The sequence below is a fragment of the Aquarana catesbeiana genome, linkage group LG02 (assembly GCF_042186555.1).
Source record: "Aquarana catesbeiana isolate 2022-GZ linkage group LG02, ASM4218655v1, whole genome shotgun sequence".
Taxonomy (NCBI): Eukaryota; Metazoa; Chordata; class Amphibia; order Anura; family Ranidae; genus Aquarana; species Aquarana catesbeiana.
The window spans coordinates 91,169,955-91,237,823 of NC_133325.1; the positions used below are offsets into that span (position 1 = coordinate 91,169,955).

The following is a 67,869-nucleotide window of genomic DNA, read 5'->3' on the forward strand; positions in this document are numbered from 1 at the left end:
CCCGCAATCACTCCACGGGAGTACCACCATTACTAGTTAAAAAAAAATTAAAATGCCATAAATATATCCTCTATTTTGTAGACGCTATACCTTTTGCGCAAACCAATCAAATGCTTATTGCAATTTTTTTTTTTACCAAAAAAATATAGAATACATATTGGCCTAAACTGCAATTTTTTTTTTTGGGGGGGGGGGGGGATATTATAGCAAAAAGTAAAATATATATATTTTTTTTTTCAAAATTGTCAGGTTTTTTTCTTTATATCGCAAAACAAAAAACTGCAGAGGTGATCAAATACCACCAAAAAGAAAGCTCTATTTGTGGAAAAAAAAAAAAAGGGAAATAAATTTTGTTTGTGTACAACATCGCATGACCACGCAATTGTCAGTTAAAGCGGCGCAGTGCCATATCGCAAAAAATGGCCTGGTCGGTAAGGGGGTAAATCCTTCTGGGGCTGATGTGATTACCCCTCCACTAAGACTCCTGTGTCTAGATTCTACATTTTTTTTTCACCTGTCACAGCTAGGATCCTCACTTACATGTTTATTCTACTGTAGATAGAACCTGTCAAAGCATCATTAAGCTGGCCATAGATGGATCAAAATTCAGGTACTTTAACAGGCACTGGCTGAGTTTCGATCCATCAATGGTTTTTCCTGTTCCAGAGAATCTGATTTAATGATTGACTTCTCTCGAACTGGCTCATTGAAACTTTTTCCTTCAATTAGCTGCAGCTCTGATCTGTGTATTCTGACAGTGGAGGAGTCCCTGCTTGTCAGAAAATACTGTATATACTCGAGTATAGGTCGACCCAAATATAAGCCGAGGCACCTAATTTTACCACAAAAAAACTGGGAAAACTTATTGACTCAAATATAAGCCTAGGATGAGAAATGCGCAGCTACTGTAAATGGAAAAGAGGGTCAACAATGTCCATTTGCAGCCATAGGTCCCCCGAACTTCAAACTCGGTAGTTAAGGGTTCCTAGATGCCCCCTAGCTGCAGCCAAAATTTGGGGTCTCTGGACCCAAAAGGTGGGGTTCCTAGCACCAAGTGGCCCCCAGATACGGGGCCCCAAAGTCAGTTCAGAAAATGTCAAGCACTTCTGCAGCAGAGAATGACATTTTCCGAACCGATTTTGGGGCCCCATATCTCGGGGCAACTTGGTGCTAGGAACCCCAAGTTTGGTGTGCAAACCCAGTGGAACCAGCACTACAACATATCCAAAGCTGGGGTTCCTAGCACCAAGTGGTTATGTACTGTACAGTACATAACTGAAAATATATTTACAGAACACCAAAACCATTACAAAGTAAAAGTAGTTCTGCATAATGCAGTGAGCTCATCCCTGACGTCCAGACTTCATCTGTGTACTTGGCAATTTACCCAACTTATATTTAGAGCAGATATGCCTTCTCCCTGTGACAGCATTTATGTTAGCGTCCCTTGATGACCAATCTTCCCAAGCATGTGACTACTTCAGTGCATCCCTTCTAACGTTAACACTCAGGGTGAGACTGCTCCCCCCTCAAATTCTTGCACATGTCACCCAGCTTGATCCAAGGAAAGAAGTTACTGACCTCTGCAGCAAATTTCCATAGCACTCAAAGATGGTCTTGGGGACAGCTCTGTTATGTTGTGAAGGCAGGATGGTTGTAGCATTAGTGGACTGATATTGCTAATGCTTTGCAGAGTAATAGTGTAAAGTTTTGCATTAATATTCTATAAATTTGAATGTACAATATAAAATATGCTCAATGTATATACATTAAAGTGTTTGTAAAGTCACATTGGGGGTTGTTTACTAAAGGCAAATCCACTTTGCACTACAAGTGCAAACTGCACTTGAAATTGCACTGAAAGTTTACTTGGAAGCGCAGTCGCTGTAGATCCGAGGTGGACATGCAAGGAAAATAAACAGCATTTTAGCTTGCAGATGATTGAATAAAATCAGCAGAGCTTCCCCTCATTTCAGACCTACCCCTCAGATGCACAGCGATTGCACTTCCAAGTGCACTTTCAGTGCAATTTCAAGTGCACTTTGCACTTGTAGTGCAAAGTGGATTTGCCTTTCGTAAATAACCCCCATTGTGACTATACGGGTATCCTCTCTGGATTATGCAGGCAACTATAGCAGCTTTTCTCAACCTGTTCAACACAAAAGAACCCTTGAAATAAACTTTTCAGTCTCAGGGAACCCCTGCGAAAAATTACTTTATCTACAACTGAGGATACATTAGTGTGATAGTCACTGGGAAGAATGCTCCTTACACTTGTGATCATTGGGAAGAATTACCCCCTTACAGATTGCTAAAAAGATTAATGGTGTCAGTGGGAACTTACCCGATAGACAGAAATTGCTCAAGGAACCCCTGATAACCTCTGGGGGAAACCTAAGACCCCATACACACTATACAACTTTTGTTGTCGGATTTCCTTTAGTGCAAAGGCCTCCCTGATTGCATACAAATTGAAACTCTTAAGGTTTGACCTCATATGGTTTTGGTAAATCTAAAAAGGAAAAAAAAAAATCAAAAGAAAATTGTATAGTGTGTATCCAGCTTAAGGTTCCATGGAACCCTGAACTATAAGTGTGTATTTTTTTTCCCCATTAAAACAAACATAAACCCCACTATAGTTAATGCCAACATAATCCAGAGGGGATACATGTATTTTTGCTGCATATTGCAGCTGAATAGTGGTGGGAGGAGCGCCGCTCTCATGCTGAAAGTGAGGGAGGTGGAGAGATTTACAGAGAGCGGGATGACGCAGGCACATAAACTGACCACGGTATCATGGCTTAGCAGCCATGATTACCGTGGTCAATACAGACAGGGGGACACAGGAACAGACTGGATCAACCATGTATTTTACAACATAGGAAGGGTCAAATTACACAGCACAAGTACTGTGCTAGAGATCATGTCTTTTTTTAGGGTTACAATCACTTTAAAAGGGTATTAAAGTGGTTGTAAATCCTTACATGTACCCAGTGAAGTGACTCGCCTCAGGTGATAGAGATGAAACAAATCCTCCTACATAAGTTGTTGTACCCTGTTTATCTGCAGTCTATTTACAGCCGATCAAAGTCCAGAATTTATAAAGTTTGCCTGAGCTGTCAGAAAACAGGGTGGGGAGCTGAAATTACACACTGCAGAGCTCACTGAGGAGAGCACAGAGCTGATTGGAGGTAAGAGACTCCTCCCCTTCATACAGCAAACAGGAACAGAGCTGAGGCTGTCAGTCACAGAAAAATTTGTCAAAGGTGACTTGTGCAGATAGCAGAGAGACAGGCAGCAGACAGAAATGACATTTAGTGCTCTGGATTGAAGTACAAAACACACTATAGGAGGGATATAATACTTTGCTCATATTCCATGTCTGAGGTTTACAATCATTTTAAAGAAACAACTTTAAAATAAAATGTCACTTGTGTTTTTAGGTGCAGAGCCATTTAAACATAACTGCTGCATAAAATCCATTATCTATCAAACTCATATTTTAATTAGATTTTATTTAAGAACACTACAAAAGCACAGACAGATATTATATTTTGCCAATATTCCATTTTATTGTTTATAGGACTTTCAGGAGAACTCCAGACAAAAAAAAATATCATTTCAGTATTAATTATGCAACAAGGATATCTACTGACCTGCGTTAGCTTTTATATCCAATGTTTAAAAGCCAATTTAGTCTTCCCTTATCCCCAAAATGAGGCAATTAGAATACTGCACTCGCCCTCAAGCATCTGTAAAAGTGTGGGCACTTATCCCAGCAGTTTTTAAAACAAAATGCAGTCTTTCTACTAGCAGGTTATCTGTATTATCAAATGGCAATTTACATCTTGACTGAAGTTCTCCTATTAAAAAAAAAAAAAAAAAAAAAAAAAAAAAAAGTGTCTGCTACAGCCTGTAGGATGAATGCAGCCTATTCACCAGAACTATTGCTCTGTGCCTCAAAGTGTAAGCATTAGGTTCTTAAACTGGGTATACACTAGTAGAATATCTTTCATTTGTTTCTCTAGCAATTAGTCGGGTCAAAGCGACATTTGTTTTTAGACTATAGTGACAAGAAAATTGAAAGGAGCAGGATACACTAGCAGCATTTTTGCTGCATTTAGACCAAAATTGCACTCGCTATAAATGCTTGAAAAATTCATGTAAATAATGCATACCTTTTAAAACAAAAAAAGAGCATTAACCAGCTCTCACAGTACAGTAATTATGTTGTTCTTGAAGAAAACAGGCCAGCAAGGATTTGTTGTAAAAAAAAAAATAATTTGCAATACCTGTGAACACAGTTAATTTATAATACATAGACAATATTTAAAATGAACAGTACCCCATTAAGTTCATTAAGTTGGGGACGTACCAGACCATGGCCCTTTTCTGCAGTGTTATGGCAGAGGATACTCTAAGCAGCCCACAAATAGTTTTGTTTTTTTTTTCCAACCAGCGGGCTGAACGAAAAAAAAAAAAAAAAAAAACACAACAAAAAAGGATAGAAACAAAAAAAAGGACAGAAAAAAAAAAATTCTCGAATGTGTGAATTTCTAACAGCGTATGTAGTTTTTGTTCAGTAAAGTTCATTTCTTTCAAAATCCAATGTTAAAAGCAAACAAAATCTTGACCGACATTTGAATGTACTGAGAATTTTCACATGCATTTTCCTTTGAAATTCTACTAGTATATGCTCAGACTTCGGAATATGAGGCGAATGGCAAGTTGCCTATAGCAACTCTGTTCAACTCTGGGCTGCAGAAAGGACAGTGCAACGTTAGCTGGTTGCTATGGACACCAAGAAAGGTTTGTTTGAACACTTCATACACAAGCCCCATAGAATCTAAACACGGAGCTAAAATGACTGCTGCAGACAAGTGTTATAATTTAAGTGGTATTAATCTCAAAAGCAAAACATTATATTGCAGCTTACCAACTTCTAGATGTGATGGCTGCATTAGTTCCTTTCTTTAGGGCTTCCATTTTCATCTGGTGATCCAGCTCGTAAGTCTGTTTAACAGAAAGGCTCTCTTGCAGCAAGCAGGTACATATATTTATACACAAATTAAAAAGAATTCCAAATCCCTGGATCTCCTAGTACTCCTAAGATGTAGTGTGTGCACATAATGTCCATTTTATTCAGGACAAAATAACATTTTACTTTTAATACAAAAGTAATCTTTAGTGTATGTTTGTTGCCAACTTTAAAAACATGTCCTCCAGAGGCAACTGCAAATGGCCGGACACAATTACAATATTTGAGACAGTCTTCATATTTGATGTGATAGCTGTATTTATTAGTTTGCAGTTTCTTTCTTCTATTTTCTTCTAATGATCCAGCCAGTAAGTCTGCAGTTACAGGGATGAGAAAGACCATTTAACACTGGAAGGGGTACTTAAAATGATCAGCTTTTATATATGTAAACCTTTATCCCATATGGAAACCTCCCCCAGATTGACAATGCTGCTGCCCAAATCTGCCCCTTGTGTTCCTTCATCCGGAGCACTCAAACAGGAGGTGAGCGTTACTGGTCAGATCACCAGGTGAAAACAAAGGGGAGAAAACTGAAAAAAGAAAACTGATGCAGCCATCACATTTAATGATTGGTAAACTGCAATATATAAATGTTTTTGGTTTAATGCCACTTTAAAGCTAGCTTTCGAATGATTGCAACTTGAGACACATCTTTAATGTTTTTTAACGGAAATACATTCAAAAACTAAACAAGCAGAAAATCCACACACACACAATTCATTCTTTGGTAACTTTAAGTAAACCAAAAAGGACAGAACATATATTTAAATCATATTAAGTCACAGTGCAATTGATCACAATATCATAAATGTGCAAGCAAACAATACAAATTAGAAACAAAAAAAAAAGATAAATAGTTAAAGAACCTCAACTGAAATTTGAATTTAAAGGAATGGTCAATCCAGCCAGTTATTTGCGCTGCCTAACCATAAGGATTTCTGCTTTAACCCAGCAGGTACAGATATTTATACACAAACTGAAAATAATTCCAAATCACTGTATCTTCCGGAAGGATGTAGTGTGCACATAACGTCTTATTCATAACAAAATAACATTTCACTTCAAAAACAAAAAAAAACCAAAACAAAAAAAAAAAAACACATTTTAGAGTCCTGGTAGTTGCCAACTTTAAATATGTTTTGAGACAGTCTTCTGGCTGCTCCACTGGACTCTGCTCACGTGTGCATTGTCAGTACAGGTAAAATGTATGTGAAGTTGCACATAAAAAGATCTGTGCACCCTTATAGTGAATGCATTTCCATCCAGTGTGTGTTTTTTTAAAGTTCAACAAGCAGCATTTTTGCTGCATTTAGACCAAAATTGCACTTGATATAAATGCTTGAAAAATTCATGTAAATAATGTATACCTTTTAAAACAAAACAAAAAAAAAATGTGTTAACCAGCCCTCACAGTACAGTAATTATTTTGTTCTTGAAGAAAACAGGCCAGCAAGGATTTGTTGTAAAAAAAATTTGCAATATATCTGTGAAAACTTTTATAATACATATTGACAATATTTAAAATGACCACTACCCCATTAAGTTCATTAAGTGGGGGACGTACCAGACCATGGCCCTTTTCTGCAGCGTAATGGCAGAGGATAGGCTACTCTAAGCAGCCCAAAAATAGTTTTTCTTTTTCCAACCAGCGGGCTCTGAATGAAAAAAAAAAAAAACAAACAGAAAAAACAAAAAACACACAAAAAACTCGTGTCCCCCCCCACCCAATCCACACATGTTGTGTTCCAACAGCAAGGAAACTTCCCCGCCAACAATACACTGATCAGCATGTGCCTTTGGCTATACCCGAAGACACTGATCTAGTGAAGAAAATCCAGCTGGCTGGTTGTACAGAAGTGGATCAGTAGATCCACTTCTGTACAACCAACCTGCCCATACATAGATCAAAAATTTCGATCCATGTATGGCCAGCTTTAGGGAAGCTGAAAAAACAAATAAAATGAAAAGACTGTGCATTTAATAATTTTAAACACATTTACATAATTTTCTAAGAAGCTCCAACTGTGCTTTAGTTTTTTTTTTTTTTATATATAATCTGTGCATTACATTTCACTTACTGCCAGGGATATTGAGGAGCATCTCTACAGAGTGTTCCTCCATGTTTCAGCAACGATTTAACAGAAAGGACACTTTTGCTCAGCCAAAATGATAGAACAAGCAAATAGCTTGCTAAGCTGATCTCATTCACAGTGGCGGCAGCTGCCACAGCCTCCTGTCTACCGTATTGAGGGATTTCCCGGCTGTGAATCAGGCATGTGAGTGTGGGCACGCAGATCTGGATTGTCATTTAAAGCGCAACTCCACTTTTGTCGAGGAAAAAACATTTCTCCCGGGTGATCTATGTACATTGCAAGGATTATAACAACCTTTGCTGCCGATTGCTACCTTTTGTTATTCTGAAGAAATCGCTGTTCGTTCCTCTGTGTTGAGTGGGTCTAACGGGAGTGGTTTCATAATTATCAATCAGTTGTGCAGCTGCACAGCACGAATGAGGAAAGCTGCTGGACCTGCATCCCTTTAGACGTGTTCCTATTGGGAGTAGCTCACCAAAAATGACATTTTTGTTGCAGGGGATGCCTGAAATCTGACTTGCATCTTAGGCAGACTTCTGGGAACATCAGTGAGCCAATCACACAAGCAGCAAATTTTTTATTTGCTATTTTTTTCCCCCCATGAAAGTGGAGTTACCTTTTAGGCACGGTAAAAGTGCCCTTCCAGATGGGTGCCAGGAAATAGGACAAGCAACTAATGCTGCAAGCGGGAACAGCAAGGTGCTCCCTCGATAAGTTTAATCCAGTGTTTAGTAGAGCTGCACAATTAATCGTTAAAAAAATCGTGATCTCGATTCACCTCCCCTGACGATCTCTCCTGCTGAGTTTGACGATTCTTTCATATAAACAAGTGGAGAGATTATCTGCTCACTCAGCTGTCAAAAGAAAACATCCAGGCATTCTGCCAAGTTTAGAACTTGAAACATTGTATCTAACTTCCTTCTTAGATCAAAGGGATAAACTTCTCTGTGTAAACAAATAACCTGGGCAATCTGCCAAGCTTTAAACAACGTGTAAATGCAGGAAGTTTAACCACTTACTAAATCTTTTTCTGACACTTCTTTCTTAAGTTAAAATCAATATTTTTTGCTAAAAAAAATTACTTGGAACCCCCAAACATTAGAGATAATATATATATATATATATATATATATATATATATATATATATATATATATATATATATATATATATATATATATATATATATATATATATATATATATTATAATATGGAATAAAATGGCAATTGCTGCAATATTTTATGTTGCACTGTATTTGCCCAGCGGTCTTTCAAATGCAATTTTTTGGGAAAAAATACACTTCAATAAATAAAAAAAAAGAAACAGTAGCGCAATTTTTTTTGTTTTAATGTGAAAGATAATGTTACGCCGCGAGAATCGTGAGAGAATCGTGATCTATCCTCTAAGCAAAAAAATCGTGATTCTCATTTTAGCCAGAATCGTGCAGCTCTAGTGTTTAGATAACTCTAGTGTGGAGGATCAAATGTATGCGTATTAGAACACACATATGCCGACTTATAGTTGTGCTCATAAATTTACATACCCTGGCAGAACTTATGATTTCTTGGCCATTTTTCAGAGAATATGATAACAAAAACATTTTTCACTTGTGGTTAGTGTTTGGCTGAAGCCATTTATTAGCAATCAACTGTGTTTACTCTTTTTAAATCATAATGACAACAAAAACTACCCAAATTACCCCGATCAAAAGTGTACATACCCTGTGCTGAAAAGTGATTTCAGCCTGATAACATGCACACAAGTTGACACAAAGGGGTTTGAATGGCTATTACAAGCAAACAGTGTGTGTATAAAATGTCAATGAGTTTCTGGACTCATGACAGACCCTTGCATCTTTCATCCAGTGCTGCACTGACATTTCTGGATTCCGATTCATGGGGAAAGCAAAAGAATTGTCATAGGATCTGCTGGAAAAGGTAGTTGAACTGTATAAAACAGGAAAGGGATATAAAAAGATATCCAAGGAATTGAGAATGCCAATCAGCAGGGTTCAAACTTCAACCACAACTGCCAGGAAAACCCACAAATAACTTCAGGTGAAACACAGGACTCCCTGAAAACATGTGGTGTGGCCGTTTCAAGATGCACAATTTAGGAGGCACTTGAAGAAAGATGGGCTTCATGGTCGAGTCGCCAGAAAAAAAAAGCCATTACTACGTAAATGCCACAAAGTATCCCACTTACAATACGCTAAACAGCACAAAGGCAAGCCTTCAACCTTCTGGCACAAAGTCATTTGGAGTGATGAGACCAAAATGTAGCTTTTTGGCCACAACCATAAACACTACATTTGGAGAAGAGTTAACAAGGTCTGTGATGAAAGGTACACCATCTGTGAAACATGGAGGTGGATCGCTGACGTTTTGGGGATGTGTGAGCTACAAAGGCACAGGAAAATGTGGTCAAAATCGATGGCAAGATGAATGCAGTATGTTCCCAAAAAATACTGGAGAAACATTTGCATTCATCAGCTAGGAAGCTGCACATGGTACGTACTTGGACATTGCAACATGACAAACCAAAACACAAGGCCAAGTTGACCTGTTATTGGCTACAGCAGAACAAAGTGAAGGTTCTGGAGTGGCCATCTCAGCCTCCTGACCTCAATATCATTGAGCCACTCTGGGGAGATCTCAAACGAGCAGCTCATGCACGAAAGCCCAAGAATTTACAGGAACTGGAGGCTTTTTGCCAATAGGAATGGGCAGCTTTACCATCTGAGAAGATAAAGAGCCTTATCCACAAATACCACAAAAGACATTTGCGGTCACTGATGTTAAAGGGGGCAATACATGGTATTAAGAACTGGGGTATGTAAACTTTTGATCAGGGTAAAGAGTAAACAGTTGATTGATAATAAATTACTTCAGCCAAACACTAACCATGAGTGAAAGAAAAGTTTGTGTTATCATGCATATTCTCTGAAAATGGCCAAAAAATCATAAATTCTGCCAGGCTATGAAAACTTCTGAGCACAACTGTACCTTGAATATCTGTTCAATTTACAAATCCCGGCTTGCCTATATAAAACTTGGGAATTACAATGTGCCTGATCATATAAGGATTTCTCAAAGCACCCAGTTGGCAGAACAACTACTGAGTTTGTCAGAACCCACACCCTGAACGTGCCATGAGATGAGAATGATCAGCACTGGACCTCTACAATTTTTCAGTGTTTATCACACATGTCAAGTGGCCTTTAGGCTCTTAGAATAGAGGTATATACAGTAGGCTCCTCTCTGTGTGTAGAAAGACTACAGATGGTTTTCAGTAAGAAACCATAAAGAAAAAAAAAAGGGACATGTAAGCATCAGGAAATGCAATGAATTTAAAGATGGTTTCAAACCGAACTTGCTTTGCTGGAAGGATTATGTACATTAGTCCTCCTTGGCAAGATCCCACTGGTAGACTTGACTAGTCCAAATTTTCAGCTTTAAATCCTTTAGCTTTCCTGGCACTTAAAGCTAAACTCCAGGGAAAGGATACTCCCTTACAGTGGGGCTGTCACCACACTGCAAGGGTTAAACGCTCGTTGAGGTCTAGGGGGCCCTAGCCCTGAAGACACTGATGGACAGACCACTGCTGGAGAGTAAGGGAGGAAGGGAGAGCGCCGGCTGCTGAGGGAGAGGAGAATCGGATAGGTAAAGCTGCTTTTTAAGGCTCCCTGGACCTAAACAGGCATATAATCCTTGCAATGTGGGGAAAGATGCACTGCAAGGGAGCATTTTTCCAAATGGGCTTTAAATGTTCCTCCTCTGGCAGTCTCAATGTTCCAGCAATTCAGATAAAGAACATATTGGGGGGGGGGGGGGGGGTGGCTTGGCAGCATCCACTTTATTTTAATGTCTGTACTAGCAACGTTAAATTTCATTATTATACATCTTCGGAAGTGGCAGCAGGTACCTGTCAAGAGCGGGTATATGCAACCCAAAAAAAAAAAAATTCCAAAAATGTATCTCTTTTTAATCTTTCTTGGGCAATTAAAAGTCTTGTTTTTACTACACTTCGAAGCGCCTTCTTCTAATTTTATTTACATCTTTCAAGCTTCCTGTGGTACATACCTGCTCACTAAGGATCGCTACACTGGTCATTTGTTATCAAATGGCAGCTGATACAGAAGTTGCAAAACTGAAACCTAAAGGCCACATGTACGTGAACAGTTTGGCTCCTCTGTGTCAAATCCTGGCATTTTCAACCACCCAGGAGACACGGGTGCCAGCAGCCAACATCTTGATGTGCACTTATATTTACAGTCGTATGTGTTCAGGAAAGTAGGTCCACAACTGCAGAATTTCTGTATTTTGGGCATATGTCCCAGAATGCATATGGTCCTGAACACAAGCACCGTTCCATACAGCATCCAGCTGACATACTTTTGCCTTTCAAATTTTGACAGGCCGCTGGCAGTGGGGTTGGACACAGAGGCCTTGGGGGCACCAAAAACACTGATGGGACGCATATGGTCAAACCAACAGTGGTGCATGTGGCCTTGATAGAGCATCTACTCAATAGCTACTCAGTGTTTCAGAGGTGTATTACTAAATCATGCAGGATTGACAATAACACCTGGAAATATTTCAAGTACATGAAATATTCACGTGTCATTCAGCATGCAGCCGGTGGAACTGCTGGAAGGGAGAGACCACCATAACACACAAGGGAGATGTAGGGACTGGCAAATATCCAAGTTATGTAGGGCAACAGATTGTAAACTAGCCTCTTAACCACTCTGGCCACGATGTTTTGGGAGGATTTTCTTCTTAAATCCCCTGAGATATTAACTCATCTAGGAACAACATTGACCACCATACATTCTGGCTGGTCACCGAGGATTTGAGCACAAATGAAAGAACACAGTGACCGGTAAAAAGACAAAAAAAAAAAAAAAAAAAAAAAAAATATCAATGGCATCCTAAATTAGCAAAAGCCAGGAACTCCTTTCCAGTGCTGCTGACCTAAACCTAGGTTTATAGGCTTGCTTAGACATTTTATAAACGGTTGTTCTTTGACAAACCATATAAAGAAGAATGTTTATAAGAGCTGTGTGAATCCCAGCGTGCCTCATGTGACCATTTTTTTTGTGAAACCAAAACAGAATGCAATAGACAAAGTGATAACTGGCCTTTTTGTGCACGGCAATGTGGTAAACGCAAAAGTACAGTACAAACATAACAGGATTTCATGCAGGCACACTGTGGTATGTTTACACCAAACACTTAACTAGATACCAAGTCATGCTCTCATCAGCATAAAAATTCATAAGGCACTCTGGGACTAAATTATTTGAGTAGGAAACACAGTCAGTAGAAGTTTGTGTTACATGAAGGACGAGACTCAGCTACACTATATACATCACACTCCAGTAAAACTTAAAATGTCATTATGAAAAATAAACATGTGTATTCAAATGTGTGCAAAATAGGTCAATATCACTGAGAAAAATAAGACTGCAAGTAATACTGGGTCAATGTGAATGTTTTAAAAGTGGTCTCTAGGAAGAGTTTTTTGGAGGGGGGCTCATATGTGATTTGTAGTACATAGCTCAGTGATAGAAGCCAAGGGCTGTCAGAATACTGACCACAATTCTGAAATTAAAAGCACCAATACGGTAGTCCAGCTGCTTCCATAGATCTGTGAAGAAATTAATAGTTCTCCACAAAACACGACCCGTACCAACCAGTCCATTTCAATACTTTTCATTTCAGATAAGAGCTCAGGCCCTACAGCAGGGGTCTCAAACTGGTGTCCTTACAGCTGTTGCGGAACTACAAGTACCACGAGGCATTGCAAGGCTGACAGTTAAAAGAATGACTCCCTCAGGCAGAGACATGATGGGACTTGTAGTTCCGCAACAGCCGAAGGGCCACTAGTTTGAGACCCCTGCTGTACAGAGTCCTCAGCCTTCCTTCCACAGAAGAAAACTGCAACTTTGAGCCCCCCCCCCACTACTGCTCTAAGTAGAGAGCTTCTTTAAAGTAAAACAGTCAGCCTTTTTAAATGGTTTAAAACAAACATCCTAAGTGCAGGCACCACAAGTTGCTTGTCAATACTCCCATTACTCAGAAAACCCTCCACCGTCTGTTACTCTCACACTAGGTTCACTTTAGTGCTTCAAGCGATTACAGTATTGCCAAATTGAAAGTTCCAATAACGGCTGTTCCTGTAAGCCAGTGGTCTCCAAATTGCGGCCCTTCGCTTGCTTTTATCCAGCCCTTGGGGCACAACTTTATTTACTGACACCAAAGATGAGGCACAGTTCCTCCCAATGACACCAGATGATGGGAGACCATTCCTCAATGACACAAACGATGGGGCACGATTCCTCCCAATGACCCCAACGATGGGGCGCAATTCCTCCAAATGACACAAACGATGAGGCACGATTCCTCCCATTGACAAACAATGGGGCACGATTCCTCCCAATAACAAACGATGGAGCACAATTCCTCCAAATGACAAACAATGGGGCACAATTCCAAAAAACAAAAAAAAACAAACGATGGGGCACTCTCACTTGTACCAAAGATGGGGCATTGTTTACTCCAACTGATGCTGGGACATTTTCTACTCCTGATGGCCACAGTCCGGCCCCACTAAAGTCTGAAGGATAGTAAACTGGCCGTTGTTCTAGAAAGTTTAGAGACCTCTGTTGTAAATTATTACTTCTTGTGCAGCTGAAGGTGCTCCCATAGAGGAAAAACTGTCAGCTAAAATTTTTGTGCCCAGTGTCATCTCCAGCCAACGCCTACCTTACATTATTACAGGACACAACAGTGAGGAGGGGTGGGTAGAAGGAACCACAGAATCTTCAGCAATGTTCTTCTTTACAGAGACAACTTGTATTGGGACCTTCAGTTTGGTGACAGACTCTTTGAGCCTTGAGTGTCTTACTTCTGGGCTAATCATTAATAACTGCCACTTTCTTTGCCCAATGAGGTTTTCCTTACTGGCCACAGAGATACCTTGATTGGAGAAGAGAACAGTAATGTGCAGGACAGGAGCCAGGCAGGTTGGATCCCAATAACAAATTAAACTAGTTTAGGTGCAGCAGGCAGGAGGAGGAATTCTGGCTAATAAAGTTATAAAGTTTTCTCAAGCACTTTGCGGTGTCTGATTTTATGAAGGAGTTTTATTTTTACAAGTTCAAAATGGCCAACAATTTCACATTAAATCACTGGCTAAACTATCCTATTTACAATTAACACCACTAACAATTTGCCAAAATCTACCATATATATATATATATATATATCACAAAAATATCAGATAAGATCTACACGGCTTTGTGGACAGTGGCATTTGCAGCTAGGCAATACTTTGTAAAATACTTACACACATAAGATCTGAAAGACCTGCACCCACTGAGATAAAAATACAAAGCACATGTTCAGTATATCGTGCAGCTTAAATATTAATTAACAGCTTTGGGAAAAGTGTAGAGGTCCAGTCCTTAGAAAATCTGCTGCTCAAATAAGATCTTCTCAAATCCAGGTGGAGGAGTATGGTAAAACTCATTGAACTGGCAGTCCAGGATTGCACTGTCGTCCACTGCAAGAAGAACAAAAACACAACTGGTTAATCAAACACTCCACAATACAAACACCTACTGTATGCATCACAACCATCCACACGTGTCATGACCTGTACCATCTTTTTTCCCCACAGAGGTTTACAGTATCTCACAAAAGTGAGTACACCCCTCACATTTTTGTCAATATTTTATTATACCTTTTCATGTGACAACACTGAAGAAATTACACTTTGCTACAATGTAAAGTAGTGAGTGTACAGCTTGTGTAACAGTGTCAATTTGCTGCCCCCTCAAAATAACTCAACACAGCCATTAATGTCTAAACAGCTGGCAACAAAAGCGAGTACACCCCTAAGTGAAAATGTCCAAATTAGACCCAAAGTGTCAATATGTTGTGTGGCCACCCTTATTTTCCCGCACTGCCTAAACCCTCTTGGGCATGGAGTTCACCAGAGCTTCACAGGCTGCCACTGGTGTTCTCTTCTACTCCTCCACAACGACATCACGGAGCTGGTGGATGTTAGAGACTTTGCACTCCTCCACCTTCCGTTTGAGGATGCCCCACAGATGCTCAATAGGTTTGAGGTCTGGAGACATGCTTGGCCAGTCCATCACCTTTACCCTCAGCTTCTTTAGCAAGGCATTCATGGTTCCCTCAATGAACTATGGCTTTCCAGTGCCGGCAGCACTCATGCCGCCCCAGACCAGGACACTCCCACCACCATGCTTGACTGTAGGCAAGACACACTTGCCTTTGTACGCCTCACCTGGTTGCCACCACACACGCTTGACACCATCTAAACTAAATAAGTTCATCTTGTCTTCACCTCTCATCGTGTTAATTTGAAACTGCTTCTTCTTCAGCACGTTGAAGCGTTTTAACACACTTTGCATTAAGGCAGCCCAAATGGGTTGTCAACACACCATAATGAATTTGAAGACCAACAGGCACCTTGTGCGGCACCAGTGCAGCACACCACAATGCACTGGTGATGCATTACCATGTTTTGTGGTGCACTTCAATGTTTGTGCATTCCATCCATTTGTTAAGGTTACACTGAAAATTAAAGTGGTTGTAAAGCCACTATCATACAATCCTCTGGGGGAGGGGGGAGAGGACACAGGAGAGCTGCAGATGACGGAGGCACATAAACCGACCACAGTGTTAGGGCTCAGCAGCCATGATAAACCGTAGTCAGTTTACGGGGGGGGGGGCAGAACCAGGCAGGATCAGCCAAGTATTTCAGGTGATACAAGGGGCCAAATTACACAACACAAGCACTGTGCTGTATAACATGCTTTAAAGGAAACAGGACTTTTACTCTTAAAAAAAAAAACAAAAAACAAAAAAAAAAAAACAGACGCTTTAATGGAACCACAACGCACATATGTGTAAATAGTCACTTACTCTGTAAAAAGGTACCATTATGTAGAACTACCACTTCTGTGTACATCATTACAAAGAATCCCATGATGGTATACTAACTTGTGGGCAGAAAAACACCGAAAAGATGCCCATTTGTTGTCAAGCAAGCAGCAATTGCAGATATTATATATAAACTGAATGCAATACACTGGTAAGATTTACACCAATCAGCCATACATTTAGGTCTAGTCACCTAATATTTAATAGGTGACCCTTCTGCCGCCAACACAGCCCTGACCTGTTGAGGTATGGATACCACTAGACTGCTGAAGGTATGTTGTGGTATCTGGCCTCAAGCAGTTAGTAGCAGATCCTTTAAAGTGATTCTAAAGGCTTTAACAAAAAAAAAAAACCTGCCCTGTACAATTGTTTTGCACAGATGCTCCTGGCTCCTCCCTTCTGCAGAGTGCCCCCAGAGCAAGCAGCTTGCAATTGGGGCACCCAAGCAAGCTTGTTCCCAAGCTGCGGCTCTGTGTGTCCATTCACATCTCATCCCCCCCTCCCCTCATTGGCTCACTGGCTGTGATTCACAGCAGCGGGAGACAATGGCTCCCGCTGCTGTCTCAGCCAATGAGGGAGAGTCCGCAGGAAAGCCGAGGCTCTCTTGCACATCGCTGGATCGAGATACTGCGCGAGTATTTGGGGGTGGGGGCTGCAGTACAGGGAAGGGTTTTTTAACTTCATGCATAGAATGCACAAAGGCAAAAAACCTTGAGCCTTTAGAACCACCAAGTCATGTAATTTTCGAGGTGGGGCCTCCATGGATAGACTTGTTTTTCCAGCAAATCCCACAGATGCTTGACTGGATCAAGATCTGCAGAATTTGTAGGCTAACACCTCACATTTGTTGATGCGTTTCTCAAAACATTCTTGAACCATTTTTGCAGTGTGACAGGGCACATCATCCTGCTGAAAGAGGCCACTGCCCTCAGGGAATACCATTTCCATAAAGGGGTGTACCTTGTCAGCGACAATGTTTACGTAGGTGGCATGTGTCAGATAATATCCACATGAATGGCAGGACACAAGGCTTCCCAGCAGAACATTGCCCAAAACATCACACTGCCTGGCTTGCTTTCTTCCCATACTGCACCCTGGTGCCATCTCTTCCCCAGGAATGTGATGCACACACATCTGGCCATCCACATGATGTAAACGTGATCAGACCAGACTACCTTCTTCCATTGCTCTGTGGTCCAGTTTTGATGGTCCAGTCATGAGACCATTGTAGGCGCTTTTGGCTGTGGACACTGGTCAGCATGAGCACCCTGATCGGTCTGCGGCTACACAGCCCCATACACAAACTAGAGCTGGGCGATTTTCTCCAAAAAAATAAAAATAAATAAAAAACTCGATTCTTTTTTTTTGATGGACACCGTGCCAGTCCTGAGGAGCAGCGGGCAGGAGTTTTTAGGCGAGGCCACGGCTTCGGCCTAGTACGCGGCGTCCGGCCTCATCGAAGCCGCGGCCTCGCCTAAAATCTCAGTGTCAGCGAGGGTCCTGGTGGAAAAAAAAAAAAAATTTTAATTGGTATGACCTTTCAACTCGATTCAAGATACAAATCGATTTTTTCCCCAGCCCTAACACAAACTGCGATAAACTTGCATTATATAGCGCAACTTTTGCGGTGTCCAAATAAAGGTGTTAAAAAGCAGTTTTGTGGTTGTCATTATGGTGCACGCAACAAGAAAGCTCATTGCTTGAACTTATGCAATCCAAAAAACAATACCACAATGGCAAAGTCAGTTTTTAACAGGTACCTGTCCCCACTTCTGACGTACCTTGCGGCGGCGAGGTCCGACGGAAGTGCGGCCCCCCCCCTCGTCCTCCAGGCCAGTTAGAGAGCGTAGCGTGCTTCACGCATGCGCAGTAGGGAGCCAGCTGTGAAGCCACAAGGCTTCATTGCCCGTTTCCCTTACCAACTACGACAGCACCCGAAAGCAGATGGAAACATCGGCTGGGGTGTCAACATCGCTGGATTCCAGGACAGGTAAGTGTCCTGATATTACAAAGTCAGCAGCTACAGCATGTATAGCTGCCAACTTAATTTTTTCATGCGGGGGCGTAACTCCGCTTTAAGTGTTTAATGAGCACCTCTAAATAGAACTGTTAAAAACCGCTATTACCTTTCACATTCGATGTTACCTTTCATCCCTACCGTAAAACATGGATGTTGGACTTCTGATGTTTACTGCTGCATAGGTAATCACAATTGATGGCAAAAAGAATGCAGCATATTATCAGAAAATGTTGGGAGAAAAATTGGCATTCAAAACAGCCCATGAGCTGGGCACAGGGTAACACTAGGACTTTCCCAAATGATGAGGCTAAAATGACCACATAACAGAAAAAAGTGAAAGTTTTAGAGTAGTCATTACACTCTGACCTCATCATTAAGGCGCTTTGAGAAGTTTTTAAATATGCAGATTATGCTGGACAACCTAATAATTCACAAGACCCGTAGGCTTTTTGGCAAAACGTGAACAGGCAGCTTTAGCTTAAGAAATAAAAGGCTGCAAGCTGTCACTGATGCTATATTGGTCAATACATGATATGAAGACATATGGGTATGAAAACTTTTGAAGAGGAACATTTTTATAATTTCCTTTACGGATATGGTTACTTTAATTATTTTTCTATTATGTGATGCCTAATAGTTTAATTTAGGGTTTCTCAACTTTTTTCCAGTCAGGGCGCCCTTTGAAAAGTATTTTTCAGTCTCGGGGCATCCCAGTTAAGGCTTAGTTTACATTCCTGCGTGTCGGGGAATGCCCACAAAATCATGTGGTTCCTGACAAGCAGACAAACACATTGCTCTTCAGTAGAAGCACAGGGGTGTCAATTCTTAATGGTACCCCCATACATTAGCAAACGCAAAAATAAAATAGTTGAGAAAAAAAAAAAAAAAAAAAAGAAGGTCGGGGACTAGAAAGAAAAAGTAGTACATGCACTACTGTGTTCTAGTGCGATTTGCATTCCATTCAAATGCATAAACTGAGAAATCACATTACACGTTCCCCTCTGCCAACCTCCGCACCCCAATCCCGCCACTAATCTCTGGACCTCAAACCCTCTCCCTGCTCACTTATGTACCCCAAGACCCCACCCCCTGTTATCCCTCTGCTCACCTCCATAACCCAACCCCCCCCCTTTACTCACCTCTGTATCCAAAACCCCCTGTTGGCACACCTTTGTACCCCACTCCCTGTGCTAACCCCCACCCTCCCTTTTGATCCCCTCTGCACCCTACTTTTCTCAGTAGAACCTCAGGGCAGGACCGTTCGTTCATTCATTACAATCTATAAGTCTGTGAGTGGTGCTGGAAGAGTGAGGAGCGAGTGTGGCCAGGCTAGTGAACTGCGAGGGACATATGGCTGGTTGTCAGGTGTAGCTCTGTATTGGCAGCCAGAACCAGGGGCACTTAGTGCTGTAGTATGTATTAGGCACATATCCCTTCTGCATTTTTTTTTTTCTTCAGTGAACTGACTTTCACTCCTATTTTATACGGTATTTACCACATAAATACCACACAAAGCAATAGTGCATTGACAGTCTCAGGATCGCATGCATTTAGGAAAACACCTAAATACCACATGCGATCTGGTTCTGTAAATGGAGCCCACTGTGTGCATGCAGCGTTTAGCTTTGCCAGCAAGAATCCAGTGATTCTCACTAGAGGCCAACCTTCACCACCCGTTTGAATGTAGCCCAAATATTTACGTTTGACATTGCTCTGTTGATGACAAAATTGTCCCCAAAGTCTGCTCCCACTGACCCATATGCGAACACTGTGTCCTGTAGTGATACAGAAGTCAGCTGGAAGGAACCACTGAGAACTGCAGAGGACACAGAAAATGCTAAGACATAAGATTGGCAACAAGGATATCATCCTGAAAGATATTACTCACCATATACAACAGGAAAGACTGTCCCTCTTATGCCCGATGCAGGACAATGCATATTTTTTCCATTTAAATACACATTTAATTCTACATGATCATAAGTAATGCCCTAAAGAAAAAAAAAAAGACAAATTTTATTAGTCAGTGTTTAATGGAGAAAATATAAAACTACTACTAAATAAACATATGCAACAATGTTGATTTGCATTAGCCAAACTGTATAATGAAAGAAAGTTAAAACATAATTGAAAAAGTAGGTCTTTTTTTATTGTGCTTAAAGACCTATGTTGTAATAGAATTGTTTTGGGGCAAAAAAAAAACTAAAATCCTTAGCCCAACAAAACTAAAAATAAAAACACAGCTTTTGCTGCAATGCTAACCTTCAATCTGCAGCAGTCCCCATCAAAGGTTTCTTTTGCCGCTAGATGCCACCACCCATCCAGTTGAAGGCCAGCAACACTCAACTTTGATACTCTGATCCCAGGCTGTCATACATGCAACTCCAAGGGATGCGCCATCACATCTGCCTGGGCTCAGAGCACTATTCAGAGCAAGAGTAGGGACCATCCACCACCATGCCGAGAAAGAAGAGGAAGTACCCATGTCAATACCAGACCCTCTGTAAAATAGGGCGTGCACGTCTGTGTATTGTGGGTGGTGAGAGCATCTTAAAACTGGAAATTTGGTTTAAAGTGGCTCTACACTGTATCTGAACACCAAACAAAAACACTAAATTTTTTAGTATTCAAAAGCAACCCAACCCCCCAAATCTATCCACTGCCTAGCATTTCTGGCCATGGTTACTAGAGTAAGGGCAGAGGATTCAAGTAGCATTTACTTCCTGGAATCCATCTGCCCTTAGCTTAGGTATACAGGCAGGACGGTGTGCTTAGCTGAGAAAGCCCTTCCTCCCCTCATGAAAACTCCTGGTATGAATGACATCGTTTCCCTAGGCATAGAAACCAGGAACCAACTGAAGAAATGGATAAAAATAGTTTTCAACAAATATAATATACGTATACATTTACTAATGTCAGCAGCAAAAGGATTCAAAATAGTCAATGTTTATTGAGAGAATGAAGTTCCACATTAAGCTTCCAAGTAGCAAACCCAAACAAGAAATTAACCTCCAAAGTGGGTTTGTTAAAGCCCTCATGGAATGTATTTTAATCTTTGAAAATTTGAAGGATTACGCTGTCTTGGTAATGCAGACCTGCCAACAAGCTTCAAAGTATGGCACGTGCATTGAATGATGCCACAGAGAACAGTGGTTATGCCCAATGCATGTGGCAAGCTAAATGGCATGACCTTGTTTGCCAGTTTCCCAGCACACACTTCAGATGCCAAAGCCTGCTGAGATTGATGCGAACAAACATTGTGCCAGCCTTGGCAGACAGAGCAATTTAAAGCATGCCTACGCAGAGAAATATGGACTTTCAATGCAAGCCTCCTCGGAAAAAAATTCTTGTTTCTGGCTTCAATACTTTGAGTTAAATGACCTAGAATAAGCAAGCAGCAAAGATTCTGAATCTACCAATCTAAATACTTTTAATCTAGTTTTTTTTTTTTTAGGCTCCATTCACACCTAGGCGATTTGAATGGCAGGCAGAATCGAGGCGATTCTGCCCGCAATTGCAAAACGCGGGACTCGTTTGTGATGTTATTACTTAATAGCACCCCAATCGGTGTGATTTTGCCAAGATAAATCGCACTGCAACTGCAGCAAAATCGCAATGCGCAAAGGTTGCAGCTCAAAAAGGAGCAGGAGCTCCTTTTAGGTGACAGTGTTGCGATTTGCCACAAATGCAGCGCGATCACGTGGCAAAAATCGCACTGTTATTGGGGTGCCATTAAGAAGTAATGGCATCACAAACACGACCTGCGTTTTTCCACGATTGGGAATTGCGGAAATTATGCCAATGATTCAAAACGCCTAGGTGTTATTGGAGCCTAAACAAACACCACATGACACACAACCATGATGCAGTAATACCAAGTCACCCGTTGAACAGTAGTACGAGATAACACATCAAAAACTAAAAACACAACACAAATAAAACACAGCTGACATAATGAATCCCAAAAAAAAGAATAGGCTATATGAATAATGCATCAAAGTTATGTATCAACTTAGTATAAAAAATGTGGAGTAGCAATATCCTAAAACCGATGTATTGAGAAAGTACTGTATTTATCGGCGTATAACACGCACCGGCGTATAACACACACCCCAATTTAGGAGGGAATTTTAAGGAAAAAAAAACTTTTAGGAGGGAAGTTGAAGGGAAAAAAACTTACATTTAAATGCCCATCATTGCAGCCTTCTCAGTGCAGCCTTGCCCAGTGCAGCCTTGCCCAGTGCAGCCTTCGATCCCCTGTCTTCAAAATCGCCGACCGCGATTTGAAAATGGCGCCGCCGGCGCCGAAATACACAGAGCCGGTCCTCGGCTCTTTCCGGCGGCTCTCGTTCACTTTCGGCTCCACTCGTAGTCCCGAGCGGAGCTATCCGAACCTAGCCGAGTAGGTTCGGATAGCTCCGCTCGGGACTACGAGTGGAGCCGAAAGTGAACGAGAGCCGCCGGAAAGAGCCGAGGACCGGCTCTGTGTATTTCGGCGCCGGCGGCGCCATTTTCAAATCGCGGTCGGCGATTTTTAAGTTTTGACAGCTCGGGATCGCATGGTATTGGCGTATAACACGCACCTGCGACTTTCCCCTGATTTTAAGGGGAAAAAAGTGCGTGTTATATGCCGATAAATACGGTAACTGCAATGTTGGAGACAATGAATACAGACTATTAGTCCCGGTTCACACTGATGCGTTGTGAATTTAGCGCGATTTTGACCCGATTGCGTTGCAAATCTTCTTTGCGAATTCATTACGTGTTTGTTGCGAATTTCCTGAGATTCTACTGGAATGAGTTGACTGTGATTTCTGTCTGGCCAATGGAACCCAAACTTCCTGTTCTCTTCCTGGTTTTTGTGGAGTGTGTAGAGGAGGAGCTGGAGGTGACGAATTCACACATATGTGAACCATCAATACGATTCAAGAACGATTTACATGATGTCTATGGAGACTAAATTCGCAACGCAGTAAACTCGCACAAGACCCTTTTTTTTTTTTTATCGCATTTGTAGAGGAATCGCAATGCATGTATGTATGTATACGACCGTCATTGAAAACAATGACTGTAGGGATGACATGCGAATTTAAAGTGTTTGACGCATCGCATTCGTTATGAACTCGCATCAGTGTGAACCGGGCCTTAGACATCCAAACATGTACACTCTCAAAGGAATCCATAATGGATGTGTAACGGAAGAATATTATGGATAATTTAATGGTAGACTGTAATTTTATTACATCTTTGAGTCGGCCCTGAGTAGTACAATAACACCTGTTACATTATAGTAGTAGCCACCAAAGTATGTAGGATAGTGGGTCAGGTCTAATTCCGGCATAAACAGCCAACCACTCCATAACTTCAAAAACCTTTGCAGACACCCCTTTGTTTAAGCTGGGTACACACTAAAAAAAAAATCATAGGGAAGGCACAAGCTAGACAATTTTTATCGTACATGAACACACCATCTGAATTTCGCTCAATGTGTACAGTAATTGTACGTTAACAATCAAGGAGACAAACACACATGATCAGAAGCAAAAGCATGACCCGGAAGAAGGTGGTAACGAACATTGTTAACAAATTTTAGTACAAAGGAATACCATTGTCGGTTACATCATGATACGTACCTTTGTGGAAAATCGGATGATCGGTCATTCGATTTTCTCATAGTGTATACCCCACATAACGTACTTTTCCCAAGAAAGGTGGCATTAAGGTTGTCTGTCCGCAGGATGCATTTGTGGGGGGTGTTGAAACAACCATTTCTGAGATATCAGTTTATTTGCTAGAAAGGGTAACCTTATTATAAAATGTCACAATGCCAGGCTGATATTGCACTTCGTTCACAATATCCAGCAGGAATATTTTGAGGTTGAGATCAAAATTTGTTTGTAACACTATTAATTACCAACACTATAATCTCCCAGCATATGACCAGCTTAGGCCCATAACAAATGGATCAAAATGACCTGGGCCTAGGCAACATCTGGGGCATGCAGGTAAATCAGACCTTCCCCACTGAAATAGTTTTTCCAGGGTTTTACACCTATGTAGAATAAAAATCTAGGTATGTTCTGAGATTGGAAGCAGACTCCCATGTTGTTCATCTAATTCGCCTACATCTTGCTCCCATCCAGTTCTGCATGTTAGGGCAATTGATGCAGTATGCCTAGATCAGTGATGGCGAACCTTGGCACCCCAGATGTTTTGGAACTACATTTCCCATGATGCTCAACTACACTGAAGAGTGCATGAGCATCATGGGAAATGTAGTTCCAAAACATCTGGAGTGCCAAGGTTCGCCATCACTGGCCTAGAGAATAATGAGATCTCTCCCTATTCATCACACACACACACACACACACACACAGTGGATCCGGAAAGTATTCACAGCACTTCACTTTTGTTATGTTACAACCTTATTCCAAAATAGACCAAATTCATTATTTTCCTCAAAATTCTGCAAACAATACCGCATAAGGACAACATGAAAGGAGTGTGTCTGAAATCTTTGCAAATTTATTAAAAATAAAAAACGGGGAAAAAAAATTAAATATATCACATGTACATAAGAGTTTACAGCCTTTGCCATAAAACTCCAAATTAAGCTCAGGTGCATCCTGTTTCCACCAATCATGCTTGAGATGTTTCTACAACTTTATTGGAGTCCACCTGTGGTAAATTCAGTTGATGATTTGGAAAGGCACACACCTGTCTATATAAAGGTCCCACAGTTAACAGAGCATGTCAGAGCACAAACCAATACAAGTCCAAGGAATTGTCTGTAGGATTGTATCGAGGCACAGATCTGGGGAAGGGTACAGAAACATTTCTACAGCATTGAAGGTCCCAATGAGCACAGTGTCCTCCATCGTTGGTAAATGGAAGTAGTTTGGAACCACCAGGACTCTTCCTAGAGCGGGCCCGCCCAGCAAAACTGAGCGATTGGGGGAGAAGGGCCTCGGTCAGGGAGGTGAGCAAGAACTTGACGGTCACTCTGACCGAGCTTCAGCATTTCTCTGTGGAGAGAGGAGAACCTTCCAGAAAAACCACCATCTCTGCAGCACTCCATTAATCAGGCCTGTATGGTAGAGTGGCCAGGCAGAAGCCATTCCTCAGTAAAAGGCACATGACAGCCCGCTTGGAGTTTGCCAAAAGGCACCTGAAGGACTGACCATGAGAAACAAAATTCTCTGGTCTGATGAAACAAAGATTGAGCTCTTTGGCCTGAATGGCAAGTGTCATGTCTGGCAGAAACCAGGCACTGCTATTTAACTGGCCAATATCAACCCTACAGTAAAGCATGGTGGTGGCAGCATCTTGCTGTGGGGATGTTTTTCAGCATCAGGAACTGGGAGACTAGTCAGGATCGAGGGAAAGATGAATGTAGCATGTACAGAAAACATCCTTGATGAAAACCTGCTCAGAGCGCTCTGGACCTCAGACTGGGGGGAAAGGTTCATCTTCCAACAGGACAACATTCCTAAGCATACAGCCAGAGCCCAGACTTGAATCCGATTGAACATCTCTGAAGAGATCTGAAAATGGCTGTGCACCAACGCTCCCCATCCAACCTGATGGAGCTTGCGAGTTCCAAAGAAGAATGGGAGAAACTACCCAAAGTATTGAGCAAAGACTGAATACTTATGTACATGCGATTTTTTTCTTTTTTTTCTTTTTAACGAATTTGCAAAGATTTCAAACAAACTTCTTTAACGTTGTCATTATGGGGTATTGTTTGTAGAATTCTGAGGAGAGTAATGAATTTAACCACTTCAATACCTGGCCATAGTAAAATGACGTCCTCTAATTTTTGCAGGGATATCTGAATGATGCCTGTAGCTACAGGCATCATTCAGATATCATTCTTTTCAGCCGGTGATTCTGTGCACGATAAGAACGATCATAGCGGCAGTTCCGCCGCTTGATCGTTCTTATAGGCGATGGGAGAGGACGTTCCCCTCTGCCCCCCTCCCGCCGACATCCGGTGCTTCTCCGGGCTCTCCCGTGCCATCAGGGGCCCGGAGAAAGAATCGGCTGGTGTCGGATGACACCGATAGAGATTTCCGTTGACCAAATGGTCACCAGTCATCTCTATGACCGTCAGAGGCATAATGTCACGCCCGGGTTCCTGGATGTTAACAAAGCCGCAATCGCGGCTGTCAGCATGAGATCAGTGAATTTTTCTTCTCAATCTCATGCTTTCCAGCCTGGAGGAGAGCTGTGGGGTCTTATTGACCCCGCATCTCTCCATAAAGAGGACCTGTCACAATAGATTCCTATTACAAGGGATGTTTACATTCCTTGTAATAGGAATAAAAGTGATAAAAAAATAAAAATTAATAAAAAGTAAAAAAAAAAAAAGTGTAAAAATAAAAGCCATTAAAAGTAAAATAAGAAATTAAAACCCCCCTGTTCCCGGTAGCTTGCGCTCAGAAGCGAACGCACATGCAAGTCCCACCTATATATGTAAACGCCGTTCAAACCACACATGTGAGGTATTGCCGCGTGCGTTAGAGCGTGTGCAACAATTCTAGCACTAGACCTCCTCTGTAACTCAAAACTGGTAACCTGTAAAAAATTTTCAAAGCCTATGGGTCGCCTATGGAGATTTTTTAAGTACCGAAGTTTGGCGCCATTCCATGACTGTGCGCAATTTTAAAGCGTGACATGTTATGTATCTATTTACTCGGCGTAACATCTTTCACATTATATAAAAAAAATTGTGCTAACTTTACTGTTTTGTTATTTTTTAAATTCACGAAACCGTTTTTTTTTTTTTTCCCAAAAAAGGGCGTTTGAAAAATTATTGCGCAAATACCGTGCGAGGTAAAAAGTTTCAATGACCACCATTTTATTCCATAGGGTGTCTGCTAAAAAAAACATATACAATGTTTGGGGGTTTGGAGTAATTTTCTAGCAAAAAAAATATTTTTACATGTAGGAGAGAAGTGCCAGAATAGGCCCGGTATTGAAGTGGTTAATTCATTTTGGAATAAGGCTGTAACAATGTGGAAAAAGTGAAGCGCTGTGAATACTTTCCGGGTGCACTGTAAAGACTTTACCCACTGAAAGTTTTTCCAGGGTTTTACACCTATGTAGAATAAAAATCTGTGTACGTTCTGAGATAGGAGGATGCTTCTAAATCTTCCTATGTTGTTCATCTAATTAGTCTACATCTTTCTCCCATCCAGTTCTGCATGTTAGGGTAATCGATGCAGTATGAATAGATAATAGTGAGGTGTGCGTGTGTGTGCGCTCACTGGCCACTTTATTAGGTACACCTTGCTAGTACCGGGTTGGACCACATAGCGTCACGCAGCTGCTGCATATTTGTTGGCTGCACATCCATAATGGGAATCTCCCCTTTCACCACATCCCAAAGGTGCTCTATTGGATTGAGATCTGGTGACTGTGGAGGCCATTGGAGTACAGTGACCTCATTGTCATGTTCAAGAAACCAGTGATGAGATGATTAGAGCTTTGTGACATCATTATGTGCATTATCCTGCTGGAAGGAGCCATCAGAAGATGGGTACACTGTAGTCATAAAGGGATGGACATGGTCAGCAACAAGACGGTAGGAAGTGGCATTTAAACGATGCTCAGTTGGTACTAAGGGGCCCAAAGTGTGCCAAGAAAATATCCCCCCACACCATTACACCACCAGCCTGAACCGTTGATACAAGGCAAGATGGATCCATGCTTTCTTGTTTACGCCAAATTCTGACCCCAACATCTGAATGTTGCAGCTGAAATTGAGACTCATCAGACCAGGCAACGTTTTTCTAATCTTCTATTGTCCAATTCTGGTGAGCCTGTGTGAATTCTATCCTCAGTTTCCGGTTCTTAGCTGACAGGAGTGGCACCCAGTATGGTCTTTTGCTGCTGTAGCCCATCTGCTTCAAGGTTCGATGTGTTGTGCATTCAGAGATGGTATTCTACATACCTTGGTTGTAACAAGTGGTTATTTGAGTTATTGTTGCCTTTCTATCATCATTTTCCTCTGACATCAACAAGATATTTTCCTCCACACAACTACAGCTCACCGGATATTTTCTCTTTTTCGGACCATTCTCTGTAAACCCAAGAGATGGTTGTGTGTGAAAATCCCAGTAGATCGCCAGTATTTTTTTAAATGCCCAGACCAGCCCGTCTGGCACCAACAACCATGACACGGTCAAAGTCACTTAAATCCCCTTTGTTCCCCAATCCGATGCTCAGTTTGAACTTCAGTAAGTTGTCTTCACGTCTAGATGCCTAAATGCCATGTGATTGGCTGGTTATGGAAAGAAGAAAGAAATGGCTGCACATCCAGAACACCCGATTGCCTTTTATTGATCACAGGGATAACACCAAATACACCAACAGATAGTAACGTAGACGCGTTTCACACATATATCTTGTGCTTAATCATTACAATGACTGAATACATAAAGGAGAGGGCACTCAAAAGCCACGTCCGTAATATAGGGGGGAGAAAAAAAAAAAGGGGGTACTACCAAATGTCGGACTTTATAGGCCAGGAAACAATGGAGAAGGGAATATTATGAATAAATCACCACATTTATTGAAAAAAAAAAAAAAATACAAAATATACATATAAGTGGAACGAGTAAAAAACATCATACATATGCATCTATGAAATTTGTGCAGTGAGCGTCTACGCGTTTCGCCGTTAGGCTTCTTCAGGACACAACCAAGGGCGATGGGTTTTCAAAATTAGAAGTAATAAATAAATGTTAATAGTTAATATTTATTTCTTCTAATTTTGAAAACCCATCGCCTTCTCCAGGCTATGGGTATATACATCAATATACTCCAACTCAAGATAGTGAGATTTTGTTCTCTTATCTGTTACGTCTTTGAACCTTGGTCGTGTCCTGAAGAAGCCTAACGGCGAAACGCGTAGACGCACAAATTGCATAAATGCATATGTATGATGTTTTTTACTCGTTCCACTTATTATATGTATATTTTGTATTTTTTCAATAAATGTGATGATTTATTCATAATATTCCCTTCTCCATTGTTTCCTGGCCTATAAAGTCCAACATTTGGTAGTACCTTCAGTAGTACCCCCTTTTTCTTCAATGACTGAATAAACTGATAGAACTTAAGTAGACCACCCCAGTGGCTACAGGTGTTCCAGGGGCGGTACTAATAAGTAATACAACACAACCTGACCAATCATCAAGCTTCAGCCCCTAGGAGCCTCCGATTGGCGATTAAAATAAAGAACCAAATTGAAGATCCAGATCAGCATGCACTGAGAAGTCCCGCCCGTACATGCAAGATAATGGGCCGACAATCACCTAAACACATAGTGATACATATACTAAATACCATTAAAAAAAATTGAGAAAGGGCAAAATGATAGTGAACAAGAGTACATACATTAACACAAAAAAGTTATATAGATATAAATACATAACAAGATCAACTGTAATAAACGTGACCCAACTGTCCCATATACATATGTGTGCAGGCGCACATACATACACATTTTTTATATAGATATATTTGGGGGGACCCCCACGCCGTTTTTTCAGGGTGAGGGTTCCCCTTAAAATCCATACCAGACCCAAGGGCCTGGAGGGGGAACCCATGCTGGTCTTTACTCAAAATTTGGCGCGGATTTCCCCCTCAAGATCATCTGAGCACAAGTCGCATGCCAAAGTCGGATCATGCAAGACGGCGATCCGACTTCAATGGTAGTCAATGGGCTGAGGTAAGATCAAAGTCGGACCAAAGTAGTACAGGGAGCATTTTCAAAGTCGGACCAGTTAGGACGGCTCCCATAGGGAAACATTGATTTTTCACACGTCTTGCGACATGAGCTCCCAATGTCGGAGCATTTGTCGCACTAGTGTGAACCCGGCCTGAGATGGTTCTACACCTTCATTTGAGTCCAGCTGTGTTTGATTATACTGATTGGACTTGATTAGGAAAGCCACACACCTGTCTATACAAGACCTTACAGCTCACAGTGCATGTCAGAGCAAATGAGAATCATGAGGTCAAAGGAACTGCCTGAAGAGCTCAGAGACAGAATTGTGGCAAGGCACAGTTCTGGCCAGGGTTACAAAAAAATTTCTGCTGCACATAAGGTTCCTAAGAGCACAGTGGCCTCCATAATCCTTAAATGGAAGATGTTTGCGACGACCAGAATCCTTCCTAGAGCTGGCCGTCAGGCCAAACTGAACTATCGGGGGAGAAGAGCCTTGGTGAGAGAGGTAAAGAAGAACCCAAAGATCACTGTGGCTGAGCTCCAGAGATGCAGTCAGGAGATGGGAGAAAGTTGTAGAAAGTCAACCATCACTGCAGCCCTCCACCAGTCGGGGCTTTATGGCAGAGTGGCCCGACGGAAGCCTCTCCTCAGTGCAAGACACATGAAAGCCTGCATGGAGTTTGCTAAAAAAAAACACCTGAAAGACTCCAAGATGGTGAGAAATAAGATTCTCTGGTCTGATGAGACCAAGATAGAACTTTTTGGCCTTAATTCTAAGCGGTATGTGTGGAGAAAACCAGGCACTGTTCATCACCTGTCCAATACAGTCCCAACAGTGAAGCATGGTGGTGGCAGCATCATGCTGTGGGGGGTGTTTTTCAGCTGCAGGGACAGGATGACTGGTTCTAATCAAGGGAAAGATGAATGCGGCCAAGTACAGGGATATCCTGGACGAAAACCTTCTGCAGAGTGCTCAGCACCTTAGACTGGGCCAAAGGTTTACCTTCCAACAAGACAATGACCCTAAGCACACAGCTAAAATAACGAAGGAGTGGCTTCACAACAACTCAGTGACAACTCCATGACTGTTCTTGAATGGCCCAGCCAGAGCCCTGACTTAAACCCAATTGAGCATCTCTGGAGAGACCTAAAAATGGCTGTTCACCAACGTTTACCATCCAACCTGACAGAACTGGAGAGGATCTGCAAGAAGGAATGGCAGAGGATCCCCAAATCCAGGTGTGAAAAACTTGTTGCATCTTTCCCAAAAAGACTCATGGCTGTATTAGATCAAAAGGGGGCTTCTACTAAATACTGAGCAAAGGGTCTGAATACTTAGGACCATGTGATATTTCAGTTTTTCTTTTTTAATAAATCTGCAAAAATGTCAACAATTCTGTGTTTTTCTGTCAATATGGGGTGCTGTGTGTACATGTAATGTAATGAGGGAAAAAATGAACTTAAATGATTTTAGCAAAATGGCTGCAATATAACAAAGAGTGAAAAATGTAAGAGGGTCTGAATACTTTCCGTCCCCACTGTGTGCCTATCTCTATATATCCACACACATACACTTTTTTTGTTTTTAATTACACACACAAGCAACAAAAAAAAAAAAAAAAAAAAAAAATCAAGCCTCTCTTATGTTTGGCCTCTTCTGCTCTTTTAAACAAGATAGTTGAAGCCAGAGTGAGCCCTGAGGGGACATAATCAATACATGTTTGCTATTTCTGCAAGAATCATAATGGAAATTTGTTTAGAATCTACAAAAGTTGGAGGAGCCCAAACTATTGAGTGAATTTACCCTACCAATTACTGATCAGGGCAGTTTGCCCCATGTATTACGTTTAGCCTTAAATTTACGTAGCAATGCAAGGAGATTACCCAAGTACTCCTGAATATGGGGTGTCACTTTTACTTCTAGGTATGTAAAAGGAGCTCACTATGTTATTTGTGAGGCTCACTACAAGACAGGCTATGACAGGGAACCAAACGCTGAATTAGTGACATAACGGATTCCAGAGAATAGTATCCCCATGAAAAGAAGGGTGTCGTCAGTGTAAACAATCTGTATACTTTAGTCAGTACTAAAGCTGTGGGATTAGCATTAAAGCCAGGCAAACAGTATTTCCAAAAGAGAAGCTCAGTAATGAGCATATTTCTCTAAGCACAGGTTTCCCTGCAAAGTGATTTTTTTTTCTATAAAAATAACAAAAGGAGGCTTTACAAACATGTTATACCTACCTGCTCTGTTGCAGCCTGGATCCTCCTCTTCTTGGGTCCCTCTTTGGTGCTCCTAACCACCCCCCCCCCCCCCCCCCCCCAAGCAAGCAGCTTGCTATGGGCACCCAAGCCAAGCTGCAGCTCCGCATGTACATTCAGACATGGAGTTGCAGTTCTGCCCCACCCCCTCTCTCTCCTGATTGGCTAACCGATTGACAACAGCAGGAGCCAATGGCGCTGCTGCTGTGTCATAAGATGAAAACCTTCTGACTTTACAACCCCTTGAAGGAATCCTGGGGCGTCACCAGAACTAGTGTCACCATTGGATGATTTTACCTCCATTCTTGTTCTAGCGTCAAACCAAAATTTGGGATTTTCATTTACTGTCACTTTTAATGATAACATGAAACCGACAAAGAGGCAAATCTCCCTAATTGGGACAAAAAAAAAAAAAAACCACCAAAAAAAAAAAAAAAAAACAAAACTACATGACAGAGGTTCTAATCCTTCTCTACTGTATCCAAAAAAAAAAAAATTAAAAAATTAAAATAAAAAAGTCTGATGCTTCTCTGCCGATAGAAAGGTGTTGATCTACAATCACAATGCTGGATGGATTTTCTATACTGGTAAAAATCACATCCCCCCCTTTCTTTTTATTTTCCAGGTTACACCTAGTCTTAAAAATGCTGCCTGCCCCCTCCTAATACCTATGCTGACTAACCTGTCTAAAAAAGAAGTATATACTTAGCCATTTTTAGCCCACTCTGGTCTGGTCAGGTCGATCTCCCCTGGGTCAGTCAGATGCTGCTGCAGGGGAGAGGAGAGAGCGCTCAACAGCTAGGAATGTCCAGGAGCAGCAATGTCACTCATAGGCTTCAAATGGTACATCTGATGCTGGCATTCCCACCTCTCCCCTGCAGCCGCCGGGGACTAACATAGGGAGGCGAGTATGTGGTAGTGCCGAAGCAGAGAAGACTGAAAATAAGTTAATACGACAACATTCTTACACAGGTTAAAGTGGTTGTAAACCCTTACAGACCACTTTTACCTACAGGTAAGCCTAGATCAAGGCTTACCTGTAGGTGCAAGAAATATCTCCTAAACCTACATGGTCTAGGAGATATTTCCAAAAGACAGGCACCGATGTCTACGGCGCGCAGGCGCACTGAGCGTGCCGTCTCTAACGGCGATCATGCCGTTAGCGGCGGCACAAATGCGCATGCGCGGGAGCGACGTCATCGCGGCTCCGGCGCTGCGATACCCGAAAAGAAGATGGATGCTTCGTAGAAGGGACAGCGGTGACATCGCAGGCTCCCTTGTCAGGTAAGTGACACATAATGCGATGCATAGTAGCCCATTATGCTTTAACTTTGCAGGGAAACAGTAAGTAAACTCATCAGGGTTTACTTCCTCTTTAATCAGTGTAGGTGTTAGAAAGGGGCTAGTTAGGTTTAGCACAGAATTCTACTTTAACAATTGAACATTCTGGCACAGTAGCATTATAAACAGTATAGCACCTAGTGCAAAGGGCTGCACTCACCACTACATCACCCTCTTGCGGAAGGCTGTTGGCTGGTAGCCTATTCTTCTCCTCATTGTTGTGATAGATGGCTCCATCGTTTCTCATCACAAGACTGTGCACATCTCTTCCTAATGGGATCGGATTAAGGTTGGCTTTTTGGGTTGCAACACCAACTCCCCAGACACCTGTAATCATTGGAAAAAGCATGTTTATATCAACAGCCTTAAGTTTTTCCTTTCCTATTGTTCCATTCCATTTTTTTTTTTTTTTTTTTACAAAAATTTCACAAGAAAAAAAAAAAAATACTATTAATAACAGCACAATTTAACAAATCTAAGGGCTATTGCAAACTGGTGCCAGTTTTTTAAACTGATGTGAATGCTACTTTTAATTAGCCTGTACATAGAGGTGCATAAATATCAGCCAACTAGTGCCACATTTAGGCCAGCCATACACGAATCGAAATTCAGCCAGTTCTGCAGGTATCGGCTGAATTTGGATCCATGTATGGGTACCCTGGTTGTACACAAGTCAATATATATCGATCGACTTGTGTACAACCAGCCTGTTGTGTTTTTTTCCAAATGATTAGTGTCACTAGCTATAGTCTGCAATAGTAATTGTGTTCTGCTGGCAGGGAAAGCATCCTGCTGGCAGAACACAATAGCGCTGTTGGAGGAATTTGCCCTTTTATACTGATGGCGGAATCAAGAAATTTGAAGGAAAACTAATCTATGGACTGCCTTAAATCAGAAAAATACAAAAAAAAAAAAAAAAAAAAAAAAAACACACACACAGGTGTAAAATCACACCTTCGCCTTAAATGGTAGATAATATTGATCATTCGGCATTCTGGGGGCTAGAATAAATAAAAAAGGTATACAAAGATAAACACGTGCACCATATGGGCCACACACTGAGTATGTCTAGGGGTATTTTCCACTGGTTTATTCAGTAGGGTGACACTAGCATCTTTAACAATACTGACCATTGGGATCAAGAATATGAATGCGTGAACCCTGATCCAGAAGCGGCGAACCTTAGGGCATGTCAACAATGCATGCAGTGGTGAACCCACCTGTCCACAACCCCTGAAGCAGGAGGCTGAGGTCCCTGGATACATTTTGGAGAGGCGCTCTGGTACAAAGTACCACCTGGCATATAGTTTGTATCCTGCCTCAATCAGGTCAACATTGAGGATACCTTTGTGAGCTCCATTTGCACCACTCCTCTGCCTCAGGGCTTATATCCAGATCCGGATCCCATGCCACCTGATCCAATTTAGTAGGAGGGATAATAAACTGTTAATAAAGCCCCCGGAGGGCAGCATCCCGGAGGGCAACATCCCGGTGCATACTGCCAGGTCAGATTGAAGAAAATGTTGAATTTGTTGTAAGTGGAAGCTCTCTGCGGGGGGCATCCCCAAACTGCCTGTGAAGTGAGAGGGAGGACGTATTCCTCTATGGTCTAGGTAGTCATCTATATGGTATACTCCCTTGTTCACCCACCAACCAAATCTATCGGGTTGTACGCCGGGGGTGCTTAGGGAACAGGGGACTGCCAAAAAGCGGGGCCACTGGGGTATGTGCAGACCGTAGAGACCATCTCCTGCAACTCGTATTCCATATGTGTAACGAATGAGAAAGCAGACTCAAAATAGCTTTACGGAGCTTTGGAGAAGTCCAAAGGATAAGGTCCATTGCTAGCGGAGTGCAAGCCTGAGCCTCCAGTGGGACCCACTTGGGGCGATGACGACTGTGGAGTTTGAGTAGTTGGGCAAACTGCGCAGCCATATAATACTTCTGAAACTTGGGTACCCCCATACCCCCCAGGTCTTTGGGAGCATACATCGTAGCCCGAGCTATTCTGGGACCTTTGGCACCCCAGATATAATGGAGGATTTTAGAGTGGAAACGGTGCGTGGCAGCAATGTTCCAAAATATAATAACCTTGTTAGGACTGTCATTTTAACAGATGCAATTCTTTTTTTCCAGCTTTTTTTTCCTCACCAGGTAATCCTGCATTTACTGTCCCTGTGTGGCTACGTTCAAGAAATGGCTGTCACACAGGCTGGACTTCAAACATGTCTCCCTTTGTTCATTTCCATGACACGGTTGAATAATCAGACCAATACTTTACATAAATAGGGTAAGATTTTTTTTTTAAGCTTCCAGATCAGCCCACAGGAAGTTACAAGGACACTTCATTTCTGGATGAAGTCTGACAAAAAACATACTATTCCGAGTGTAAAATATCAAGAGATAATTGCTCCTTAAAATACTGTTAGCTTCAGCCCTGGTTCACACTGATGCGATGAGAGAAACGCACAAGACTCGCTGCGTTTCCCTACATCGCATTGCAAGGCAATCATGCAGTGTCCATGTGATCTGCTGCGGGTGTCAATGCTAGATTAACAACACCCCGAAACAGATCACAACACACAGTGCGATTGCCAGAACACCCATGCAATGTGATTCAAGTGCAGGGAAAAAAAAAAAAAAAAAAAAAAAAAAAAAGGTCCTGCACAATTTTGGTGTGGATGCAATGCGATTTAAGTTTTACAAAATGTATGGCTGAAATCGCACCGCACAGACATCACATGTGATGTGCACTGGAATGTGGTGAGAGTCCTGTGCGAATCACATGCAGCAGTGTAAACCTAGACTCAGGCTGCAGATAATTGTTAGCTTGAACTATCCCACTGAGGAAAGCATAACATGGAGCCACCCAATGTGTTCACAAATCTGCATGCTGTAGACAACATCACTACACAATATACATTGTGCACACAGTGAAGTGTTTAGTTTAGATCCCATTGTCTTATTTGTTGACTTCTCTACCACCTTCATCATTAGTTCACAATGGCCCTTGCACACAGAATTGTTTAACCATCTTGCTGACTGCATATTCATTAGTGGGAAGCTAGAGAAGTGTTTTAGCACACACTTATGTGCTTATTTTTACTTTCCTAAGAAAAGGAGGAGCTGTAAGGTACAGGTCAGCACAGTGCAATTTTTACTGCACAGGAATGCAGTCCTTCCAGATTATTCACTCACAGATGTGCCAAATTCACTAGTTGTACCTTATAGACATAACAAATTTGCATGCCCAGAAGTGTACCGAAGGCCTAGTACACACGAGCCGAATGTCGGGCGGCATCGGCCAGTTCAATGGAAACCGGATGACAATCTGCCCGTGTGTACTGAAGTGAGCAAGAAAAAGTAACCCCCTAAATGGGACTTTAACAGACCACCAACTCAATGACAAAAAATATCTTTTAAAAATATAAAGTAAAAAACATGTGCCATTAACACATTACAAGAATACATACAATGCATCACATGGAAGACAAGAAAAAACGTGCACAAATACAAGTACTCTCCAAGGGGTTGTGTGCCCTGAAGTCTGACGCGTTTCCAGTACTCAGATAACTTCATCAGGGACTGAGAGTTGGATGCATTTATAAAAATATTTATTCCACTGGAATGATTTCATGTTGAAGAAGCACTAGAGGTGAAAAAATCCAGTCAAGTATTGCAAGAGCGCCAAACTATAATGATGGACGAATTTTTTAAGTGCAATGCGTATACGGCATCAGAAAATGGAGGACGAGGTATATTGGACAAGCTGTCGGAGCCTGGAATATGGGCTTAGTGACAGACGGAGAAATGTCCAAGTGTCCCAAGGTAGGTGTAGCTTGGAGGCGTCCCAATTCGGTGTGTGGCGTGCTGTCTTTTTCTCAGTGCCTGCCAAACGCCACACCGAATTGGGACGCCTCCAAGCTACACCTACCTTGGGACACTTGGACATTTCTCTGTCACTGAGCCCATATTCCAGGCTCCAACGACAGCTTGTCCTATATACCTCGTCCTCCATTTTCTGATGCCGTATACGCATTGCACTTAAAAAATTCATCCATCATTATAGTTTGGCGCCCTTTCAATACTTGAATGGATTTATTCGCCTCTAGTGCTTCTTCAACATGGAATCATTCCAGTGGAATCAATATTTTTGTAAATACATCCAACTCTCAGCCCCTGATGAAGGTATCTGAATATTGAATACTAGAAATGCGTCAGGCTTCAGGGCACACAACCCCTTGGAAAGTACTTAGGATGATTTGTATTTGTGCACATTTTTTCTTGTCTTCCATGTGATGCATTGTATGTATTCTTGTTATGTGTTAATGGCACATGTTTTTTACTTTATATTATTAAAAGATATTTTTTATCAATGAGTTGGTGGTCTGTTAAAGTCCCATTTAGGGGGTTACTTTTTCTTGCTCAAATAGTAGGGATGGGACCACCATACTCCACACTTGACATGGTGGAAGTCTCTTTTTTCTGTGTTTACTTAAGTCAGCCCTAGGTCTGTCGAAGGGGCATAATCGAAAAATGGTCTGGCGATCGGCTCTCGATCAGCGCTCTTAGTCAATGGCTGAGAGCGCTGACCGGAGTGTTCCGACGAGGAAGCCGTCTCGCTGTCATAACACAATAGAACAGCAGGGAAGATCGTGTACCAATGTCAGGTAGTTAGTACAGCGGCTCCTCCTGAGCTGTCAGGTTATTTTTTGTTCCACCCTGCTTGGTTAAATTAAAAAAAAAAAAAAAAAAAAAAAAAAAGAAGAACTACTGTGTGTGAACTAGGCTTAAAGCTAGCCACACCAGCATAAATTTCTCTTGTTCAGCCCCCGGAACGAACGAGAGAAATCTAATAGATTCCTCCATCCACAATAAAACAGCTTGCTTAGAAGAATTTCCTCATCCGGCTGTCAGAATACATGAACAGTTAAGCAGCCCATAGATTATGCAATTTTCTTTCCTTCCACAATGGGTGGAAGGATAGAAAATTTCTTGATTCACCCATCAACAAAGTCAGTGTTGATGGGAGAATCCTTCCCAGAGTGCTATTGTGTTCTGCTGGTGGGAAGACCTGCTGTTCAGAACACAATGATCACTCCTGCCTGCTATAGCCGCCGGCAATGATCGCATGAAAAAACTCCAACAGGCTTATTGTCAATCAATGAATCAACTTCAGTACAACCGGCCTGCTCCTAGGATGGGTCAAATCTAGGCTGGTCCCTGCTGAACTGGCAGAAATCCAATCCATCTATTGCTGGCTTTATTAAACCTGACTGGAAGCAGTCGCTGTTTGGCAGACAATTGTCCACCTGGTATCTCCGACAAGCAATTTTTGTCAGGTAAGGCTGACAGGGCCATCCAAGGCTCAAATTTCAGCTGATTCAGAAGGAAGTATCAAATTCTAGCCACGTATGGCAGCTTTTAGGCATCACCAATCCCAGGCATTAAAAAGAGCTAGTTCATAGAAAAAAAAAAAGTCAATTACCTATTCCAGACCTTAAAGTGGAGTTCCACCCACTTTTACCACTCTTCAGCATCCCTCACTAAACTGTGCACTGTAAACAAATTGGATATTTTTTTTTTCTTTCTCAGCACCTACTGTATATCTGCTGTATTCATTTTTCACTTCCTCCTCCCTGGCCACGGCCCATCGCATCATTTCCTGTTTCCAATGCCTTCTGGGAAGGGGCGGCAACTTCCTCTGAAACTGCCGTTGCTATGGAAATCTGACCTGAAACCTATTACACTGCTTGTGCTGCACTGAGCATGTGCGAGATCTGCAGGGATGAGATCCAGGAAGAAATACAGTCTGGCTTCAGATGCCAACACTTAAGATGGCCACGGCCTGCTGTAAGTTTATAAAATAACAAACTACTGCTATAAACTAACAAAACAGACCTTAGTTTACAGACTAACTTTACTAGAATACATTAAGCTTGTGTATTATAGGGATATTTTTATTTAAAAAGTATAATTTCGGCCGGAACACCACTTTAAGTGTCATTATGAGACAAGCTGTTCTGTTTGAATGGAATCAGAAAACAGGTGGCAGTTGTTTGTGTGCTTAGACCAGCCACTCTCAACCAGGGTTCCTCTAGAGCAGGCATCTCCAAACTACGGCCCTCCAGCTGTTGCAGAACTACACGTCCCATGAGGCAATGTAAAACACTGACATTCACAGACATGACTAGGAATGATGGGAATTGTAGTTCCTGAACAACTGGAGGCCCATAGTCTGGAGACCCCTGCTCTAGGAGGTTCCCAGCCATTACGTCAGCTGTGGCTGACTGACCTCCCATCTGATGGGGGCTTGGACAGTTTTTGGTCCAACATCACTTGGCAGAGCCAGTTGCATGACCCCAATGAGCTTTTTATGCTGTCTGTAAGGGTGGCATTCTGATCACCACTACTGTATAATGGGAGCATATTTCCTACTGGCCACCAATGGATTGGCTTTAGCCGGAGTCCCCCGAGACCTGGAAATTGTTTGAAGGGTTCCTCTGCGACAAAGTTTTGAGTCTGTCATAGAAGGTCAACTGTTTCAAATTATTATCGACTACAATCCTCAGGGCAAAACCCAAAATGTTTTTTCCAGGTACACACACAGAGGTTAACACTGCTTCTACAAAAATGTTGAACTTTGTCAACTACTTATGAACTGATGTGAATAGACAAGCTTACAGTAAGCCCAAATATATTTTGTTATGCCTTCGATCCACCTGGGTTTACCACACAATTTCTAAGGTTACATTAGCCAACGAGTGTAAACCAACCTGTAGACTGGACTTTAAACTCAAAGTAACTCTTGTTCTGATGAAGAGGAGCATTGGCAAGGCAGGCACCAGTGCCACAGATTCTTCTGCCATTTTTAACAATTACAACATCCGTTCCTGCAAAGAGGGGAAGATGCATTAACTGTACATACCAGAAATGTTATTTGTTTTGTACTCCAACCAAAAATATTTTTTCCATTTTTATAAAACAATTATCCTTCACTTAAGTTTTAAGATGCATACAGATTGCTGGCACATGTTCTAATGCATCTATACCAAACTGGTTGAAAGGATCTGTACAGTGATTGGAATACATTGTGAAATGGATATAGAGGGTGTACAACTGAATGAAGAGGTGCATCCAATAAGTAGCATTCAACAGAGCAGAAAAGGAGGATACAACATGATAACTTGTATAAACTACCAGTCTTGGTCCACCAAGACAAAGATTTAGGCAAGTCAGGAATCCAGTTTTTTTAGTAAGATCCTAAATAGTTTTTCCTTAGAGTGGGAAACCAATCCCAAGTTAAGAACTATGGTCAGGTTTGTATTGTTGTTATCCTACTTTCCCATACCAGCAACAACGCTGTCACCAAAAAAAGGAAAGGAACCTCTATTAAAAACCTGACAAGGTTTGGATCCTGCCCTATTCTGTCCAATAATGTCCATAGCTGGGTTTACAATTCAATTTAAATAACCAGCTGCAGAGTATAGAACCCCTCAGGGCCGCTTCACTCTGGAAAGCAGGCGTTCCTTTGCAGTGTGGTTTTGCCTGCCTATTCATTTGAATGGGCTGCCAAATGCACAGAACTGTGCAAGCACTACTTTTTCAGCTCATACTGCACCAAACTGCAGTTCCATGTGTTATGGTGGCCGCAAACGCAGCATTTAGCGTACCATAAACAATTAATGGCACCCACGTGTCTTGCAAGGGCAGCGCCTTCACGTGTGGTGCTGAACACTCACACAGAATGTGCCTTTCCAGTGTGTAAAAATCCTCACAAAAAAAATTTAAAATAAATAGTTCCCTTTAATTGCATGTTAGTAATTATTACATCACATTAGTGAACAATACAGCATGCGTAGATGATTAAAGACTTACGTAAGCAGACATTTATAGCCATTTTATATGCCTAGTATAACATTTCCCAGAACTCTCCTGCACCTGGTGCTGTGCACAGCCTGCCATACAAGTGAATGGCAATATGCGGCTATACTAACACCAATACTTCTTCACATCAGCATTTACAAGCGTATTTCCTGAACATGAAACTCCCATATTAAAAAGGGAAATTTGTTGGACGTACATGCCCCTCTCTAAAGTATGTACTGAAAGGAGACTAAAATGTCAGGCTGATTGCATTCCTCAGCATTAGCAGTCATCAGCTGCCATGCTGGAATTGCCTTCCCTGGCTTTTCACATTTCTGTCAAGCTGCTATATCTCCTCCGTTATGTCCCTTTCACTGTACTGGTGCAATATACTGTCACCTCACACACCCCATGCTCCTCTCCAGCAACCAAATACTCCTATTCCAGTTACCTTTTCAGCCATATTTGAAATGCAGAGCATAGGTTTTATAAACGTGCCAATGCTGCAGCATTGAAGGCTTCACCCACCCAAAGTGACTGGGGGTAAAAATCTGCCCTGACCATGTGGTAAAGGTATAGAAACTGGCATGTCTATCTCCTGTTCATGACAGCTACATCTGCCCCAGTGTGAATAAATATTAAGTGGACCTTCACCCAGAAATAAAGTTGGCATCATTCTCATCCTTTTCCCAGCATGTTACACAATCACAGGTCTTCATCATTATGAGGACATTCGTTTTTTGTTTTTTTTTTTGCTCTGGCTCCCACATTCCTCACCAAAATAAGGAGTACATAGCATGCGGCTTCAGGAAGCTTCCCTGCACTCTACCAGCCTCACACTTCAGCATTAAAAAAAAAAAAAAAAATCTGCACTTTATGTGCAAGGAGCACAAAATTACGTGCCCTATTCACACTTGAGCGCAGCCTTCGGTTGAGCTGCAGTGCAGTTCGGAAGCCTGCAACATGTGCTTTTTTTCATCCTTTGCAGCTCTGCTTCTCCTGATATTTTTACGCACTGCAGCTGAGCTGTATAGGAATGAATGAAATGTCAAACTGAAATTTAAAGCGGAGCTCCACCCAAAAGGGGAAGCTCCTCTTGTCTGCTGCCTGCCACATTTGGCACCTTCTGGGGGGGGGGAGCAGGTACCTGATTTTGACAGGTACCCACTCCCACTTAAGCTTGCCGCAGAGCCGAAAGTTCAGCCCCTCCTCCTTCCCCCCACAACTGTCCTGAGAAAGCTCAGCACAAAGCGCACACCTGCAGTAATAAACTGGCTGAGAAGACGCATGGCTTCACTGCCAGTTTCCCTTAGCCAAGATGGCGGCGGCAGCACCCAGGAGGCAATTCAAGAATTGGCTGGGGTGAGGACAACACTGGATGCCGGACAGGCAAGTACCCTAATAGTAAAAGTCAGCAGCTGCTGAATTATTTTTTTTGGGGGGGGGACAACGACGACTCCTCTTTAAATAAATATCCCGGTCGTAGGGAACAAGAAAATGGTGCTCCGTTTTAAAGTGGTTCTAAAGGCAGAAGTTTTTTTTTTTAACCTAAACTGCATTCTAACGGAACTCCACATTTGGCACCTTTTGGGGGGGGGGGGGGCTGGGTTCACAGTTCCCTCCCCCTTCCCCCAGAGCCAGTTTTACCCAGTACTCTGCATAAACTGGTAACTTAGTTGTCTGTTTTCTGCATAATCACCTACAAAAAATAAATGAAGCACAAGGCACTGCTGGCCAGGCCCAAACCTTTGGAGTAGGAATGGTCAGGTTTATTTATCATCTGTATCCCATTTTGGAGAATTACCTTCCCTTCCTGTCCTGTAGCTAGAACAGGAAACAAGGAAATCTCTCCAAAAAAGGGAAGTGCTCTGTTTTCTTTACAACAAATGTCCCCATTCGAAAATTTCCCCCTTTATTCCCACTAAAAATCTTGAATTTTTCTTCATTTTCAGACCTGGTAACAATGGTCACCAGAACAAAACAGAGTACATTTCCCCTAGCAGAGACAGAAACAGCAATACAAACCTGACAGTGGTTCTAAACCCTCACCACTCACATCTAAAACTTAAAGAAAGTTGGCTTTAGATACACTTTAGTTAGGAATTGGTTTTAAATATTTGATTTGTTTTAAACATTTGTTGACAAAGTAATATGATCTTTTTTTTGGACAATATAACTAAGACGTCAGGTAACCAGGTGAGATCAATACAGCAGCCTCCTGTTTCCCATGAATCATTAATAATGTACAGGGATGAGGTGGCAATCAGTTAAAGTATAACTAAAGGCAAAACCTTTTTTTTTGTTAAGGTTCAGATAGCGTGGGGAGGGGTAACTTCTGTCAGGTTTTTATTGCTGTCTGTGTTCCCTTTAGAAAGATCTTCTCTCATTGTCTTAATCTCCCAATGGGGACACTTGTTCTTGTGACAACTAAGAGGGGATTTATCTCACACAGGAAACGTATCCTTTCACTTCCTGATCAACAAACAGGACAGGAAGTGAAAACACAGCTGGCAAAACAAAAAACTGACTGGGGCTGTAACACTCATCCCTACTCTATCCAAAATGGATTAAAAAAAAAAAAAAAAGCTAGTTTTAGATCTACTTTAAGAAAGATTGTAGATTATGACTAATGTATAGACACATTTAAAATTATTTGCTTTTACCCCTCTACACAATTCAATGTAAATGTACAGAAAACAGATGGCCAATGCATTTTAAGAGATCACAAATGTGCACTAGGCTGAATTCAGGCATCCATACACAGCCAGATCTTGTTCCAACACAAAAAATAACAAACATGTTATACTTACCTGCTGTGCGCAGTGGTTGTGCACAGAGCAGCCCAGATCCTCCTCTTCTCGGGTCCCTCTGTCTCTCCTGGCCCCTCCCTCCTGCTGAGTGCCCCCACAGCAAGCAGCTTGCTATGGGGGCACCCGACCCGGGTCACAGCTCCCTGCGTCCATTCAGACATGGAGCTGCGGCTTGGTCCCGCCCCCTCTCTCCTCATTGGCAGTGTGACTTTGACAGCAGCGCGGAGCCAATGGCTCCGCGCTGCTGTCTCAGCCAATGAGGAGGGGAGTCCTGGCCAGCCGAGACACCCCTGCAACATTGCTGGATCGAGATGGGCTCAGGTAAGTATTGGGGGGCAGCTGCATATAGGTTTTTTTCTTTGAATGCATTCAGATAAAAACATTCTGCCTTTACAACCACTAATTGTATAAAAAAAAAAAAAAAAGTTGTGATAAGCAGCCTGAGAACAGGATGTATTTTAAAATATTTACCAGCTTAAAGCTGAACTCCAGGCGTGGGTTGCCATTGTATTACCAGTGAAAGTACACAGATGCCATACCCGTGGGACCACTGTCAAAGCAGAGAAACACTGTAGTAGGCACTCCTCAGCACTGCCGCCACTCAGAGCAACCTATTTTCCCTCAATAAATGCAAGATGTTCTCTGATCAAACATGGTGGAGAGGAGGGGCGGTGACATCACAATCACCTCATTCAATAAAAAAAAAATAAAAAAATACACTTTGAATTTGGAAAACCCAGAACACAGCAACAATCATAGTATTGGCACTTACACAGCAGTCCCACGGGTGTGGCACGTATATACACTGGACCAATGTAACTGGGCAATAAAAGCTTTACTTGGAGTTCAGTTTTAACACCCATCTCCAGGTTGTGTGTTAGGGCCCATTCACATGAGCCCTCTGAAGAGCAATCTGTGGTGGATCAGTTTTCAGAGAGCATCCGACAGGTGGTGGAGGCAATAAGTCACCTCCTCACCGCCTGATTTAACCCCATAAATCTTGCACCACAATCACAAGAATTGCACATGGTTGCAAGGCGATTGTGGTGTGGCCCTATAGAACTGCATAAGTCGCATTCAGACGCCTGCCGAAAGTGACATGCTGCTTAACTTTTACTGCTGCCACAGCAACCGCCTGCTTTTACTGCCCCTTAGCCACGTGTATGAATGAAACCATACCGAAAATAGTTTGTCTGGGCCAAGCTAGCCCAAAAAAAAAAAAAGACCCTTCACCAAGAAATGTACCTGCTATTGATGCTGTATAAATCGTCGCATCAGCCAAATACAGAATTGTGATCTGGTAGCAGTACTGGGACTTCCATTATGCTGCCGGAAATAAATCAAGTCAGGCTGATTGCTGCTCAGCCACTCACAGGAAGCTTTGTATTTTTATGAAAGAAGGGTTCCTCTGATTGGCTGAGGTGGAGAGGCAGGTGGATGACATCTCAACCAGAGGAATCCTTGTATTCATTTGCAAAAATACATGGCTTCCTGTGAAAGGCTAAGTGCTGTTCAGCCAGACTTGATTTTTTTCAAGGAACAGGACAGGAAGTCTGCATACTGTATATAGTCGATGCTACATACATTTCATACAACATTGACAGTGATCCAAAACTTGAAATTACACTGGCCATAGAAGATTTTTTTTTTTTTTTTCAGCCAGCAGACAAAAAAAAAAAAAAAGAAAGACATATTCTGACAGCACAACTCTCCAGTGTCAGAATACAGTGATCAGTAGCTGTAGCTCCCGATCGACAAAAGATTTTTAGCATTTAACAGAAGTCTATCTAAAGCAGTGGTTCTCAACCCGGGGGTCGAATGACGATTTGCCAGGGGTCACCGAATTCTGGGCTGTTCCTGAAGCCCACGCTGCTCTCCCAGCCTTTTCGCAGCTGCCCAGCTGGGCTGTTCCTGGAGCCCACGGCCGCCCACTCAGCCTCTTCGCAAGCCGCCCATTCAGTTCACGTCAGGGCTGGGGGGCAGAGACTAGAGGTCAGCTGAATGGTGGGGAATGTGAAGTGGGAGGGGCTGGAGGAGACCGTATCTTCTGATTTCGGCATAGGAGTCACTGCTACGAGACACCACAAAGTCGGAGACACAGTGAGTAACACTACCTGTGATTATAGTTGCCATTAAAAGTCCCCACTACAGTTCTCAGATCAGCAGATGACCTACATTAAGAGCACCCAAGTTGGCTGATCAGAACTCCCCCCAGCACTGCTATTCATCCCATTCCCCCCACCAAGGAGTAAGAGAAGGCATAAAGATACACTCACTGCGTCTCCGACTTTGTGGTGTCTTGTAGCAGTGACACCTATGCTGAAATTAGAAGATACGGTCTCCTCCAGCCCCTCCCACTTCACATTCCCCACCAATCAGCTGACCTCTAGTCTCTGCCCCCCAGCCATGACGTGAACTGAATGGGCGGCTTGCGAAGAAGCTGAGTGGACGGCCGTGGGCTCCAGGAACAGCCCAGCTGGGCTGCCGCGAAAAGGCTGGGAGAGCGGTGCGGGCTTCAGAACAGCCCAGAATTCAGTGACCCCTGGCAAATCGTCATTCGACCCCCGGGTTGAGAACCACTGCTTTAGATAGACTTCTGTTAAATGGGATTATCTAAAAATCTTTTGTCGATCGGCGGCTACAGCTACTGATCACTGTATTCTGACACTGGAGAGTTGTGCTGTCAGAATATGTCTTTTTTTTTTTGTCTGCTGGCTGAAAAAAATAAAAATAAAAAAAATCTTCTATGGCCAGCGTAATTTCAAGTTTTGGGTCACTATCAACGCTGTATGAAATGTATGTAGCATCGACTATATACAGTATACAGACTTCCTGTCCTGTTCCTTGAAAAAAAAAATCAAGTCTGGCTGAACAGCACTTAGCCTTTCACAGGAAGCCATGTATTTTTGCAAATGAATACAAGGATTTCTCTGGTTGAGATGTCATCCACCTGCCTCTCCACCTCAGCCAATCAGAGCAAGCCTTCTTTCATAAAAATACAAAGCTTCCTGCGAGTGGCTGAGCAGCACTCAGCCTGACTTGATTTATTTCTGGCAGCATAATGGAAGTACTGCTACCAGATCACAATTCTGTATATGGCAGATGCAACGATTTATACAGCATCAATAGCGCTAAATGTCCGTGGGTTAGGGGCACAAATTACTTGTCTTGCCTTGGGTTGCCGACAATCCACGTTTCGAAAATCATTTTACTGTTAGGGGTCCCCACAACCTGGGAAATTTTATCAAGGGGTCACGGCACTAGAAAAGTTGAGAACCATTGATCTAAAAAGAGTGACTTCTGTTGAACAGGGACAGCCACACATCAAAAAGTCAGTCGCCCCTGCTGAACCAGACAAACTTTAATCATCTGTGGCCAGCTTTAGGACAACCAAACACACAGATTTTCTTGTTCAGCCTGAACAAGGGACATCTAATAGATTCTAATAAGAATCTCCACTGCCAGCTATTGTATTCAGACAGCTGCAGTGCCCGTGGCCATTAGAATACCCAATCAGTGACTGCATCGGATTATTTGCAGTCACTGCTCAGCTGATAATATTCCACTCAGCTCAATCGATTTTTCGACTGAAGTTTCTTGAGTCAGGTGGTATCAGAAGAGCTCCCCACAGCTTGGACCTTGGCAAATTCAGCAGCAATTGGCCAAAATTCAAGCCATGTATTGCCATCTTTAGCGGACACATAATATTTGAGATTCACTGCCCAAAACGTCCCAACTCAATGCAATCCAGATGTAAAGCCAGCCACACTTACTACAATCTTAAAGTAAAATATCTCTTATGTTCACAATACATGCTACTGCATAACATCCCCATGACTAAGCTCTGAGGGGCGGAGTAAAACACGTTGGGGGCGTGGCCTGGTGGGAGATCAAGCTGAGGTTGTGTCTCCCATAACCATCACAGGACACCATGGATGTGCGGCATCAGGGGAGGTCTTTCCTCTCTTCCTTCTAGTGACTATAGGAGCTGCAGCCCTTGCTGGCACTCCTGCAGTGGAGGTGGCATCACCCACACTACTCCCTATAGTGATCGAGCCTGAGCGGCACACTAAAAGATTGTGGATCACACAGCATAACTGTTACTAGATCCAAAAGGAGAATGTAAAATCAAATTGTAATTTGTATGAGGAGCTTTAGACTGACCAACAACTACAGTATATAATGCAAAAGGACGGCCCAACTGGACATCCACTGAATGGATGGTTTAGGAAAGCCCCCGATACCACACAGTTTGCTGGTAAACGTAAAATAGATTGTATAGATATTTACAACCAGATTGTAATGTGAGCAGCTTTACATTTCCTAAATAACAATTAATCAGATCATTCAATGGCTGCAACCTGTATTATGGCATTCCCGGTGGTACAATCAGAATCTGTGATAAGATACTATTACTGCCAAGCGTAGGTTAAGGGAAAAAAAAGTGTTTTTCAGTCTTGGATAGAATAGGGAATGAATGAGAACCCCTGTCCGGTTTTTACTGCTATTTGGGGCTCTGTTAGAGAGATTTGTCCTTACTTCCTATCCACATTTTACTAGACATGGAGTGGGGGGAACTCTCCAACAGCAACACAGACAGAAATGAAAAACGTTTTCTTTAGGTAGGTGGGGAAAGGTTAAAAGCCCCCCACTGTCACAGATTTCCCACACTTCCTGAATGGTGAAGCCATTGTCAACAGAACAACAAGTGAGGAAAAATCTGCATGGCAGACATACATTGGAAGACTGTGATAGACGGCCTTTGAAAGACAGTCAGAGGCGGCAGATGCAACAAGAGACTGACAGACGACCTGTTACATGAGACTACTGTGATTAGAGCCCATTTAGAAATCAATTCTTTGAAATACTCCCTACAACAACCTTAAAGTGGTTGTAAACCCTTTACAACCATTTTATATTACAGGCAAGCCTATAATTAGGCTTACCTGTAGGTACACTGGATATCTCCTAAACCTACACGGTTTAGGAGATATCCCTGTATTTGCATGTGCTGACGTCATCGGCACATGCGCAGTTAAGCAAACTGAAGCAATGGCACATACGTGCCGTTGCTTCAGTTAGACTGTGCCATTACTGGCGGGAGTGGCATCATCGCTGTTCTGGCCAATCACAGCACCAGAGCCGCAATACCTGGAAGTAACCCCCGGGAGAGATGTCGGCCGCCAGAGCGGTGAACGAGGACCTCTGCGGGGGCTTCGATCTCAGGTAAGTAATTCATAATGAGCTAGTATGCTATGCTTAGGATTTGAAGGGAAAGATTTTTTCCTGCAAGGTGAATCAGTGTGAAAGTTCCCTAAGAAGAAACACTTTTTTTTTTCTCTCAGATGGTGCAATGTCCTCATATATACACTGATCAGCCACAACATTATGACCACCCACCATAATTTATTGAGGTATGGATGTCACTAGACCTCTGAAGGTATGCTGTGGTATCTGGCACCAAGCTGTCTGTAGCAGATCCTTTAAGTCCTGAAGGTTGTAAGGTTGGGTCTCCATGGATTGGACTTGTTTTTCCAGGACATCCCATAGATACTCAACTGGATTGAGATCTGGAGAGTTTGGAGGTCAAATCAACACCTAAAACATGGCACATTGGGTGGCACAGTGGTGTAGTGGGTAGCACTTTCGCCTAGCAGTAAGAAGAGTCGCTGGTTTGAATCCCAACCACGACACTACCTGCCTGGAGTTTTCATGTTCTCCCTGTGCCTGTGTGGGTTTCCTCCGGGTACTCCGGTTTCCTCCCACACTCTAAAGACATGCTGGTAGGTTAACTGGATCCTGTCTAAATTGTCCCTAGTATGTATGAATGTGAGTTAGGGACCTTAGATTGTAAGCTCCTTGAGGGTAGGGACTGATGTGAATGTACAATGTATATGTAAAGCGCTGCGTAAATTGACAGCGCTATATAAGTAACTGAAATAAAAATAATAGTAACTCGTTGTGCTCCTCAAGCCATTCTTGAACCATTTTTGCAGTGTGCCTGGGCTCATGAGCCCGCTAAATGATGCCACTACCATCAGGGAATACTGTTTCCATGAAGGAGTGTATTTGGTGGGCAGCAATGTTTACGTAGGTGGTACGTGTCAAAGTAACAGCCACATGAATGACAGGACCCAAGGTTTCCCAGCCGGACATTACCCAAATCAGCACACTGCCTCCCACAGCTTGCCATCTTTCCATACTGCATCCTGGTCCCATCTCCTCCCCAGGTAAGTGAAGCACACACATCGCCATCCACATTATGTAAAAGAAAATGTGATTTATCAGACCAGGCCATCTTCTTCTATTGCTCTGTGGTCCGGTTCTAAAGCTTAACTGCCCATTGTAGGTGCTCCTGGCTGTGGACACTGGTCAGTATGGGCACCTTGAACAGTCTGCAGCTACACAGCCCCATACACAACAAACTGCGATGTCCTTTCTTTTCTGTTTTCAACACATTAACTTCATAGACAACACGCATCTTGCTGCCCAAAATATCCCACCCACTTTCAGATGCCATTGTAATGAGATAATGAGCGTTATTCACTTTACCCATTAGTGGTCATAAAATTATGGCTGATGATTGGTGTATGTGTTTATGAACATCTAGCCCTACCTTTGACTGTCAGATGGGTAGATCGTAAACGTCAAAGTCAGGGGCAGCTACACATGAATACGTTGTTTGTTAAAAGCATTACATATCGCCGCACATGCCGGGATGAAAGGAATATTTCTATCACCAGAGCTCCTGCATAACTCCAAACTGATGACCTGTAGGGACTTTTAAAGCATCCTCTATGCAAAAAAATAGAATACTGAACTCTGTCAGCGTTTCACGGGCGCACACAACTTTAAAGGATAAGTCCAGCCTAACACTAAAAACCCTGCATCTACAGACATCCACGATCTAACACTAACCTATCTAGCCCTGTAAAAAAGAAATCTGTATACATACCTTTTCTGAAGCTGCTCCGGACCCATGCTAAGCTGTCAGCGGTGGCTTCGCTGCGGAGGCGGGTGCGGAGGAAGCAGCTGACAATGGAAGCCCCATAGTAAGTCTATAGGTGATGTCACTCCCCATTCATTTCACAGCCGTTGTCAGCTGTGTCCTCTGCAGAGCTTCCGCTGCTGGAGATCGGGTCGGATCGGCTTCAAAAAAGGTGTGTATACCGATTTCTTCTTTACAGGGTTAGATAGGTTAGTGTTAGATCGTCGATGTCTATAGATGTAGCGATTTTAGTGTTAAGGTGGACTTCCACTTTAAGGCTTGACATGTTGGGTCTAGTTACTTGGCTCAGCCTCATCTTTTCTATTTGTGTGTACCAAAATTAACTTCTGTATTTTTTTTTTTTTTTTACTGAAATTTTGATTTCCCTAAACCTGTGTGCTATGGTGTAAATAATTGGAACTGCCACCATTTTATTCACCAGGTACTCTGCTTTCAGAAACAATATCATGTTTTGGGGTTTGGACTTTGAGTGGAGATTTCTGAATGATGCCTACAAACATCATCCAGATATCTTTCTTCAGCCGGCGATTCCCTACATTGTAAGTGACAGCTTACCGGTGTTCTGCCAAGAAAGTTCCCCTCGGCGGATAAGGACCCCCCTCTACTGCGCAGGCGCAGCACTTGCGCAGTAGGAGCCGGCGGAAATAGCCAAAAATAATAGAAATCAGCTGTACACGGCGCCTGTAAGAGGGCCCCTCGCGGGCTCGCCACTCTTCGGGCGCGGCCTCGCTTCGCTCTGCACTTTTTTATTCTCCCTCTGGGTCCACTTGGATGGTGGGGCTTCAACCTGGACCCAGGGCGCAGGCGCCATGTACAGCTGATTGAAGTTTTTTAGCTTCGGCTATTTTCGGCAGCTCCTAGTCGTTCGTGCTGCGCCTGCGCAGTACAGGGGGGTCCTTATCCACCGGGGGAACTTTCTCAGCAAGACACCAGCTGTTTAGCCACTTGATTGCTTTTACAGGCGGCAGGAGGGGACATCCCCCCCTACCCTAAGGTGCTTCTTCTGTCTCTCCCGTGCTATTGGAAAGCCAGAGAATGAATCCGCTGATAGCGGTGGTTTACCATAGAGCCACCTCTATGACCCTCGGATGCAAATAGCAACGTCATGACATCACTTCCATCTCTGGCAAACGTAAACCCTGCCATTTTTTTTTTAGGCTTGAAAGCCTGAGATCGATTTTTTTTTTTTACCTCGGGCTTTCCAGCATAGATGAGAGATGTGAGGACTTATAGACCACAGATCTCACTATAATGAGGACCTGTCATGTCCTATTTCTATTACAAGGGATGTTTCTATTCTAAGTGATCATTAGAAAAAAAAAAAAAAAAAAAACTATAAATCACAAGAATTTTTTTTTTTTTTTAAAGCTCCCCCATCCCCTTATGTTTGCATGCAGAAGCAAACGCATACGTAGCTCATGCCAGCATATGTAAACAGCGTTTAAGCCAAACATGTGAGGTATCGCTGCGATTGTTAGAGCGAGAGCAATGATTCTTGCACTAGACCTCCTCTAACTCTAAACCGGTAACCTGTAAAACATTTTAAGCAGGGTGGATTTGATTTAAATCACAATTTAGGAGGTAAATATAATTTTAAATCACTAGTAAAAAGGCTTGATTTAAATCATAATTTTTAAAGAGTAACTGTCATCTCTGTCCCACAGAGGCTCCTCCTCTGACCCCCTGTTGACTCACCGACAGTTCCATTCACTTTAATGGGACGGCTGGTGATGTGGCAGTGACACAACAAGGTGAGGGATGTGGCGGCAGCAGGTGAGTGGATGCCCACTAACAGGCACTGCCATGATGGATCTGGAATGACAGGTGCTCTTTAAATGTAAGGACTCATTCTTGCTGGTAGTTAGAATCTTTAATATTTGCAAACAAAATGAAGGTTTCCTATTTAGAATAATAAGCTGTCAGGTTAGTAAAACAGCGTTATCAGAACCAATTCAATCATACAGTTTGTAGTGTACATAGATTTGCAAAACAATGGGATAAAGGAATATTCCTGAACTTTGTTTTATCTTATGGTTACAGCGAAATTGTGTGAATTCATCAATGCCGTGCATGTTGTTATCTCAGCCTGCATTCATTAAATGAGTTTACTAAAAATGTAAATATTGCAGAATATACAGCCTCATGCTACATTACTAAGCTCCATTTCATGCTGAACTAAATTATTAATGTATCTTAAATAGAAAACTATCTTTAGATAGATTTTCACTCCAAAAAGCATTTTATTAAAATAAATTTGTCAAAACCCCCCAAAAAAAAAATCTGATTTAATTTTTTTTTTTTTATTTAAAATCATTGATTTTTATCCACCCTGGACATGGCATAGATCGCCACGGATACTGCGGCAATCTTTCGCCGGAAGTGGGAGCAAATACCTGGATTAGACAGGTATCTGCTCCCCCTGAAAAAGGTGCCAAATGTGACACCGGAGGGGGAGGAATCCAGACAGCGGAAGTTCCATTTTTTGGTGGAACTCCGTGTATTTTTTTTTTCCCCAAACAAAAACTGCGTTTCAAAAATTGCTACGCAAATACCGTGTGACATAAAAAAAAAAATGCAACAACTGTCATTTTATTCTCTAGGTTCTCTGCTTAAAATAAAAATTATAGAATGTTCGGGAGTTCTGAGTAATTTTCTAGCAAAAAAAAAAAAGATGATTTTTACATGTAGGAGGAATGCCAGAATTGGCTTGGGGCTTGGGTGGTTAAGCATGTGCAAAAAAAAAAAAAAAAAACCACACAAACGCAGCTCTGGCAGCGAAAGGGTTAAATCAGTGGGGGGGGGGGGGGGCATAGACACATAGACACACACAACTATGCAGGGGGCCATAGACACACACTATGTAGGAGATGACACGGAGAGTCCATAGAGGAGAAGGAAGCTGCCACCCTGCCCGCCGCCCCCCCAGTCTCACCCATGTGTTGTGTATCCAGCTGTACAGCCGGCATCTCCTTGAGCGGAATGTGCCCGGAGCCGCCATCCCCGCACCACCTGAAGCAGCACAGCACACACGACATAGCGACTGAATACTAGAGAGTGCTGAGCCGTCCGGGATACACCTTACCACCGACACCGCGACACAGAGCGTCACAAAGCGACGCCGCTGATACATGCAGTGCCAACAGCGACCCCTTATGGACGGGAAGAGCACGGCAGCCCGAACAGCAGTATAGCTGGCTCTATTCATTTCCATTGGGCTCGTCCACACCATAGTGGAGCGGTGGAGATCTGAATGTGTGAGGGCACATAACTCCCTGTTGTCACCAAAGGGCCTCATCGTGCACACTGGACATTTTAGGGACATGGTTGCCTCCCAACATTTTGAGATGGGAATGAGGGATACCTACTAGCAAATGTATGTAGGCATAGGACACACCCCCTGCCACACCCCCTTAAAAGGAGAATCAACTCAAAAAAAAAGGTTAATTAAATCCACAAGTGTTTTTTTTTTACCACTGCTATTCCTTTATATTGGCTTTTAAAGTGGAGTTCCACCCACTTTTACAACTCTTCAGCATCCCTCACTAAACTGTGCACTGTAAACAAATTGGATATTTTTTTATTTTTTTTCTCAGCACCTACTGTATATCTGCTGTATTCATTTTTCACTTCCTCCTCCCTGGCCGCGGCCCATCGCATCATTTCCTGTTTGCAATGCCTTCTGGGAAGGGGCGGCAACTTCCTCTGAAACTGCCGTTGCTATGGAAACCTGACCTGAAACCTGTTACACTGTTTGTGCTGCACTGAGCATGTGCAAGATCTGCAAGGATGAGATCCAGGAAGAAATACAGTCTGGCTTCAGATGCCCACACTTACTATGTCCACGGCCTGCTGTAAGTTTATAAAATAACAAACTACTGCTATAAACTAACAAAACAGACCTTGGTTTACAGACTAACTTTACTAGAATACATTAAGCTTGTGTATTATAGGGGTATTTTTATTTAAAAAGTATAATTTCGGCCGGAACACCACTTTAAAATGTACAAATGCAGCAATTTAGAAATCAGATGAAAGGTTTAGCACTGGGAAACACTTTTTGAAAGATAAAAAGTGCATTTTATATACAACTATATAGATCAGACCAAAATGAGGGGGGAAGAGGGACAGAGGGACAATGCTCCAAATCAGGGACAGTTGGGAGCTATGTGGTTGTTACCATTGGTTCACACTTGTGTGGGTTTGCGGCCTATTCATTTGCGGCTGAGTCTGCGTTTCCCATGAAAAATTTTTTTTTTTTTTGCGGCTCTGGGACAGCTTTGCTCTAAAGGCAGCGGTTCTCAACCTTCCGTGACCCCTTGATAAAATTTCCCAAGTTGTGGGGACTGGGGACCCCTAACAGTAAAACTATTTCCGTTGCTCCTTCATTGCTATAATTTTACGACTGTTATGAATCGAAATATAAACATCCAGGGCTTTTTTTCAGGGGCAACTTGGTGGAACTCAGTTCCACCACCTCTGGCTCAGACCCTTGGGGGGGCCTGCTCACCACAATCACTTGTAAACACAGAAGTCCGGTTTCTGCGTTTACAAGTGACAGCTCTGCACTCTGTATGTAACCCCCCTGAACTCTGCACTCTGTATGTAATGCAATCCTGGTATTTAATGCCCCTTTAAGACCCTCCTACTGTTCCCGAAATTTGACTGACCACACCCACTATTTGATGTGATTTGAAGGGTGTGTGTGGAGGAGGGCTTTTGGGGGGTTGTGGTTGAGTTCCAGCACCTATTGTTTGAGAAAAAAAGCCCTGTAAACATCTGATATGCAGGAGCCATCATTGTGCAATATTCCAAAAAAGATTATTTATTTAGCTTAAAACATGAACAGATATACACTCACATGATAGGGTGTTGTTAGGCCGGAACTAAGTCTATCCAGTAATCAGACTTACAGTTGGTATACACTGCTCCGTGCTTGGAAACCAGCGTGCGTTCCAAGCCTCATTTTCGGTGCAGGTCAGGGGCCGGATGTGACGTCTGCGTTGCTCCACTAGCCTCAACGCTTCCTGATGACACATATTTCATGCGAAACACGTTGAGGCTAGTGGAATGATGCTGACAACATCCTATCATGTGAGTGTACATCTGTTCATGTTTTAAGCAAAATAAATGATCTTTTTTGGAATATTGCGCAATGATAGCTCTTTATCTTACATGAGTATATGGGTGGAGAATACATACCGCTGAACCTGCTGAGGCATCTTTGGAGTAACCAGGACAAATGATTGAAAGACCCATGTTCTGATCAGGCCCTTATTATACTGTATTGTGGTGAGTGCACAATTCAGAAGGTGGTGGCACATCATGGGTGTTTGAGTGCTATACAATCTATTGATTGATTGGGCCGGTGATACACAGTACTAATATGTTTTTATTAATTTGTCTCTGACTTACCAGTTACTCAGGTGTTCCATCAGAATCAGCAACCCATCTAATGTGGAAAGGGAAGTGACGTTCAGTCGCCGCCATCTTGGTACACTCGTCCGCAGTAAGGCTACAGTTAGAAGTCAGCAAGCGGACATCTTTTTACACCCACCGAAATCTTGCATTTTACTCTTATTTTTATCAGTAAACTGAGCTTATATACTATATAAGCCTTATATAGTATATAAGCTCAGTTTACTGGTAAAAATAAGTGTAAAATGCAAGACTTTGGTGGGTGTAAAAAGATGTCCGCTTGCCGACATCTAACTTACATATACTATACTTGGCTAGTTCCGCTCACAGTCACATGCCTAGTCCCACCCTATGATGGACATAACACAGGGACTGGGCCTGACTGTGAGCGGAGATAGCCGAGTACACCCGGCTAGGTATGTATATCGGCAGCGATCAGCTCCGCTCACAGTCCCGCCCAGTCCCGCCATTGGACCTGTGTTATGTCCATCATAGGGCGGGACTGCGAGAGGAGCCAAGAAAAGCCGTCAGGAGCCGAGATACACAGGACCGGCTCTGTGTATCTCGACGGCGCCATATTTAAACTGCAGTGACACAGACAAGTCACTGCAGTTTAACTGCAGCCTGGGCAAGGCTGCAAATGACACGGACAAGGCTTCAGATGGACACTGATAAGGCTGCAGATGGAGGCTGCAAGGCTGCAAATGACACTGACAAGGCTGCAAGGCTGCAAATGACACTGACAAGGCTGCAAGGCTGCAGATGACACTGGCAAGGCTGCAAATGACACTGGCAAGGCTGCAATGTCACTGGGCAAGGCTGCAAATGACACTGGACAAACAGATGGATGCTGTGCAAAGCTGCATTGATGAGCATTTAAATGTAAGTTTTTTACCTTAAATAGTTTTTTTCCTTAAAATTCCTTAAACTCTTATCTTGAGGTTTGCTGATTGGTTATTGGCAGTTACGTAGTGCCTCGTTTACTGCTATTGAGAAAACCTGTCTGCATTAGACAGTGATGTAATCACGAACAAACGGTATCAGAGTGGCGTGCTTAAAAGAAAACGAAAGGTTTAAAGTAATGTATAGAAGGCAGGGCCTGAAAGTGACTCAAGCCCAGGGGCCCCCACCACCCTAAGTCCTGCCCTGACCCCATTAATTTGTTCAGATCTTCTTGCAAGGTTTCCACATCCTGCGGAAAAGGTATTGCCCTGCTTAGCTTAGTATCGTCCACAAATACAGAGATTGAACTGTTTACCCATCCTCCAGGTCGTTTTTGAACAAATTAAATAGGGTTGGACCATTCCACGTACTCCCCATTTATCACCACCCTTTAAACTCGCCCTTGTAGCCAGTTTTCAATCCATGTACTCACCCTATGGTCCATGCCAACGGACCTTATTTTGTACAGTAAACGTTTATGGGGAACTGTGTCAAATGCTTTTGTAAAATCCAGATACACCACGTCTACGGGCCTTCCTTTATCTAGATGGTAACTCACCTCCTCATAGAAGGTTAGTAGATTGGTTTGGCAAGAACGATTATTCATGAATCCATGCTGATTACTGCTAATGATATCGTTCTCATTATTACAATCTTGTATATAGTCCCTTATCATCCCCTCCAAGAGTTTACATACTATTGATGTTAGGCTAACTGGTCTGTAATTAACAGGGATGTATTTTGGGCCCTTTTTAAATATTGGTGCTACATTGGCTTTTCTCCAATCAGCTGGTACCATTCCAGTCAGTAGACTGTCAGTAAAAATTAGGAACAATGGTCTGGCAATTACTTGCCTGAGTTCCCTAATTACCCTCGGATGCAAGCCATCTGGTCCTGGTGATTTATTAATGTTAAGTTTTCCAAGTCTAATTCTAATTCTGTCCTCTGTTAACCATGGAGGTGCTTCCTGTGATGTGTCATGAGGATAAACACTGCAGTTTTGATTACTGAAGCCCCCCAATTCCCTCGTGAAAACTGAGGAGAATAATAAATTCAATACCTTCGCCATCTCCCTATCATTTGTAACCAGATGTCCTTCCTCATTCTTTATGGGGCCAATATGGTCTGTCCTCCCTTTTTTACTGTTTACATACTTAAAGAATTTCTTGGGATTTTTTTTGCTCTCTGTCAGGGCTGGGCTCAGCCTTCCTTCTCAAAGTTGGCTGCTCAGCTGTTGGCTAATTGCCAGCTCCTATCTCTCCACAGTGACTCACCTGTTGATGATATCCTGCTCTTCAGTCTTGCCTACATAAGCCGTCCAGTCCAGATGATCTCTGCCTTCGCCTTGGTCACATCTCTAGAGACGCTCTCCTGTCTTCCTGTTAAAGACATGCTTGGCTGACATTCCTTCTGGCTCCAGATCCTGCTTGTTGTTCTACTACGCTGTTCTCTGGCTCCCTGATGTTTTGGCTTGTCTGACTATCCGTTCCGGTTCCTTAACTCTGGCTACGTTTTGACTATGTTTACTCTGTTTACCTTTTTTTATTACTATTATTAAACAAGTGTGATTTAACTGTACTTCTTTCTCAGTCTGATTCATGGTTTCTGACACTCTCCTCCGCTATTTGTCTTTCGTGTTCTATCTTAGCCACCCTAATTGCACCCTTACATTTCTTGTTGCATTCTTAACAAAGTCTGAATGCTGATGATGATCCCTCAACCACTTATTTTTTTGAAGGCCTTCTCCTTTGCTTTTATGTGCATTTTTACATTGGAGTTAAGCCTTCCAGGATTTTTGTTCGCTCTTTTAAATGTATTGCCCAATGAGATGCACTGGCTAGTGCCCTTATTTAATATGCTCTTAAAGCAAACCCATCTCTCCTCCGTGTTCTTTGTTCCTAAGGTTTGTTCCCAAGACTTTATCCCAATTCATGCCTTCTAGCATTTATGCCTTCTAAAAAAATGTAGCAGTATACAACCTCTTTAACCACTTGCGGATCGCCCACCGTACATTTACTGCGGCAGGGCGGCCGCTCTGTGCCAGATCACGTACCTAGTACGTGATCTGACACTACCTGGGTCTCAGACATGTGTGCATTGCCACAGGCGACTCACTCCCGCTCACACACAGCGGGAGCCCAGCGGTGGGTACCATGGACTCAATGTCTGCCGGTACCCACCGATTAGACAGTGCACAGGCAGAACGGCAATCTGCCTATGTAAACAAGGCAGATTGCTGTTCTGTCAGAAGGAATGGCATTGATCCTGTGTCCCTGCAAAGCAGGGACATGGGACATGGATCAATGCCTTCCCCTAGTCAAAAGACCTCCCCCACAGTGAGAAAGCACTGGCTAGGCACACAGTTAACCCTCTGAACGCCCTGATGTTAACCCCTTCCCAGCCAGTGTCATTAGTACAGTGACAGTGCATATTTTTAGCACTGATCATTGTGTTGGTGTCACTGGTCCCCAAAATGTGTCAAAATGTCAGTTAGGTGTCCAATTTGTCCGCCGCAATATCGCAATCTCGTGGCAAATCCACAGCAGAGACCACTTTTATCTATCCACTCACTGAAGAAGAAGATACCGGGGTTATGGTAGGTAACTGCTGCTATAACAATATCCCTCTTCAAAGTGCCGACGTATATCGTCGTGAGCTGGTCCAGAAGTGGTTGAAACTTTAACATTATTTTTCTTTTTTTACTATTTTTTTTTTTTTTTTGCATACTTTCATCAGGGTACTTCGGTGTCACCTTAGTGACACTGTACTACTCTGGGCGGTGATCAGGGATTTTTTTTTTTTATACTGTTATTGCTTATAACAGTGATGAACACTGTTATAAGCAATAGTAAACTGTCATTAATGGAAAGTCATGCTTGCTGTTGACATGCTGTGATTGGTTACAGCTAATAACATGTGTGCTGTGTTTAGCCCAGGTGCCATGTGATAGCTGTGGGCAATCACAGCATCACAATACAGTCATGAATGAAAGCCATTTGTGACTGTTTTGTGAACATTGTAATCATGTGATCAATATTTCCAACCAAAGCAATCACACGATACCTCGGCCGTGTACTAAGCGACGTGATCCACAGTTATCATGGAATCAGGCTGCTGCATGCTCCAGGCATGTGCTACATTGGCATACCAGTACATCGCCTAGCATGGCTGTGCCACCTGTCTACAGTAAGTGTACTGTGGGTGAGCGGCAAGCAGGTAATGACAAAGTGTGTAACTTTGTGCTTGTGCTTTGTGTTTATGCTATGTATATTGCTCTTGTATTGCCCATGATAATGGTGGTACTTCTGCACCTCTTTAGAGGAACATTTTATGGCTCAGCATACCTCTGATGTTCAGAATTCACTCGATTAAATTTATTAAATTATTATGTGCAGGCCACCAAAAGAACAGTGTAAATAGTATTAGATGGTATGTGCAAACACGGACAGTTCTTACTTCAGGCACTTTGACAATGAAGGTCATTGGTGTAAATGGCTTCCCAAAACTGGAGCTGCACTGCATAAACGTGTCATTTATTTGGAGGATAGTCTAGCAGTTCTATATTTTCACCAGTGGGTGCCACTGTGACTCTAATTTACTAACCAAGTACTGTACAGTACACAGATAAAATAAAATGTTTTGGTTTAATGCACATTGGCTAAAAAAGAAAGTCCTCATAGACTGGTTGTAGGGAGATACAAATTTCTAATATTTAAGTGCAATTATCTGAATATATGGGTATATAAATATGCAGTTTCATTTATGAATGGAAGTGTGATGCCCCATACAAATGATTGGACTTTCCGACGACAAAACCGTGGATTTTTGTTCGAAGGTTGTTGGCTTCAACTTGTCTTGCATACCCACGGTCACACAAATGTTGGCCAACAATTCCGAACGTAGTGACATGATACATATATATATCATGGTACATTATATCCCCATTGCGAACGCTAGTTTTACAAGACTGAGCGCTTCCGGCTCGTACTTGATTCCAAGCATGCGTGAACTTTAGTGCGACAGACTTGTGTACACACGATCGGAAAGTCCGACAACAAAGTTTTGTTGGCGGAAAATTTGAGAACCTGCTAGCCAACATTTGTTGGCGGAAAGTCCGCCAACAAATGTTCGATGGAGCATACACATGGTCGGACTTTCAGCCAACAATCTCACATCCAACATTTCCCATCAGAAAATCGGACCATGTGTACACCATGTGTACGCGGCATAACTCTCACAACAAAGTACAATCATTAAAGCAAACCAAGCAAAATACTTTCCAGCAATTCCTAAATTACCAACCTTTAGCACAAAACCCATGCGGAGAGAATGCTCATCTATGTTCTATTTTCAAACTAGAAGAGTGCAGTATTACCAGCTTTATTTCCAAGACTACAATGTTACTGACAGCTCCTGGTCTCTACTAACCATTCTGAGTGATTACCTTGAGAGCCCATCATAGCAATCACATGGGTTTGTTTATAAAACAATACTGCACACTGTCATTTCGCTTCACACAAAGAGAGGAATATTGACAGTAGCTGGAAAGGTTCTCATTATGTGGTGTGCATGCAAAAATCGCAGCTGAATCACAGCTGATCACGATGTAAACACACTTGCCGTTTATCGGCAATTCCTTTTCTCATGCTGTCACAGTGCAAGGAGAGGAGAGAGCCGGTAACCGGCCAGCGTGAAAGGGGACACCTACACTGATAATCAGGACACTGATCATCAGTATCCTGATGATCAGTGCACCCCCAACAGTGCCCATCAGTGCTGCCTATCAGCCAATCAGTGCCCACCAGTGCTGCCAATCAGTGCCTCCTATCAGTGCCCTTCAGTGCTGCCTATTAGTTCCCATCAGTGCCCACCAGTGCTGCCTTATCAGTGCAACCTATCAGTGGCAACCAGTGCTGCCCCTCAGTGCAGCCTATTAGTGCCCATCAGAGCAGCCTCATCAGCACACATTAGTGAAGGAGAAAAATAACCTGTTTTGCTAAATTTTATAACAGAAACTAAGAGAATTTTGGATCAGAAAAGGTGTGCTGTTATGCCTTAAAAATCCAATTAATTTAATCCATCATTTGTCATTTCCAAGGGTTCTTCTTTTTTAAGTTGATCTAATAGATGATAGCCTATTCTCATTGATATACCTACATTTATATCAAGCTCTTTTTGCGATTAGTATGTTGGGTCCAGATGCCCCTTTTAGTCAAATCTGAAATCACATCTGCTTTTTGTCTGTTCTCTCCTTTTTGCTGTGGTCGGATATTGTGGAAGCAGACCTGTGTAATGGAAATTATTGATGGTGAATCGTTTTTAGGCTTATATGCCTGTGTTTTATTAAATTTTGAACAAAAAAAAATCTACTATTTAAAGGGCTTGATACAAATGTAGGTATATCAGGTGTTCATACCCCTTGGTATTTTCCACATTTTGTCATGTTACAACCAAAAATGTAAATGTATTTTATTTGGATTTTATGTGATAGACCAACACAAAGTGGCACATAATTGTGAAGTTTTTTACAAATAAATATGTGAAAAGTGTGGCGTGCATTTGTATTCAGCCCCCCTGAGTCAATACTTTGTAGAACCACCTTTCACTGCAATTACAGCTGCAAGTCTCTTTGGGGATGTCTCTACCAGTTTTGCACATCAAGAGAGTGACATTTTTTCCCATTCTTCTTTGCAAATGTATCAAGGTCCCAGGCCTCTTTAAGCCTAATGGTTGCCTCCAGAGTTAGGGAGAGCTGACATCCTTCAATGTAGAGTGGGTTACAAGGCATGGTGGGTGTAATGCAAGATGAACAGGTGGGCGCAAGACAACTTTTGAATGCAAAGAGATTTATTGTCTCTTAAACAGAACTGTGGGAGAGAGGGTTAGGGCCAGGACACCCTTAGGTAGATGCAAAGATAATTAGCAGACTCTGAGACTTCTATAGGTAGACAGCTATACAAGTGAAGGCCTCCAGCCGGACACCACTTTTGTATAGGTAGGACCGCTATCTCCTATGACAACAATCTTGTAGCTGTTACTAACGATAATGGTATTCAACTATCTGCAACACGAACAGTTCTCTTTACCCCACACTCACTCACTGTGGGTCTTTGCTCAACAAGCATCCAGTCTCTCTCACTAGACTTCAGATCCACTAGCACTGGATCCCTTGAGCTCTTTCACTGTAGCACTCAGTACTTCTCAGCTATATTGGGTGACAATTTTGGGAAGTCCACCCGCAAAGGGATCCGAAGGAAACACCGCACAGCTTCATCTACCCATTGAGTTTCTTTATCCTGGATCTCTTCCTTTAGATGGGCTGGTAAATAAGGATACAGATATCCATACTCTTTAGCCACTTTCTTAATGATGATGCACTTTACCTTCGACAGCCTGGGCAGTGTCTTAGGGTCTTCATACCCGGGATGGACCCGTGTGTCTGGAGCACGCTGAACTGGATATCCCGCAACAGTATCAGGTTTACAATCAAACTTAGTTGCCTATTTCAGTTTGGTGGGAACAACTTTAGAGACCCAATGTTCCCAGCGATCCTCCTCAAAGGACTTAGTAATACACACAGTTGGAGTGGTGTTAGTAGACAGTTCAATCTTAACACTTGCATTAGGCCCTGGAGGAACCTCATCCTCTTTCAAGTCACACAACTGCTCCTCCTCACTATCACTTCACTTTCCAGTCCAGGACAAATTGTCTGAAAACAGTTCAGATATCCCATCAGAGGGGATGTCCAAATTGGATATCATGGAGCATTCTTCGGCAGGGAGATAGTTGCGTGTGGAGCTGGCTTTAATTGGCACAACCACATTATCTTCTTTAATGGCCACAGATATCACCTCCCCCACTGGCACACCACTTTCACACTTTGCAGGCTTACCCGACTCCGGTACCCTTTTCCTCAGTGATTCCGTCATCAAGGAGAGTAGGTGGGCTCAACCATGGCCTCGAGGGGCGACCGGAGTGCTGGTCCTGGAGCAGCCACAGAAGCAAGAAGAGCAGCTTCTCTCACCAGCTGGGTGATAGCAGGTGGACTCTATATTCTGCTCCCAGCCAGGACAGCGACATTCTTGTTCCATTTAGGGGCGGATCCAGGGGGGGCAACGGGGCAATTGCCAACCCCAAGAAATTTGTTGCGGGCCAGGTGGGTGAGAGAGCGGGCGGTTTCGCGGGTGGATGAGAGTGCGGGCGGCTCCGCGAGCGGAGAGAACGGGCAGATGAGGTAGCAGGCGGCTCTGCGGGAGGACCGGGCGGCTCGGTTTGTGGGCAGGCGTATGGCTCAGTGTGTGGGCGGGTGAGAGCAGGCTAGGTGTGAGTGGGCGGCTGGCCAATCAGCGAGCCGGCGGGCAGAGGAACAGAGAGATGACATCATCTCTCACTGCCCCCGCATCCCTGCAGTAACTTCCGCCCTCACTGTGTAGGCAGCGTAGGCAGCAGAGAGATTACATTATCTCTCTGCTGCCTGACTCTGGGACAAAAGAAGCAAGAGAAAGCAAAACACCACCTTAGCAGGCACGTGACAATCCGCAAGGTGTGTCAGGTGACGCGGCAAGTGACAATCCTCAATGTGTGGCAAGTGACAATCTGCATCTGGTGGCAGGTGACGTGACAATCTGCAATGTGTGGCAGGTGACGTGGCAAGTGATGTGGCAAGTGATAATCCGCATCTGGTGGCAGGCAAGTGACAATCCGCAATGTGTGGCAGGTGACGTGGCAAGTGACAATCCGCAACATGTGGCAGGTGACAATTTGCATCTGGTGGCAGGCAAGTGACAATTCGCAATGTGTGGCAGGCGACCATGGCAAGTGACACGCTCAGGGCTCCCACTGATTCTGCATTATGGAGAGTTGAACCATTTAAATATATATTACAATGTATTAATAGAAATAATGTGCTTCAATCATCCTGACACCATAACAACCATGGTGCCAGGATGATTGAAGCGCCAACACCAGCCATTTCCTCGATAAATTGCCCACTTAAAAACATATTTTCTGGCCCTGCCCCATCCCGAGACTATACTCTGGATCCGCCCCTGGTTCCAATCCGCTTGCGGTATCCACGGAGGTTGGGCTGGTGAGACTACCTCGGGCAGGGGTTTTCCACAACGTCCACAGACAATCCAAGGCCTCAGATGTGTGGCCAAACCAGAACACTTCTCACAGATCAGTCCCAAGGCCTCATAGCCTCCGGCAGTGTACAGGGCAAGACTACCCTTAGGTGTATACCTCACTCTGGTGTCAGTCAGAATACCTTTTGACTCGCTCAGTCCAAAGCCAACACCCGGAGCATACATTTTCCAATCCACCATCGTACTTCCAAACTGCGCCATCTTCTCCAACCCACAACCAGGCACACGTCGCAGCACTTCCTTATCCTCCTCTGCAGAGTGGGGGCTGGTTCTTCCTCACATTGTTTGAATGCACAATAACACAATCTATACGAAGTAAAGATGTTGCTTGCCACCTTCCCATGGAGCCAGACGAAATCCTGATGTAGCTGTAGCCGGTTGCTATGGGTGACTGCTGCAGGAATAACGCTTTTGCCTCATGTTGGGTGCCAAATGTTGCGAGGCCCCAGGCCTCTTTAAGCCTAATGGTTACCTCCAGAGTTAGGGAGAGCTGACATCCTTCAATGTAGAGTGGGTAACAAGGCATGGTGGGTGTAATGCAAGATGAACAGGTGGGCGCCAGACACTTTTTGAATGCAAAGAGATTTATTGACTCTTAAACAGAACTGTGGGATAGAGGGTTAGGGCCAGGACACCCTTAGGTAGATGCAAAGATAATTAGCAGACTCTGAGACTTCTATAGGTAGACAGCTATACAGGGGAAGGCCTCCAGCCGGACACCACTTCTGTATAGGTAGGACCTCTGTCTCCTATGGCAAGAATCTTGTAGTTGTTACTAACGATAATGGTATTCAACTATCTGTAACACGAACAGTTCTCTTTACCCCATACTCACTCACTGTGGATCTTCGCTCAACAACTCCCAGTCTCTCTCACTAGACTTCAGATCAACTAGCACTGGATCCCTTGAGCTAGCTCTTTCACTGTAGCACTCAGTATCTTCTTCAACGTCATGCCCGCTTCCCTGCTGTGTCCCTGGCTCACAGATACTCTCCAAGCTTCATCCCTGCTGACACGTTAGGTCCCTGGCTTTGCACTCCACAAGTGTCACCACTGCTGTCCTGCTGAGTCCCTGACTTGGCACTTGCTGAAGTTTTCCCACTTCTTTACTGTCCCCAGCTGGCGAGAAGTCTGCTCTGGTACTGGCTTCAGCTCATTCACTGTGATCTCTGGTAGCAAGGTGGATGGTCCCTTAGTGGCGACAGCTTCCCCTCTACCTCCGACCACAACTGGTTCCCTGGCTGGCGGAACCGTTACTTATGGTTGGACTACAAGCCCGCACTCCCAACGCTGCTCTCCTGCTTCTGGATAGGCCCTCAGACAGCCTAGCAGCTAGATGTCCCCGGGATAGGCCTTAGGTTTCTGGTCTAGCAGCCCGGGGCAATACAACACACGTCCACCCAGACAGCCGTCCAGGTAGCACAGAACCCCGATCACCTGACTCCACCGAAATAAATAGGTTCTCCCAGCAAGGGAAAAATCCCTGCCCATTGGCTGAGACACCCCATTCATTCCTAATCTGTCCTTGCAATGCCCTTGTCTTGTCTAATGTCACCAGTAGGGATGAGCCGAACACCCCCCGGTTCGGTTCGCACCAGAACCTGCGAACGGACCGAAAGTTCGCACGAACGTTAGAACCCCATTGACGTCTATGGGACTCGAACGTTCGAAATCAAAAGTGCTCATTTTAAAGGCTAATTTGCATGGTATTGTCCTAAAAAGGGTTTGGGGACCCGGGTCCTACCCCAGGGGACATGTATCAATGCAAAAAAAACTTTTAAAAACGGCCGTTTTTTCGGGAGCAGTGATTTTAATGATGCTTAAAGTAAAAAAAAAAAAGTGAAATATTCCTTTAAATATCGTACCTGAGGGGTGTCTATAGTATGCCTGTAAAGTGACGCGTGTTTCCCGTGTTTAGAACAGTCCCTGCACCAAATGTCATTTTTAAAGGAAAAAATCTCATTTAAAACTGCTTGCGGGTTTAATGTAATGTCGGGTCCTGGCAATATGGATGAAAATCAGTGAGACAAACGGCATGGGTACCCCCCAGTCCATTACCAGGCCCTTTGGGTCTTGTATGGATATTAAGGGGAACCCCGCACCCAAATTAAAATAAGGAAAGGTGTGGGGCCACCAGGCCCTATATACTCTGAACAGCAGTATACAGGCTGTAGGTTTGTTGTTAAGTAGAATCTCTTTGTAATTTTGAACG

At 43.0% G+C, this 67,869-nt stretch overlaps 1 protein-coding gene across 1 annotated transcript; it reads right to left on the reverse strand.

Moving 5' to 3' along the window:
- Nucleotides 1–5,690: 5,690 nt before the first annotated feature.
- Nucleotides 5,691–54,288, reverse strand: SPRYD7 (SPRY domain containing 7). The gene is made up of 5 exons (XM_073613172.1): nt 54,089–54,288; nt 40,248–40,364; nt 33,632–33,798; nt 20,020–20,122; nt 5,691–14,702 (listed from the first exon to the last, which is right to left on the reverse strand). Exons 1-5 carry the CDS (start codon nt 54,189–54,191, stop codon nt 14,605–14,607), a joined length of 588 nt encoding a protein of 195 aa, XP_073469273.1. The 5' UTR covers nt 54,192–54,288; the 3' UTR covers nt 5,691–14,604.
- Between the last annotated feature and the right edge of the window lie 13,581 nt (nt 54,289–67,869).

Coding starts and splice junctions, on each gene's coding strand:
- SPRYD7 (XM_073613172.1), bottom strand. CDS start 54,191: ATGTCGTGTGTGCTGTGCTGCTTCAGGTGGTGCGGGGATGGCGGCTCC. Junction 33,799..40,247: donor GTTTAAAGTCCAGTCTACAG/GTTGGTTTACAC, acceptor CAATGATTACAG/GTGTCTGGGGAGTTGGTGTT. Junction 14,703..20,019: donor AGTCTTTCCTGTTGTATATG/GTGAGTAATATC, acceptor TTCTTCTTGCAG/TGGACGACAGTGCAATCCTG.